The sequence below is a fragment of the Phocoena sinus genome, chromosome 15 (assembly GCF_008692025.1).
Source record: "Phocoena sinus isolate mPhoSin1 chromosome 15, mPhoSin1.pri, whole genome shotgun sequence".
Taxonomy (NCBI): domain Eukaryota; kingdom Metazoa; phylum Chordata; class Mammalia; order Artiodactyla; family Phocoenidae; genus Phocoena; species Phocoena sinus.
This window is the reverse complement of record NC_045777.1, coordinates 30844550-30916638: the sequence shown is the minus strand read 5'-3', so window position 1 is coordinate 30916638 and position 72089 is coordinate 30844550. Positions and strand designations below refer to the sequence as shown.

At 43.3% G+C, this 72089-nt stretch overlaps 1 protein-coding gene across 3 annotated transcripts; it reads left to right on the top strand.

Moving 5' to 3' along the window:
• Positions 1-48244: 48244 nt before the first annotated feature.
• ADRA1D (adrenoceptor alpha 1D) lies at positions 48245-68616 on the top strand. 3 transcript variants are annotated; one of them, XM_032606851.1, is made up of 3 exons: positions 48245-49824; positions 66936-66973; positions 67220-67347. In XM_032606851.1, exons 1-3 carry the CDS (start codon positions 48705-48707, stop codon positions 67238-67240), a joined length of 1179 nt encoding a protein of 392 aa, XP_032462742.1. In that variant the 5' UTR covers positions 48245-48704; the 3' UTR covers positions 67241-67347. The 3 variants fall into 3 exon arrangements, with proteins under 3 accessions (XP_032462742.1, XP_032462741.1, XP_032462740.1); XM_032606850.1 differs by lacking the exons at positions 66936-66973; positions 67220-67347 and adding exons at positions 50213-50333; positions 50518-50951; XM_032606849.1 differs by lacking the exon at positions 66936-66973 and having other exon boundaries at positions 67220-68616.
• Positions 68617-72089: the final 3473 nt, after the last annotated feature.

Sequence of the window (72089 nt, the reverse complement as noted above, 5' to 3'; positions counted from 1 at the left end):
ATATTTAAAGTGATGAAAGGGAAAAACCTACAACCAAGATTATTCTACGTAGCAAGGATCTCATTCAGATTTCATGGAGAAATTAAAACCTTTACAGACAAGCAAAAGCTAAGACAATTCACCACCACCAAACTAGCTTTACAATGAATGCTAAAGGACCTTCTCTAGGCAGGAAATATAAGAGAAGGAAAGACCTACAATAACAAACCCAAAACAATTAAGAAAATGGTAAGAGGAACATACGTATTGATAATTACCTTAAATGTTAATGGAGTAAATGCTCCAAACAAAAGACATAGACTGGCTGATGGATACAAAAACAACACCCATATATAGTGTGTCTTCAAGAAATCCACTTCAGACCTAGGGACACATACAAACTGAAAGTGAGGGGATGGAAAAAGATATTCCATGCAAATGGAAATCAAAAGAAAGCTGGAGTAGCAATTCTTATATCAGAAAAAATAAACTTTAAAATAAAGACTATTACAAGAGACAAAGAAGGACACTACATAATGATGAAGGGATCAATCTAAGAAGAAGATATAACAATTGTAAATATTTATGCACCCAACATAGGAGCACCTTAACACATAAGGCAAATGCTAAAAGCCATAAAAGGGGAAATTGACAGTAACACAAATATAGTAGGGAACTTTAACACCCCACTTTCACCAATACACAGATCATCCAAAATGAAAATAAATAAGGAAACACAGCTTTAAATGATACATTAAACAAGATGGACTTAATTGATATTTATAAAGGCATTCCATCCAGAAATAATAGAATACACTTTCTTCTCAAGTGCTCATGGAACATTCTCCAGAATAGATCAAATCTTGGGTCACAAATCAAGCCTTGGTAAATTTAAGAATGTTGAAATCATATGAAGTACCTTTTCCGACCACAACGTTATGAGACTAGATATCAATTATAGGAAAACAATCTGTAAAAAATACAAACACATGGAGGCTAAATAATACGCTACCTGATAACCAAAAGATCACTGAAGAAATCAAAGAGGAAATAAAAAAATACCTCGAAACAAATGACAATGAAAACACGATGACCCAAAAACTATGGGATACAGCAAAAGCAGTTCTAAGAGGGAGGTATATAGCAATACAATCCTACCACAAGAAACAAGAAACATCTCAAATAAACAACTTTTCCTTACACCTGAAGCAACTAAAGAAAGAAAAACCAAAAAAAACCCGAAGTTAGCAGAAGGAAAGAAATCATAAAGGTCAGATCGAAATAAATGAAAAAGAAATGAAGGAAACAATAACAAAGATCAGCAAAACTAAAAGCTGGTTCTTGAAGAAGATAAAATAAAATGATAAACCATTAACCAGACTCATCAAGAAAAAAAGGGAGAAGACTCAAATCAGTAGATTTAGAAATGAAAAAGGAGAAGTAACAAATGACATGGCAGAAATACAAAGGAGCATGTGAGATTACTACAAGCAACTTTATGCCAATAAAATGGACAACCTGGAAGAAATGGACAAATTCTTAGAAAAGCACAACCTGCAGAGACTGAACCAGGAAGAAATAGAAAATATAAACAGACCAATCCCAAGCACTGAAATTGAGACTGTGATTAAAAATCTTCGAACAAACAAAAGCCCAGGACCAGATGGCTTCACAGATGAATTCCATCAAACATTTAGAGAAGAGCTAACACCCATCCTTCTCAAACTCTTCAAAATATAGCAGAGGGAGGAACACTCCCAAACTCATTTTACAAGGCCACCATCATCCTGATACCAAAACCAGACAAAGATGTCACAAAGAAAGAAAACTACAGGCCAATATCTCTGATGAACATAGATGCAAAAATCCTCAACAAAATACTAGCAAACAGAATCCAACAGCACATTAAAAGGATCATACACCATGTTCAAGTGGGGTTTATCCCAGGAATGCAAGAATTCCTCAATACATGCAAATCAATCAATGTGATACACCGTATTAACAAATTGAAGATAAAAATGATATGAACATCTCAATAGATGCAGAAAAATCTTTTGACACAATTCAACACCCATTTATGATAAAAAAAACCCTCCAGAAAGTAGGCATAGAGGGAACTTACCTCAACATAACAAAGGCCATATATGACAAACCCACAGCCAGCATCATTCTCAGTGGTGTAAAACTGAAACCATTTCCACTAAGATCAAGAACAAGACAAGGTTGCCCACTCTCACCACTCTTATTCAACATAGTCTTGGAAGGTTTAGCCACAGCAATCAGAGAAGAAAAAGAAGTAAAAGGAAACCAAATCAGAAAAGAAGAAGTAAAGCTGTCACTGTTTGCAGATGACATGATATTATACATAGAGAATCTGGAAAACTACTAGAGCTAATCAATGAATTTAGTAAAGTAGCAGGATACAAAATTAATGCACAGAAATCTCCTGAATTCCTATACACTAATGATGAAAAATCTGAAAGAGAAATGAAGGAAACACTCCCATTTACCACTGCAACAAAAAGAATAAAATACCTAGGAATAAACTTACCAAAGGAGATAAAAGATCTGTATGCAGAAAACTATAAGACACCGCTGGAAGAAATTAAAGATGTTACAAACAGATGGAGAGTTGTACCATGTTCTTGGATTGGAAGAATCAACATTGTGAAAATGACTCTACTACCCAAAGCATTCTACAGATTCAATGCAACCCCTATCAAACTACCAATGTCATTTTTCACGGAACTAGAACAAAAAAAATTCACAATTTTATGGAAACACAAAAGATCCCGAATAGCCAAAGCAATCTTGAGAAAGAAAAATGGAGCAGGAGGAATCAGACTCCCTGATTGCAGACTGTACTACAAAACTACAGTAATCAAGACACTATGGTACTGGCACAGAAACAGAAATATAGATCAATAGAACAGGAGAGAAAGCCCAGAGATAAACCCATGCACATATGGTCTCCTTATCTTTGATAAAGGAGGCAAGAATATACAATGGAGAAAAGACAGCCTCTTCAATAAATGGTGCTGGGAAAACTGGACAGCTACATGTAAAAGAATGAAATTAGAACACTCCCTAACACCATACACAAAAATAAAATCAAAATGGATTAAAGACCTAAATGTAAGGCCAGATACTATCAAGCTCTTAGAGGAAAACATAGGCAGAACACTCTATAACATAAATCCCAGAAAAATCCTCTTTGACCCACCTCCCAGAGAAATGGAAATAAAAACAAAAATAAACAAATGGGACCTAATTAAACTTAAAAGCTTTTGCACAGCAAAGGAAACCATAAGCAAGATGAAAAGAGAACCCTCAGAATGGGAGAAAATATTTGCAAATGAAGCACCTGACAAAGGATTAATCTCTAATATATGTGAGCAGCTCATGAAGCTCAATATCCAAAAAACAAACAACCCAATCCAAAAATGGGCAGAAGGGCTTCCCTAGTGGTGCAGTGGTTGAGAGTCTGCCTGCCGATGCAGGGGACATGGGTTCGTGCCCCAGTCCGGGAAGATCCCACATGCCGCAGAGCGGCTGGGCCCGTGAGCCATGGCCGCTGAGCCTGCACGTCCGGAGCCTGTGCTCTGCAACGGGAGAGGCCACAACAGTGAGAGGCCCGCGTACCACAAAAAAACAAAAAACAAAAATGGGCAGAAGACCTAAATAGACATTTCATCAAGGAAGATATACAGATTGTCAACAAACAGATGAAAGAACACTGAACATCACTAATCATTAGAGTAATGCAAATCAAAACTCAATGGGGTTATCACCTCACAGCAGTCAGAATGGCCACCATCAAAACATCTGCAAACAATAAATGTTGGAGAGGGTGTGGAGAAAAGGCAACCCTCTTGCACTGTTTGTGGGAATGTTAATTGATACAGTCACTATGGAGAACAGTATGGAGGTTTCTTAAAAAACTAAAAATGGAACTACCATACACCCAGCAATTCCACTACTGGGCATATGTTCCGAAAAACCGTAATTCAAAAAGAGTTATGTACCGCAATATTGGTTGCAGCTCTATTTACAATAGACAGGACATGGAAGCAACCTAAGTGTCCATCAACAGATGAATGGATAAAGAAGATGTGGCACATATATACAACGGAATATTACTCAGCCATAAAAGGAAACAAAACTGAGTTATTTGTAGTGGGGTGGATGGACGTAGAGTCTGTCACACAGAGTGAAATAAGTCAGAAAGAGAAAAACAAATACCGTATGCTAACACATATATATAGAATCCAAAAAAAAGAGAAAAAAAGGTTATGAAAAACCTAGGGGCAGGATAGGAATAAAGACGCAGACATTGAGAATGGACTTGAAGACATGGGGAGGGGGAAGGGTCAGCTGGGATGAAGTAAGAGAGTGGCATGGACTTATATACACTACCAAATGTAAAATAGATAGCTAGTGGGAAGCAGCCGCATAGCACAGGGAGATCAGCTCAGTGCTTTGTGACCACCTAGAGGGGTGGGATAGGGAGGGTGGGAGGGAGATGCAAGAGGATGGAGATATGTAGACATACGTATATGTATAGCTGATTCAATTTGTTATAAAGCAGAAACTAACACACCATTGTAAAGTAATTCTACTCCAATAAAGATGTTAAAAAAAGAGAGAGAGAGAAAGAGAGCCTTGGATGAGGAGTCCAGTTCTGGTCAGGGCCAGAGACAAGCCAGCACCCATTTTTGGGCTTCTGTGCCCTCCATGAGGAAAATGGGAGCCATACCACCATCTCTGCCTATGTCACAGGTCACTTTAGGATAGAACAAGGTAAATACATGGGAAAGCTCTTTGGAAACTTTCAAATGTTGTGAAGGTTTATTATGATTATTATTCATGTCTGATTTTGCCGCCTCTGTGGAGCCCCAGATCAAGTTCCTGCCTATGCAATGCCAAAACAACCAGTCAAATCCATCAAAAAGTCACTCAGTTTAGTGGAAAAAAATGCAGGCAGCTCTGTTGCATGCTATCAAAAAAATAAAGCCACCAGACGATCACTGCTGTTTTTGAGAATGTGCAGTGGGTTGTTTTAGGCACTATTTTTGAGTTTTTCTAGGGCTTTCACCTCCTGTGAACCAAAAAAAAAAAAAGACAATGGATAAAATCAAGGTCCTCAATTGTTTCCCAGAGATGAGTACAGCTTGAAGATTTCAGGCTTAGGGAAAGGAAGGGAGACAGAAATTCATGCAGGAAAGGGTCTGTGTGTCACTCTTGACCCTCTCACTCATGACAGTTCTTAGGCCAGTGGATTGTATTCTGTTGGCAATATCACCTTCTCCAGCTGAGAAGGGACTTTGGAAGATCCCATAAAGGTTAGGGAGAGAGAAGGAGATATCTGGACAGTTAGCCAAACCAGCAAAGGCTGAAGGAACACTGGCCCTGACCCAAGGGTTTGGCACCCAGGAGATGGAAACTGGGTTAGAAAGGGTTGACATCTAGAAGAAGAGAAGATTCTGAGATAAGATGTTTTTAAAGCATAATTGTCCCAAGAGGGTTGCCTCAGAGTGGCAAGTAATTCAAGCCAGTTGGTTTTGCTCCACACGAGCAGTTCTAAGTGTTTTGCTGGGGGAAAAGATGGAATCTACTTTTTAAGAAGAAGCTTGGCTGTCATCCATAAGTTTTATTTATGCAGGCCTCCCCAGCACAGCATTCTCCTCAGGAGGCATCTGCCTCTAAAAGGACGTTTCTGGATGAAAATGGGGATATATATTGGTGAAAAAAAAATAAGTCATATCTTGAATTTAATTCTATCAGTTAACAAGTCCTGCCTCCCTCACCTCACTGATGGGGTAACTGTTCTTCACAGTCATCCAGAGCTGCCCATGGGAATTAAGCCTCAAATGCCACAGTGGTAACTGGTTTGATAACTCACCTTTACTGGTTTCCTTCCCATCTGTCTCACTTCTCCACTCAACCAGTGTTCTCTGGGATCACCTCCCAAATAAACTACTTGTACTCAAATCCTTGTCTCAGGGTCTACTTCTTGGGGAACTAAATTCTACATGTATTTTTATCATCCTTTTAAGTTTAATTTCATATTTTTATCCTATTTAATCCTCCAGCAGCCTGAGGAAGTAGAATTATTCTCATTTTCCAGATGATGGAATCAAGACCCTGAAAGTTGGTAACGAGCTGAAGCTCACATAACAAGTAACTGACAATTTACTGGGTTGCGTTTAACATCCAATTTGCTGACTCTTGGTCTGATACACTCTCCACCACACCCCACTGCCTCTGGTCATTCCCGTCTCTAAATATACTCTGCACAATAATGTAGCTCTAGAGTTCACGATGGCAGTGTCCTTGCAGAAGGGGGCTATGGAATAATGCATTTTCTAAGACTTTGCATATTTAAGCTATAAAAAATACATTCCTGTTACCTTTACATATGAACAACAACTTAGTGGAGCCAAGAATTATTGGGTCACAATCCTGGGACTCTGTTCCTAAGTAATTCCCAAAGTAGTGGGAATTATCTATGGATATTAACAGAGGCATAATATTTGTTAAAGGGAAATATTGAATAAACAAAGATAAACCATTTATTTTTTACTAAATTACAGGACTTTGTAAACTTCAAAAGGAAGTATGTAGTCTCTAGCATTTCCCAAGCATGTATCTTTCTTCCAGGACAGTGATAGACTTAACATCCTCTTAAGAAATGATACTGCAGCACTTACCCCACTTTCTTTATCAGGGAGAAATCTGAGTCCAGACTGAATTTCTTTTCTCAATATATCTGAAATATGAAATCTTCACCAGAATGCATTAAAATATCAGGCTCTTTGTTACTCTTTTTTATTGAAACACAGTTCAGTTCTTTTGATTTTTATCGTTTCTCATCTCAGGGAGTACTATTTATGCCTTTGATTATTGCTTCCATTTCATTTTTGTAATGGGCTCCATGCTGTCTCTTCAGAGTTGTCATCCTCTCTCTCATCTCTTTGACCTGTTACATGGCATTCTAGGAGATTTTCCTAAATTGCCCTCTCCATCCCTAATTTTATTTTCTACAATGTCATTTAGGTTCTTGACTTTTCAATGCATACTTTAATGGTGCTATTGAACTTTTGTCTTGCTTGAATAGATAATGCACAAACAGGATGCAAAACTGATAAAGGAAAAATGCAAACAGTGAAAAGTAGGTCTTCCTTCCAACCCTGCCCCTGAGGCATTTCTCTCCACAGAGGTAAACATTGTTCCCAGTTTCTTAATCCTTCTAGAGATTATCTATATACAAGTGTATATACACACACAAACACACACACATACCTATCTATATATTTCTTTATGTTTTTAGTGGTAAATCCCTATACTGTTTGGGATGGTAATATGTATGACAAATAAGTATATTTTCTAACTTTCTCCAGCCTCATGGTGTCAGTTATTACAGCAAAAAAACAGATAGCCCAACTCAAAGTAGAATATAAGGACATGAACTATTTCCCACAACAGAATGGCAGCTTCAGGGCTTGTTGACTCACCAGCCCACACAAGTCATCAAGAACCCAGATTCCTTCCATCTTTTTGTTCCACCAGGTCCACCAAATTATCTTGTTAATGCGAGTCTTTGTGGACCCAAGATGACTGCAGGACTTCCAAGCATTGTACCAGAAATAATAAGTTCTATCGAAAAAGTGGCTACCTTTTCCTGTGTCTTTTATAAAGAATTATAAAATAATTCCCAGAAGACATCCTTTTGCTTTCATTAGACAGAATTTCATTTCAGGCCTATACCTCAGCTAAACATTAAGTACAAAAACAGGACTTTTTGATGGCTTTAACCAATTAGGACCACTCCCTAGGGCTAGGGAAGGGACAAATACAAAGCTTGAAGATAGAGAGCTAAACAACCACAAGGCTCTTTTAGAAAGGAGGAATCAAGTGGGGGAAAGTACAGTGAGGAATGGATGTTGGGTAGGCAGTAAACCATGTCTCAATGCCACACAACCTTAATCATATCAGTTACCATTAGTCCTCCCAAAACTCCCAAATCCTCAGCTAATAACTCCCTGTGACTACTTTCGTGATGTAAACCACCACCTTTCCCTGCCCTCCTAAACACTTCTACTGTGTCCTCCCACTCTGTGAGAAGCACTCCCACACTACAAGAGAGGAATTCTCAAGACATTCCACTCACCTCTTGCTTTAGTCTAGCTGCCCCTATGACACTCCTTCCCTGAGACCCTCTCTAGTGGTTATCTGTTTCATCTTTCACATCCCCAAAATCTCAGGCTTGGATAATTGCTACGGACTAAATGTTTGTGTCCCTCACCTCCAAATTCCTATGTCAAAGTTTTAACCCCCAATGTGATAGTATTAGGAGGTGGGGCCTTTGGAGGTAATTAGGTCATGAGAAAAGAGCTCTCATGAATTGGATTAGTGCCCTTATAAGAAGACATAAAACAGCTCGCTTTCTCTCTCTGCTCCCCACCGTGTGAGGATATGAGAAGATGGCCAACTGTAAACCAGGAAGTGGACCCTCACCAAACACCAGATCTGTTGACACCTTGATCTTAGACTTATCCAGAACTATAAGAAATAAATGTTTGTTGTAACCAGTCTTTAGTAATTTGTTATAGCAGCGCAAAACAACTGACAGTCTAAGAGTCTATTGTTAGACTGACAGTCTGACAGTCTGACAGACTATTGTTTCCTAACCCAGGTCTCCCCACTGGCTTATTGAAACTCCAGACACTTTGAGGTTCATGTCATATGGTTTTGTCACCTTTTCCTGTTTCTCACTGCTGCCACCCATCAACCTCCTAGTCACTCTTCCCATTTGCTAACAATCATAGCACCTAATGACAGTCTTCTTCTCATGTCCAGTTCTTGTGATTTCAACATCTACAACTATGACCCCACTCAAAACCCTGGTCTTAACTGTGACACTTCCTTCTCCACTCGTCTTCCATCAACTATTCCTAACTCACACTCTAGACTTTTGTATCACACAAATAATCTCTAATAACTACTTGTTTTTTTAAAAGCTCTCTCATTTGACAATACCTAGGAAAATTCACATATGTATGTACTCTTCGATGCAGCAATCTCACTTCTAGGAATCTCTCCCAATGCTGAACTACCAAAAATATAAAAATGTGTGTGAATAAAGCTGTTCATGGCAGCAGCATTCTTTGTACAGTGAAAGACTAGAAACGATCTAAATATCAAAACATACAGAAGTGGTTAAATTAGTTACGGTTCATGTATGCAATGGACTACAATGCCACTATAAAAAGCAACAAGGAACTCTCTATATACAGTTAAAAAGTGATCTCCCAAATATTTTAAGTTCAAAAAAGAGTCAAGGAGTAAGACAATGTGTATAGTTTGCTATCTATTTATAAGAAAAGAAAGGGAGAGGGAGGGAGGGAGAGAGAGAGAGAGACAGAGAATGTGTCTAAAAGTTAGGTGTCTTAGTCAGTTTGGGTTGCTGTAACAAAAATACCATAGAGGGACTTCCCTGGTGGTCCAGTGGTTAAGACTTCACCTTCCAATAGAGGGTGTGCAGGTTCTTTTCCTGATCGAGGAGCTAAGATCCCACATGCCTCGGGGCCAAAAAAACAAAACATAAAACAGAAGCAATATTGTAACAAATTCAATAAAGACTTTAAAAGTGGTCCATATAAAAAAAAATCTTTAAAAAATCATAGAATGGGTGGCTTAAGCAACAAACATGTATTTCTCATAATTTTGGGTACTGGAAAGTCTAAGATCAAAGCACTGGCAGAGCCAGTGTCTGGTGAGAGTGTACTTCCTGATTTGTAGACAGCTGCCTTCTTGCCATATTCTCACATGACTGAATGAGTAAGAGGAAGCAAGCTCCTTCATGTCTCTTCTTATAACAGCACTAATCTAAATTGCCTCCTAAAGGCTCTACCACCAAATACCACCACATTGGGGATTAGGGTTTTTCAACATATGAATTTTGGGATAACCAAACAAGAAGGTAAGCCAAAAACTAATTGTTTAATAGTTAATAATAAGGAAAAAGGGAGAACTTAGCAGGTGAAATGGAATTTTGGAATCATGTAAATGTTTTATTTTTCTAATAAATAAGTTAATTCAAAAAGAAAAAAAGGATCTCTACAAGTAAAAAAGTAAACTGAAGCAAATGAACTGACTGTATACAAAGTTGGTGGAATAACCATACAGAGGCAAATTATTTCAACTGACTTAGAAACAGTATTTTGATGATGCATCCCTAGTGAGTCATATTCTAAAGACAAAATGAACCACAAAGAAATCTTAAACTATATGCAGTAGTCTTTTTGGTAGCAATAAAGTTGGTGTCTTGGTTTTCTATTGCTGCTGTAACAAATAACCACAGATTTAGTTATTTAAAACAACACAAATATATAATCTTATACTTCTGGAGGTCAGAAGTCTGAAATGAGTCTCACTGGATTAAAATCAAGGTGTCAGCAGGTTTGTGTTCACTTCTGAAGGCTCTAGGAGAGAATCTGTTTTCTTGTCTTTTCCAGCTTCCAGAGGCTGCCCATATTCCTTGGCTTTGTGGGCCCTTCCATCTTCAAAGTCAGCAATGTCCAGTCTAATTTTTCTGCCATCTCTCTGGTTCCAACTCTTCTGCCTTCTTCATCCCCATTTAAAGACCCTTGTGACTATTTTGGCTCACTTGGATAATCCAGGATACTCTTCCTGTTTTAAGTTCAGTTGGTTAACAAAGTTAATTCTCCTCTGCAGACTTAATTTTCTCTTGCCATATGATAAAACATATTTACGGGTTCTAGGGATTTGAAGTGGACATCTTTGCAGGGCCATCTTCCCACTGGCCCCCAAATATTCACAACTATCCCACATGAAAAATGCATTCGCTCCATCCCAAGGTCCCCAAAGTCTCAATTCATTATAGCATGAAGTCCAAAATCTCATCTAAATATCATTAGTTCAAAAATCTCAAATCTCATCATCTAAGTCAGGTGTAGGTAAGGCTCTGGCTATCATCCACCTTAGACAAAATTCCTCTCCATCTGTGAGCCTATGAAACTCCAGAAATAAGTTATCTCCCCCACCAAGGACAATGGTGGTAAAACCAATTATAGATATTTGGTTCGAAGAAGAATAAAGTGGAAGGAAAAAAGGAGTAACAGATCCCAAGCAATTTCAATATCCAGCTAAGCAAATTCCATTTGGTTCCATGGTCTGGAAATAACCCTCTCTAGCTCAAGCCTCCACCCTTGGAGTCATGCTCTCTCTCTTTTATGAAAGGTCTTGGGTCTGCAGCTGAATACTTTTATCAGCTTGTTTCTTTCCTATAGAATTTTAGGGGTCCAGAAGCTTTCTTTCATTTTCTCATTTCTCTGTACCATTTGAGCCAAGTTGGCAGTGTTTCTGCTGGCATAAGTTCTCAAAAGCCTTGTGGATTTCCTGCACATATCTCAGGGATTCACTCCACTAGACGAGAGGTTCCCCTACAGAAATTTCCTGAATGATCCCATCCCTATTCCTGGCTTTGGCTGAGACAGGTGAGGGATCCATGAGTCACGCACTTACAAAGAGCTCTCTGTATGATCAGAAATTCTGAACTTTGATGTTTTCAAGGCACTAACAAAAGTTGTCCATCCATACCCTTAGATTTCTCTCTAGAGTGTGCTTTCCTGACATTGAATCTCCTAATTTAGCTTCTTTTGCAATCTGGATAAGCTGAAAACTTCCCAGATCAGCAAATTCTGGTTCCTTCTCTTTTAACAGTTCTTTCTTCAACCTATGCTTTTCCTTCACATTTTGCTATAAGAAGCAAGAAGAAATAAGACCACACATTTAACACCTTGTTTAGAAAGCTCAGCTAAATATCTAAATTCATCATTTGCAAGTTTTGTTTTCCATGTAACTGCAGAACACAATTCAGTAAGCTTTCAGCTAATCACCTTTCCACCAGTTTCCAATAACATGTTTCTCATTTCCATCTGAGCCCTCACCAGCAGTACTTTTAATATCTGTGTTTCTATCCACATGGATATTATTCTATCTGTTCATGGAGACATTGCTCTGGGAAAGATCCTCAGTGTTCTCCTTACCTGCTGCAAGTAATAAATCCTTCCTTCTCAAACAAAAACAAACAAAAAACATTCTGTTCACGATGATTTATGTACCCTCTAAGACAACTGAGGCTTTCTCTACCATTTCTCTCACTTCCTTCTGAGTTATCACTAACAAAGTTATCAACATCCATATTTCTATTAACAATCTATTCAACGATCTAGGTTTTTTCCTAGATTCATGCTCCTAAAAATTCTTCCAGCCTCCAGTCACTGCCCACTTTCAAAACCTCTTGCACATTTTTAGGTATTTGTTTCAGCAGCACCTTGTTTCAGGCACAAAATAATTGTATTTTCTTCCTATTGCTGCTATAACAAATTACCACAAATTCAGTAGCTTAAAACAATGCAAATTTATTGTCTTACAATTTTGGAGGTCAGGTGTCCAGAATGGGCCTCACTGGATTAAAAGCAATGTGTTGGTAGGGCTGCACCCCTTTCTGGAGATTCTGGGGAGAATCTGTTTTCTTGCATTTTCCAGCTTCTAGATGCTGCCCCACATTGCTTGACTCGTGGCCCTCTTCCATCTTCAAAGCCAGCAATGGCCAGTCTAATCTTTCTCATGATGCTGTCTCTCTGGTTGTGACCCTTCTGTCTTCCTCATCATCATTTAAGGGCCCTCATGATTGCATTAGACCCACCTGGATAACCCAAGATGTTCTTCTTGTTTTAAGGTCAGCTGATTAGTAAATTTAATTCTGAAGCCTTAATTTCTTTCTGAAAACCTTATTTCCCCTTGCCTTAAAATATTTAAAAATTTATGGGTTCTAGGGACTAGGTCATAGACATATTTTGGGGGGGAGCATTATTCCACCTACTATAGTTGGTACTGTTATTTTTAAATATACTCACAGATACATGTAAACACACATACATGTATGTATTAGGATAAAGCAAATTAGTAATTATGTTAAGGTTATAAGGAATCAAACTGATTTTCAGCATATGATAAAAGAGGTACAAATATAAAATCAAATAAAGTTGAGTAAAACCCCTGTGATTTTAAATTGAATTGGAAATGCTATATTAAACTTATGATTAATTACTCTTTCTAAAATATAGATATGTATTTTCAAACTCTGTCTACTGGAAAGGCAGTATGATGGTCTTAAGACTTGTACACAAATGTCTGCAAATTCCTTGACATTCCTTTCATCAAGATGTAGAGTTTATGTCCTCTCCCTTTGAACCTGGGTAGGGGATGTGACTGCCTCTATAAATAGAATACAATGGAAGTAATGCTTCACTACTTCCAAGGCTAAGTTAGAAAATACCATATTGTTTCTGCTCATTTCTCTTGCAACACTTGCTCTGGGAGTCTTCATTACCATATAAGAAGTCCAGATATGCTGAGGCTGCCAGATGTAAAGAGCACAGAAAGGGTGGTGAAGAGAGAGATTCCCAAGTAATCTCAGACATTTCTACCCCTAGAAGTTATTCTAGTCCAGACGTTGGACATCTAAGTGAATAAGTAGTTAAGACCCCAGACACAGGAACTAGCTGCAACCACATGAGAGATCCCTACCCCTCCAAGTGGAAACTACCAGAGTCCAGGTCAATTGCCAGAACCCTTATTGAAAAAAATGAATTTTTGTTACTATTTTAAACTTCGTCCTTGGGGTAATATGTTACACAGCAATAGATAATCAGAACAAGTGGTTAGCACTTATATTGTGATCCCTAAAATTAAAGCAAACCAGTATTCTTTGGAGAAACAGCTGAGCCCAGGTCTAGAGCAGGAAATGTACATGATGATCTTGGAATATATTGTTGTGACTGAAAGATCCATAGTAATAAGCTGGCATAGGAGCTAACTTGAAGGATCTTCACAGCTTTAGGAGAGAATCTTCATATTGCCCAACAGATAAAAATGACTGCAGTGAATTGAAACACACCAAAAACATAAAAATCCATGAGTACTTAAGAATTATTTGAAGGACTAATAGAATTGATAGGACACCAACTCATTATTCTGAAAGTTGATAAAGAAAAAAAAATCAAGCTTCACATAAAGACAAATAAATAGATCAATGGAATAGAATATAGACCCAAGAAATAAACCCTCACATATGATCAAATGATCTTCAAGAAGAGTTCCAAGACCACTCAGTGGGAGAAGGACAGTCTCTTTAACAAATGGTGTTGGGGAAAAACTGAATAGCCATACGCAAAAGAATGAAGTTGCACCCTTATTTAACACTATATACAAAAATTAACTCAAAATAGATTAAAGACCTAAACATAAGACCCAAAACTATAAAATTCCTGGAAGAAAACATAGGGGGAAATCTTCCTGACATTGGATTTTGACAGTGATTTCTTGGATATGACACAAAAAGCACAGGCAACAAAAGCAAAAATAGACAAACAGGAATACATGAATCTTTAAAACTTTTGTGCATCAAAAGACACAACCAACAAAGTAAAAAGGCAGCCCATTGAACAGGAGAAAATATTTGCAAATCATATACGTGATTAGGGGTTAGTATCCAGAATATCTATGTAAAGAACTTCTGCAACTCAATAACAAAAAAGTAAATTATCTGATTAAAATATGATCAAAGGATCTAAACAGGCATTCCTCCAAAGAAGATATACAAATGGCCAACAAGCATATGAAAAGATAACATCACTAATCATCACAGAAATGCAAATCAAAACCACAATGAGATATCACCTTATACCCATTAGGATGACTACTATTTAAAAAACCTAGAAAATAACAAAGGTTGGTGAGGATGTGGTGTAATTAGAACCCTTGAGCACTGTTGGTGGGACTGTAAAATGCTGCAACCACTATGGGAAACAGTACAGAGGTTTTTCAAAAAATTAAAAATAAAACTACCATATAATCCAGCAATCCCACTTCTGGGCATATACCCAAAAGCAGGATCTTGAAGAGATATTTGCATACCCAAGTTCATAGCAGCACTATTTACAATAGCTAAGAATCAGAAGCAACACAAATATCCATCAACAGATGAGTGGATAAACAAAATGTAGTATATGCATACAATGGAATATTATTCACCTTCAAAAAAGAAGAAAATCCTGTCACATGCCACATTGATGAAACTTGAGGACATTATGTTAAGTGAAATAAGACAGTCATTGAAAGACAAATACTGTATGGTTCTACCTATATGAGGTATACAAAATAGTCAAATTCATAGAAACTGAAAATAGAACGGTGGTTACCAGGGGTTGAGGGGAAGGGGGGAGGGGTGGTGATTGTTAATGGATATAAAGTTGCAGATTTGCAAGTTTAAAAAGTTCTGGATCTCTGTTTCACAATAATGTGAATATACTTAATACCACTGAAATATACACTTAAAATGGTTAATGTGGTAAATTTTGTTATGTGTCTTTTTGTCATAATAACAAATTTTTTAAAAATCAAATTTCTATCCTTCTTTTCTTGCATAATTATATTCCAGAATAACCAAAAAATGATGACGGAAAGTTCTTCATAGATGAATCACAGCTAATAAATGCAGAAGGAACGACAGATGTAGAAAAATCACAGTTTCACAACCTCTAAAGAAATAATGAATCTAGGTAACAAATGGCTACACAAACCATTGTGTGAAGTTTGTGAGGAAGCTTTATAAGGAAGAGACTGGGCTGACAACACCTAAACTCACAGTTTAGTCTTAACATCCTAAATATATGACAGGATATTACAGAATTCCTAATGTGATGCAGTAGGAAATATACAACACAACCTATGAAATGCACTTGCTAAAGAAATAAAGACAAGAAAAGAAAACAGAAACACAGAAAAACAAAACAAAATCTAAAAACACCCAGATGAATATGTTAAACAACATCATGAGGAGATGGCATGAGCAAAAATGGCAGAGTAAGGATCTCTGAAAATTGTCTCCTCCATAAAAGCAAAATTCATCAGGATTAGCTTTTTTACAACTCTGGTAATTAACCAGGGTTTATTGTTAACAGAGTTATTTATTCAAAGAAAAACAAGTGAATCTTATTAAGAACAGTGAGCTTTGTTGCATTTTAACTTGCCTTCATCTCATTCCCCACTCTCCAGCTCCACAGTAGTCTTAAAAAAATAACAACCCACACTCTCAGTGAAAAGTAGCTGCCTGGCAGCCACCAAGAGCACCACAGAGTTGGAGCGCTTTCAAAACTACAATCCTTAAGAATTTCCATAATTTGACCAGTTTGATGATTCCTTGGAAGATCTGCAGACTTGCAAGGCTGTCTGTATTTGACCTGACTCAGTGCTTTCCAAATATGAAAAATGATTAAAGGCAAATGCTTAACTCCATGCTATGTATAGTGGTGGACAGCAGTTGAATCAAACATTAGACTAACCAAAAATTTTAAAGGAAAACATTAAAAGTGAGATATCCATAGGGACTTTGAAAATCTCTGACATACTCCTGGGAATCTAGAAGACCACTTGCATGCACAGGGTTGCGCACATGTTCAGAAAAGGCCTGAGAAGGCCCTCAATTCTCATCCCTGGCTGACTTTGAGGAGATACACAAGCAAGTGAAGGCAAAAGGAGGAAGGGGTATCAATTGCCTGGCTGAGTGTTAAGTTTGTGCCTCAATATGAACACAGATCCCCTTGGCCAAGAATGGGAGACTTATCTAAGGAAATCTCTGTTTATTCATTATCTGACAACTGAGCTACCAAGCAGACATTTCAGTGGCCACACATGACAAACAACACAGACTTTACAGAAGTAGTTCAGAAAAGTCATTAAACAAACAAAAAACAAAAATGTCTACAAAAAACAGCAACAATGGGCTTCCCTGGTGGCAGAGTGGTTAAGAATCTGCCTGCCAATGCAGGGGACACAGGTTCGAGCCCTGGTCCAGGAAGATCCCACATGCCGTGGAGCAACTAAGCCTGTGCACCACAACTACTGAGCCTGCCCATGAGCCACAACTACTGAAGTCCCGTTACCCTAGAGCCCATGCTGCACAAGAGAAGCCACTGCAATAAGCCCGCACACAACAATGAAGAGTAACCCCCATTCACTGCAACTAGAGAAAGCCCGTGCACAGCAATGAAGACCCAACACACCCAAAAATAAATAAATAAATAAATTTATTAAACAAACAAACAAACAAACAGCAACAACAACAAACCCTGATGGGGAGGAGGGGGAAGAATCTGATTTCCAGGCTTGCCATACTGTATTTTTTTACAGACTGTATTTTTAAATGTACAGATTTCAGCAAAAATTTAGGAGACATGCAAAAATTCTAGAAAGTATGACCCATACACAAAAAAAGGGTAATCAATAGAACCTATTCCTGAGAAACCCAGATGAGGAATTAACTAGACAAAGACTTTAAATCAGCTACTTTAAATAGAATGGAGCAATATTCATCCATAAAGAGGAATGAAGTACTGAAACATACTACAACATAGATGAATCTTGAAAATATTAAGCAAGGTGAAAGAAGCCAGTCCTAAAATACATATACTATTCTGTTTGTATGAAATGTCCAGAATAGGCAAACCTATGGAGATAAAAAGTAGATTAGTGATTGCCTAGGACTGGAGAGGGTAAGTGTGAAGGAATGGGAGTGACTGCTCATAGGTAGGGATTTTATTTTGGTGGAGGAGGGAGAGTAAGTAATGAAAATGTTCTTAAAATGACTTTGGTGGTAGTTGTTTACATCTATGAATCTAATAAAAACCACTGAATTGTACTCTTTAAATGGGTGAATTGTATGGTATATGACTACATCAATAAAGCTGTAATTTTAAAAAATAATAAAACTAGACCTAAGCAAGAAGTGCAGCCAAGGTGTGACCATACAAGGGAAAATCATTTCTTTGCCAAATGCTGCTTACCCAGCTTCTTCACACTCAAAGGAACTCTTGAAAAAAATTGTACTTACATACCATGTCTACTTTAACTTGCCACAATAACCACTTGTGCCCATTCAGTTCAGCCTTGATGATTTAGATGCTGATGCACTGAGAGAAGGTCACTTGCTGGCTTAAACTGCTGCATGGAATTAAAGTGAAAACCAGCTACTGTTAATTTATTCATTATTTCAGTAAGTATTTGCTGGGGTTTTTATTTTCTCCTCTTTTTCACTATTGTGGTTCTGTTTTACATGCTGGTTGTTGTTTTGTCTATATTTTTATTTTTTTAATTTTTTCTAATATATCTGTTAGTTTTCTAATATATTTTAATTTTGCTCTTTGTTATTTTTCTTCTCATTTTTTCTGCCACCCCATGTGGCTTGTGGGATATAGGTACATAAACAAGGGGTGGGCCCTGAGCTCCTACAGTGGGATCTCTAAGTCCTAATCACTGGACTAACAGAGAACCTCAGACCACAGGGATGTTCATTGGAATGAGGTCTCCTAGAATTCCTCATCTCGGCACTAAGAACTAGCTCTACCCAACAGCCTACAAACTCCAGTGCTGGAAGCCTCAGGCCAAACAACCAGTAAGAAAGGAATAAAATTCCACACATCAAAAAAAAAAAAACAACTGAGACAACAAAAAAATATGTTACAGATTAAGGAGCAAGGTACAAACCTACATGACCAAATAAATGAACAGGAAACTGGCAACCCACATGAAAAAGAATTCAAAGTAATGATAGTAAAGATGATCCAGAATCTCAGAAAAAGAATGGAGTCATAGACTGAGAAAATACAAGAAACATTTAACAAAGATCTAGAAGAACTAAAGAACAAACAAACAGATATGAACAACACAATAACGGAAATGAAAAGTACCGTAGAAGGAAGCAATAACAGAATAACTGAGGCAGAAAAACAAAGAAGTGAGCTGGAAGACAGAATGGTGGAAATAACTGCCAAGGACCAGAATAAAGAAAAAAGAATGAAAAGAATTAAAGACAATCTCAGAGACTTCTGGGACACCACTAAACACACTAACATTCAAATTATATGGGTCCCAGAAGAAGAAGAGAAAAAGAAAGGGTCTGAGAAAATATTTGAAGAGAGCATAGTGGAAAACTTCCCTAACATGGGAAAGGAAATAACCACCCAAGTCCAGGAAGCACAGACAGTCCCATACAGGTTAAACCCTAGAAGAAGCACACCAAGACACATACTAATCAAACTAACAAAAATTAAAATCAAAGAAAAAATATTAAAAGCAGCAAGGGAAAAGCAAAAAATAACGTACAAAGGAATCCCCATAAATTTATCAGCTGATTTTTCAGCAGAAACTCTGCAGGCCAGAAGGAAGTGGTAGGATATTCTTGAAGTGATGAAAGATTACTCTACCCAGCAAGGATCTCATTCAGATTTGACAGAGAAATCAAAAGCTTTACAGAGAAGCCAAAGCTAAGAGAATTCAGTACCACCACACCAGCCTTACCACAAATGCTAAAGGAACTTCTCTAGGCAGGAGAAACAATAGAAGAAAGAGAGCCACAAAAACAAACCCAAAACAATTAAGAAAACAGTAATAGGAACATACATAATAATAATGACCTTGACGCTGCAGAAATAAAAAAAATTATGAGAGATTACTACCAGCAACTCTATGCCAATAAAATGGACAATCTGGAAGAAATGGACAAATTCTTAGAAATGCACAACCTGCCAAGACTGAATCAGGAAGAAATAGAAAATATGAACAGACCAATCACAAGCACTGAAATTGAAACTGTGATTAAAAATCTTCCAACAAACAAAAGCCCAGGACCAGATGGCTTCACAGGTGAATTCTATCAAACGTTTAGAGAAGAGCTAACACCTATCCTTCTCGAACTCTTCCAAAATATAGCAGAGGGAGGAACACTCCCAAATTCCTTCTAGGAGGCCACCATCACCTTGATACCAAAACCAGACAAGGATGTCACAAAGAAAGAAAACTACAGGCCAATATCACTGATGAACATAGATGCAAAAATCCTCAACAAAATACTAGCAAACAGAATCCAACAGCACATTAAAAGGATCATACACCATGATCAAGTGGGGTTTATTCCAGGAATGCAAGGATTCTTCAATATACGCAAATCTATCAATGTGATAAACCATATTAACAAATTGAAGGAGAAAAACCATATGATCATCTCAATAGATGCAGAGAAAGCTTTCGACAAAATTCAACACCCATTTATGATAAAAACCCTCCAGAAAGTAGGCATAGAGGGAACTTTCCTCAACATAATAAAGGCCATATATGACAAGCCCACAGCAAACATCATCCTCAATGGTGAAAAACTGAAAGCATTTCCACTAAGATCAGGAACAAGACAAGGTTGCCCACTCTCACCACTCTTATTCAACAGAGTTTTGGAAGTTTTAGCCACAGCAATCAGAGAAGAAAAGGAAATAAAAGGAATCCAAATCGGAAAAGAAGAAGTAAAGCTGTCACTGTTTGCAGATGACATGATACTATACATAGAGAATCCTAAAGATGCTACCAGAAAACTACTAGAGCTAATCAATGAATTTGGTAAAGTAGCAGGATACAAACTTAATGCACAGAAATCTCTTGCATTCCTATATACTAATGATGAAAAATCTGAAAGTGAAATCAAGAAAACACTCCCATTTACCATTGCAACAAAAAGAATAAAATATCTAGGAATAAACCTACCTAAGGATACGAAAGACCTGTATGCAGAAAATTATAAGACACTGATGAAAGAAATTAAAAATGATACAAATAGATGGAGAGATATACCATGTTCTTGGATGGGAAGAATCAACATTGTGAAAATGACTCTACTACCCAAAGCAATCTACAGATTCAATGCAATCCCTATCAAACTACCACTAGCATTTTTCACAGAATTAGAACAAAAATTTTCGCAATTTGTATGGAAACACAAAAGACCCCGAATAGCCAAAGCAATCTTGAGAACGAAAAAAGGAGCTGGAGGAATCAGGCTCCCTGACTTCAGACTATACTACAAAGCAACAGTAATCAAGACAGTATGGTACTGACACAAAAACAGAAAGATAGATCAGTGGAACAGGATAGAAAGCCCAGAGATAAACCCATGCACATATGGACACCTTATCTTTGATAAAGGAGGCAGGAATGTACAGTGAAGAAAGGACAGCCTCTTCAATAAATGATGCTGGGAAAACTGGACAGGTACATGTAAAAGTATGAGATTAGATCACTCCCTAACACCATACACAAAAATAAGCTCAAAATGGATTAAAGACCTAAATGTAAGGCCAGAAACTATCAAACTCTTAGAAGAAAACATAGGAAGAACACTCTATGACATAAATCACAGCAAGATCCTTTCTGACCCACCTCCTAGAGTAATGGGAATAAAAACAAAAATAAACAAATGGGACCTAATGAAACTTCAAAGCTTTTGCACAGCAAAGGAAACCATAACCAAGACCACAAGACAACCCTCAGAATGGGAGAAAACATTTGCAAATGAAGCAACTGACAAAGGATTAATCTCCAAAATTTACAAGCAGCTCATGCAGCTCAATAACAAAAAAACAAACAACCCCATCCAAAAATGGGCAGAAGACCTAAATAGACATTTCTCCAAAGAAGATATACAGAATCCCAACAAACACATGAAAGAATGCTCAACATCATTAATCATTAGAGAAATGCAAATCAAAACTACAATGAGATATCATCTCACACCAGTCAGAATGGCCATCATCAAAAAATCTAGAAACAATAAATACTGGAGAGGGTGTGGAGAAAAGGGGACACTCTTGCACTGCTGGTGGGAATGTGAATTGGTTCAGGCACTGTGGAGAACAGTATGGAGGTTCCTTAAAAAACTACAAATAGAATTACCATATGACCCAGCAATCCCACTACTTGGCATATACCCTGAGAAAACCAAAATTCAAAAAGAGTCATGTACCAAAATGTTCATTGCAGCTCTATTTACAATAGCCAGGACATGGAAACAACCTAAGCGCCCATCATCGGATGAATGGATAAAGAAGATGTGGCACATATACACAATGGAATATTACTCAGCCTTAAAAAGAAATGAAATTGAGCTATTTGTAATGAGATGGATAGACCTAGAGTCTGTCATACAGAGTGAAGTAAGTCAGAAAGAAAAAGACAAATACCATATGCTAACACATGTATATGGAATTTAAGGGGAAAAAATGTCATGAAGAACCTAGGGGTAAGATAGGAATAAAGACGCAGACCTACTGGAGAACGGACTTGAGGATATGGGGAGGGGGAAGGGTGAGTTTTGACAGGGCGAGAGAGAGTCATGGACATATACACACTAACAAACGTAGTAAGGTAGATAGCTGGGGGGAAGCAGCCGCAAGGCACAGGGATATTAGCTCGGTGCTTTGTGACAGCCTGGAAGGGTGGGATGGGGAGAGTGGGAGGGAGGGAGACGCAAGAGGGAAGACATATGGGAACATATGTATATGTATAGCTGATTCACTTTGTTGTAAAGCAGAAACTAACACACCATTGTAAAGCAATTATACCCCAATAAAGATGTTTAAAAAAAAAAAAAAAAAAAAAACTACAAATAGAATTACCATATGACCCAGCAATCCCACTACTGGGCATATACCCTGAGAAACCGAAATTCAAAAAGAGTCATGTACCAAAATGTTCATTGCAGCTCTATTTACAATAGCCCGGATTTGGAAACAACCTAAGCGCCCATCATCGGATGAATGGATAAGGAAAATGTGGCACATATACACAATGGAATATTACTCAGCCTTAAAAAGAAATGAAATTGAGCTATTTGTAATGAGATGGATAGACCTAGAGTCTGTCATACAGAGTGAAGTAAGTCAGAAAGAAAAAGACAAATACCGTATGCTAACACATATATATGGAATTTAAGGGGAAAAAATGTCATGAAGAACCTAGGGGTAAGACAGGAATAAAGACGCAGACCTACTGGAGAACAGACTTGAGGATATGGGGAGGGGGAAGGGTAAGTTTTGACAGGGCGAGAGAGAGTCATGGACATATACACACTAACAAACGTAGTAAGGTAGATAGCTAGGGGGAAGCAGCCGCAAGGCACAGGGATATTAGCTCGGTGCTTTGTGACAGCCTGGAGGGGTGGGATGGGGAGAGTGGGAGGGAGGGAGACGCAAGAGAGAAGACATATGGGAACATATGTATATGTATAGCTGATTCACTTTGTTATAAAGCAGAAACACACCATTGTAAAGCAATTATACCCCAATAAAGATGTTAAAAAAAAAAAACCACACAGTAAAAAATAATAATAATAATAACCTTGAATGTAAATGGATTAAATACCCCAACCAAATGACACAGACTGGTTGAATAGATACAAAAACAAGACCCTTATATATGCTGTCTACAAGAGACCCACTTCAGACCCAGGGACACATACAGACTGAAAGTGAAGGGATGGAAAATGATATTCCATGCAAATGGAAATCAAAAGAAAACTGGAGTAACAATACTCATATCAGATAAAATAGACTTTAAAATAAAGACTGTTACAAGACATAAGGAAGGACACTACATAATGATCAAGGAATCAATCCAAGAAGAAGATATAACAATTATAAATGTTTACCCACCCAACACAGGAGCACCTCAATACCTAAGGCAAATGTTAACAACCATGAAAGGGGAAATCAACAGTAACACAATAATAGGAGGGGACTTTAACACCCCACTTACACCAATGGACAGATCATCCAAAAAGAAAAGAAATGAGGAAACACAAGTATTAAATGACACAACAGACAAGATAGATTTAATTGATATTTATAGGACATTCCTCCTGAAAGTGGAAGAATACACTTTCTTCTCAAGTGCACATGGAATTATAGGGGTCCCAGAAGAAGAAAAGAAAAAGAAAGGGTCTGAAAAAATATTTGAAGAGGTTATTCTCCAGGATACATCACATCTTGAGTCACAAGTCAAACCTCAGAAAATTTAAGAGAATTGAAATGGTATCAGGCATCTTTTCTAACCACAGTGCTATGATATTAGAAATCAAGTACAGGTTAAAAAAAACTGTAAAAATCAAAAATACATGGAGGCTAAACAGTGCACTACTAAATAACCAAGAGATCACTGAAGAACTCAAAGGAGAACTTAAAAAATACATAGAAATAAATGACATTGTAAACATGATGACCTGGCACTTCCCTGGTGGAACAGTGGTTAAGAATACACCTGCCAGGGCTTCCCTGGTGGCACAGTGGTTGAGAGTCTGCCTGCCGATGCTGGGGACACGGGTTCGTGCCCCGGTCTGGGAAGATCCCACATACCGCGGAGCGGCTGAGCCTGCGCGTCCGGAGCCTGTGCTCCGCAACAGTGAGAGGCCCGCGTACCGCGGAAAAAAAAAAAAAAAAAAAGAATACACCTGCCAATACAGGGGGACACAGGTTCGAGCCCTGGTCCAGGAAGATCCCACATGTCCCAGAGCAACTAAGCCCATGGCCACCTGTGCTCTAGAGTCCACGAGCCACAACTACTGAGCCTGTGTGCCACAACTACTGAAGCCCACACATATAGAGCCTGTGTTCTATAACAGGAGAAGCCACTGCAATGAAAAGCTCACGCACAACGAAGAGAGCTCTCACTTGCCACAACTAGAGAAAGCCCATGAACAAAAATAAAGACCCAACACAACCAAAACTAAATATATTAATTATTTTTTTTTTAGATTTGGCCCTGCCTCTGCGTGTAGGTCGCTGGAGGGCGTCTGTTTTTGCTCAGACAGGACGGGGTTAAAGGAGCCGCTGATTCGGGGGCTCCGGCTCACTCAGGCCGGGGGTGGGGGGGGGGAAGGAGGGGCACTGCGTGTGGGGCGGGCCTGCGGCGGCAGAAGCAGCATGACATTGCGGCAGAGGCCGGCGTGAAGTTGCACCAGCCTGAGGCCCGCCGTGCCTACTCCCGGGGAAGTTGTCCCTGGATCCTGGGAACCTGGCAGTGGCGGGCTGCACAGGCTCCGCGGAAGAGGGCTGTGGAGAGAGTGACCTGTGCTCGCACACAGGCCCCTTGGTGGCGGCAGCAGCAGCCTTAGCGTCTCCCGCCCGTCTCTGGGGTCCACGCTTTTAGCCGCGGCTCGCGCCCGTCTCTAGGGTTCGCGCTTTTAGCCGCGGCTCACGCCCGTCTCTGGAGTTCCTTTAAGCAGCGCTCTTAAACCCCTCTCCTCGTGCACCAGGAAACAAAGAGGGAAGAAAAAGTCTCTTGCCTCTTCGGCAGGTGCAAGCTTTTCCCCGAACTCCCTCCCGGCTAGTCGTGGTGCACTAACCCCTTCAGGCTATGTTCAAGCCGCCAACCCCAGTCCTCTCCCTGCGCTCCGTCCAAAACTGAAACCCGAGCCTCAGCTGGCAGCCCCGCCCGCCCCGGCGGGTGAGCAGACAAGCCTCTCGGGCTGGTGAGTGCCAGTCGGCACCGATCCTCTGTGCGGGAATCTCCCCGCTTTGCCCTCCGCACCCGTCGCTGTGCACTACTCCGTGGTCCCTAAGCTCCCCCCTCCGCCTCCCGCAGTCTCCGCCCGCGGAGGGGCTTCCTAGTGTGTGGAAACTTTTCCTCCTTCACAGCTCCCTCCCACTGGTGCAGGTGCCGTCCTTATTCTTTTGTCTCTGTTTTTTCTTTTTTTTCTTTTGCCCTACCCAGGTACGTGGGGAGTTTCTTGCCTTTTGGGAGGTCTGAGGTCTTCTGCCAGCCTTCAGTAGGAGTTCTGTAGGAGTTGTTCCACGTGTGGATGTATTTCTGGTGTATCCGTGGGGAGGAAGGCGATCTCCGCATCTTACTCTTCCGCCATCTTCAAGGTCCCCCCCTATTTTTTTTTAAAGTAAAAGAAAATATGACAACCTCAAACCTATGGGATGCAGCAAAAGCAGGTATAAGAGGCAAGTTTATAGTAATTCAATCTCACCTCAAGAAACAAGAAAAATCTCAAATAAAATATCTAACCTTACACCTAAAGCAACTAGATAAAGAATGAAGGAAACCTAGGGTCAGAAGAAGGAAAGAAATCATAAAGATCAGAGCAGAAATAAATGAAATAGAAATGAAGAAAATAGCAAAGATCAATAAACTAAAAGTTGGTTTTTTGAGAAGATAAAAAATGGATAAACTGTTAGCCACACTCACCAAAAAAAAAAAAAGGGAGAGGACACAAACAAATAAAATTAGAAATGAAAAAGGAGAAATCAGAACTGACACCACAGAAATACAAAGGATTATAAGAGAATACTATAAACAGTTATATGCCAATAAAGTGGACAACCACAAAGAAATGGACAAATTCTTGGAAAAGTACAGTTTTCCGAGACTGAACAAAGAAGAATTAGAAAGTATAAACAAACCTATCACAACTAATAAAATTGAAACTGTAATTAAAAACCTTCCAACAAACAAAAGTCCAGGACCAGATGGCTTCACAGGCGAATTCTATCAAACATTTAGAGAAGAGCTAACACCTACTGTTCCAAAAAATTGCAGAGGAAGGAACACTGCCAAGCTCATCCTATGTGGCCACCATCACCCTAATACCAAAACCAGACAAAGATGCAACAAAAAAAGAAAATTACAGACCAATCTCACTGATGAATATAGACGCAAAAATCCTGAACAAAATCCTAGCAGACAGAATCCAACAGGACATTAAAAGGATCATACACCATGACCAAGTGGCATTTATCCCAAGGATGCAAGGATTCTTCAATATATGCAAGACAGTCAATGTGATACACCATATTAACAAATTAAAGAACAAAAACCGGACTTCCCTGGTGGCGTAGTGTTTGAGAGTCTGCCTGCCGATGCAGGGGATGCAGGTTCATGCCCCAGTCCGGGAAGATCTCACATGCCACGGAGCAGCTGGGCCCGTGAGCCATGGCCACTGAGCCTGTGCATCCGGAGCCTGTGCTCCGCAACGGGAGAGGCCACAACAGTGAGAGGCCCGCATACTGCAAAAAAAAAAAAAGAAGAAGAATAAAAACCGTATGATCATCTCAACAGATGCAGAAAAAGCTTTTGACAAAATTCAACACCGATTTACAATAAAAACTCTCCAGAAAGTGGGAATAGAGGGAACCTACCTCAACATAATAAAGGCCATATGTGACAAACCCACAGCAAACATCATTCTCAATGGTGAAAAACTAAAAGCAGCTCCACTAAGATCAGTAACAAGACAAGGATGTCTACTCTCGCCACTCATATTCAACATAGTTTTGGAAGTCCTAGCCATAGCAATCAGAGAAGAAAAAGAAATAAAAGGAATACAGATTGGAAAAGAAGAAGTAAAACTGTCTACTGTTTGCAGATGACATGATACTATACATAGAGAATCCTAAAGATGCCACCAGAAAACTACTAGAGCTAATCAATGAATTTGGTAAAGTTGCAGGATACAAAATTAATGCACAGAAATCTCTTGCATTCCTATACACTAACAACAAAAGATCAGAAAGAGAAATTAAGGAAACAGTCCCATTGACCACTGCAACAAAAAGAATAAAATATCTAGGAATGAAACTACCTACGGAGACAAAAGACTTGTACTCAGAAAACTATAAGACACTGATGAAAGAAATCAAAGATGACAGAAACAGATGGAGAGATACACCATGTCCTTGAATTGGAAGAATCACTACTGTGAAAATGACTATACTACCCAAAGCAATCTACAGATTCAATGCAATACCTATCAAATTACCAGTGTCATTTTTTACAGAACTAGAACAAAAATTCTTAAAATATGTATGGAGACACAAAAAGCCCCAAATAGCAAAAGCACTCTTGAGGGGAAAAAAACAGAGCTGGAGGAATCAGACTCCCTGACTTCAGACTATACTATAAAGCTACAGTAATCAAGACAGTATGATACTGGCACAAAAGCAGAAATATAGGTCAAAGGAACAGGATAGAAAGCCCAGAGATAAACCTACACACCAATCGTCAACTAATCTCTGACAAAGGAGGCAAGGATATACAATGGAGAAAAGACAGTCTCTACAATAAGTGGTGCTGGGAAAACTGAACAGTACATATAAAAGAATGAAATTAGAACAGTCCCTGACACCATACAAAACAATAAACTCAAAATGGATTAGAGACCTAAATGTAAGACCAGACACTATAAAACTCTTAAAGGAAAAGATAGGAAGAACACTCTTTGACATAAATCACAGTGAGATCATTTTTGATCCACCTCCTAGAGTAATGGAAATGAAAACAAAAATAAACAAATGGGACCTAATTAAACTTAAAAGCTTTTTCAAAGCAAAGGAAACTACAAACAAGATGAAAAGACAACTCTGAGAATGGGAGAAAATATTTGCACATGAATCAATGGACAAAGGATTAATCTCAAAAATTTCCAAGCAGCTCACACAGCTCAATATTTAAAAAAAAAAAAACCCCAATCAAAAGATAGGCAGAAGTCCTAAATAGACATTTCTCCAAAGAAGACATAAAGATGGCCAAGACGCACATGAAAAGCTGCTCAACATCACTAATTATTAGAGAAATGCAAGTCAAAACTACAATGAGGTATCACCTTACACCAGTTAGAATGAGCATCATCAGAAAATCTACACACAACAAATGCTGGAGAGGGTGTGGAGAAAAGGGAACCCTCTTGCATTGTTGGTGGGAATGTAAATTGATACAGCCACTATGGAGAACAGTATGGAGGTTCCTTAAAGAACTAAAAATAGAACTATCATATGACCCAGCAATTCCACTACTGGGCATATACCCAGAGAAAACCATAATTCAAAAAGACACATGCACCCCAATGTTCATTGTAGCACTATTTACAATAGCCAGGTCATGGAAGCAACCTAAATGCCCATCGACAGATGAATGGATAAAGAAGATGTGGTACATATATACAATGGAATATTACCCAGCCATAAAAAGGAATGAAACTGGGTCATTTTTAGAGGCATGGATGGACCTACAGACCGTCATACAGAGTGAAGTAAGTCAGAAGTGCAAAACAAATATCATATGTTAATGCATATATGTGGAATCTAGAAAAGTGGTACAGATGAACTGGTTTGCAAGGCAGAAACAGAGACAAGATATAGAGAACAAACGTATGGACATGAAGAGGGGAAAGCCAGGGATAGGGTGGTGGTGGGATGAATTGGGAGATTGGGATTGACATATATACATTAATATGTATAAAATAGATAACTAATAAGAAGCTGCTGTATAAATAAATAAATTTTTTTTAAAAACACTACTTAACACCATACACAAAAATAAACACCAAATTGATTAAAGACCTAAATGTAAGACCAGTCACTATAAAAACTTTTAGAGGAAAACATAGGAAAAACACTCTTTGACATAAACCACTGCAAGATCTTTTTTGACCCACCTCCTAGAATAATGAAAATAAAAACAAAAATAAACAAATGGGACCTAATGAAACTTAAAAGCTTTTGCACAACAAAGGAAATCATAAGCAAGACGAAAAGACAACCCTCAGAATGGGAGAAAATATTTGCAAATGAAGCAACAGACAAAGGATTAATCTCCAAAATATATAAACAGCCCATGGAGCTCAATATCATAAAAACAAACAACACAATTAAAAAATGGGCAGAAGACCTAAATAGACATTTCACCAGAGAAGGCATACAGATGGCCAAGAGGCACATGAAAAGATGCTCAACATCACTAATTATTAGAGAAATGCAAATCAAAACTACAATGAGGTAGCACCTCACACTGGTCAGAATGGCCATCATCAAAAAATCTACAAACAATAAATGCTGGAGAGGGTGTGGAGAAAATGGAACCCTTTTGCACTGTTGGTGGGAATGTAAATTGATACAGCCACTACGGAGAACCTTAAAGAACTAAAAATAGAACTATCATATGACCCAGCAATCCCACTACTAGGCATATACCCTGAGAAAACCATAATTCAAAAGGACACTTATACCCCAGCGATGATTACAGCACTATTTACCATAGCCAGGACATGGAAACAACCTAAATGTCCATCAACAGATGAATGGAAGAAGAAGATGTGGCACACATATACAATATAATATTACTCAGACATAAAAAGAAATGAAATTGAGTTATTTGTAGTGAGGTGGATGGACCTAGAGTCTGTCATACAGAGTGAAGTAAGTCAGAAAGAGAAAAATAAATAACATATGTATATGTTATATGTTATGTATATATATATATATATACAAAAAATAATAAAAGGTTCTGATGAACCTAGGCTCAGGACAGGAATAAAAATGCAGACGTATAGAATGTACTTGAGGACACGGGGAGGGGGAAGGGTAAGTTGGGATGAAGTGAGAGAGTAGCATTGACATATATACACTACCAAATGTAAAATAGATAATGGGTAGCAGCTGCATAGCACGGGGAAATCAGCTTGGTGCTTTGTGACCACCGAGAGGGGTGGGATAAGGAGGGTGGGACGGAGACACAAGAAGGAGGGGATATTGGGATATATGTATACATATAGATGATTCACTTTGTTATACAGCAGAAACTAACACAACATTGTAAAGCAATTATACTCCAAAAAAGATGTTAAAAAAAAAAAAAGGTGTGGTACATATATACAATGGAATATTACTAAGCCATAAAAAGGAATGAAACTGGGTCATTTGTAGAGATGTGGTTGGACCTAGAGTCTGTTACACAGAGTGAAGTAAGCCAGAAAGAGAAAAACAAATATCATATATTAACACATATATGTGGAATCTAGAAAAATGGTACAGATGAACCTATTTCCAGGGCAGGAATAGAGAAGCAGATGTAGAGAAAAACATGTGAACACAGGGAGAAAGGGGAGGGTGGGACGAATTGGGAGATTAGGTTTGACATAAATACACTACCATGTGTAAAATAGATAGCTAGTGGGAACCTGATGGCTAGCACAGGGAGTGCAGCTCAGTGCTCTGTGACAACCTAGATGAGTGGGATTGGGGGAGTGGGAGGGAGGTCCAATGGGGAGGGGATATAGGTATACATATAGCTGATTCACTTCATTGTATAGCAGAAACTAATACAACATTGGAAAGCAATTATAGTCCAATAAAAAAATAAAAAGCATTTGCTGGACACTTGTAAATCTCTTGCAAGCAGGAAGCATGTGGAATGGTCAAGCTCATAATCAGAAGAGTGGCTTCTACCTTAGATGGTCAGTGGGTCAGTCATGATGAGTGACCCAAGCCCAGAGTGGAAACCCAAGGGTGAACAGAACCCCCATGCTCCTGCCCTCAGGGAGCCTCGAGTCTAGTGGGAGAGGCAGCCATGAACCATATCATCAGTTCAGGTGAGGACCGAAGGAAAGATGGCTGTCCTGCAGGAGCCCCTAACCAAGGGGCCTCACCAGGACTGGCAGCTGAGAAGGGCCAGTTGCTCACCAAGAGTCTCCAGTGGGATGAGAGTGGGTTAACATTGGGTTTCTTGATCTGGGCAGTGGTTACACAGGTACGTTTACTTTGTGAAAATTCAGCAAGCTATTTACCTATGATTTGTTCATTTTTCTCTATATATGTTATACTTTAAAAGTTTATTCAAAAACATTCCATTGTGTAGAAATTTGAAGTTAAATACAGATGCACAGATTTCTACATCCCTGTGTGCCCCCAGCTTCCTCTCTAGCAGCAACTCATGCCCTCAATCCTCATACTCTATGCTCTAAGCTCACCAGCCTTCATTTGGTGCCAAGAATGCCAAGATTTTCCTGGTCTGAGACTTTTCTACTCGCTTTTCTTATGTCTGAGGTGCATTTGTCTGCTCTTCACAAACCTGGTATTTCTGAAAATCCAATCTCAGTTGAAATGCCACACTCTCACCTAAGTTGCCCAGTGCCCTCCATGATCCGGCACAGTGCCTTGTGTGTGTTCATTGCACTAGATTCATTGCACTTTTGTTTTTATCATCTGTCTCCCATGATAGACTATAAGACCTGTGAAAGTCAGAGCTGTGTCTTGCTCAATATTTTATCACCAGTGACCAGTAAAGTGCCAAATATATAGTGCCTGATACACTTGTAATTCATATTTGAATGAATGAATCAAGAAATGGAAGGCAATGCTCAACCCAAAAGAGTGGAGCAATATGTGGCCTTTCTGGCACTGTGGTAAGGAGTGAGTGAGGTTCCAAAGATGACATAAATGTATGGAGAAATATACCATGTTCTTGGATTGGAAGAATCAATATTGTGAAAATGACAATACTACCCAAAGCAATCTACAGATTCAATGCAATCCCTATCAAACTACCAATGGCATTCTTCACAAAATTAGAACAAAAAATGTTACTATTCGTATGGAAACACAAAAGACTCCAAATAGTCAAAGCAATCTTGAGAAAGAAAAATGGAGTTGGAGGAATCAGGCTCCCTGACTTCAAACTATACTACAAAGTTACAGTTTTCAAGACAATATGGTACTGGCACAAAAACAGAAATATAGATCAATGGTACAGGATAGAATGTCCAGAGCTAAACCCATGCACATATGGTCACCTAATTTATGACAAAGGAGGCAAGAATATACAATGGAGGAAAAACAGCCTCTTCAATAAGTGGTGCTGGGAAAACTGGACAGCTACATGTAAAAGAATGAAATTAGAACACTACCTAACACCATACACAAAAATAAACTCCAAATGGATTAAAGACCTAAATGTAAGACCAGACACTATAAAACTCTTAAAGGAAAACATAGGAAAAACAATTTTTGACATAAAACACAGCAAGATATTTTTTGACCCACCTCCTACAGTAATGAAAATAAAAACAAAAATGAATGAATAGGACCTAATTAAACTTAAAAGCTTTTGCACAGCAAAGGAAACCATAAACAAGACAAAAAGACAACCCTCACAATGGGAGAAAATATTTGCAAATGAAACAACTGACAAAGGATTAATCTCCAAAATATACAAACAGCTCATGGAACTCAATATCAAAAACACAAACAATCCAATTAAAAAATGGGTGGGGGCTTCCCTGGTGGCGCAGTGGTTGAGAGTCTGCCTGCCGATGCAGGGGTCACGGGTTCGTGCCCCGGTCCAGGAGGATCCCACATGCCGTGGAGCGGCTGGGCCCGTGAGCCATGGCTGCTGAGCCTGCGCGTCTGGAGCCTGTGCTCCGCAACGGGAGAGGCCACAACAGTGAGAGGCCCATGTACGGCAAAAAAAAAAAAAAAAAAAAAAAAAAAAAAAAAATGGGTGGGAAACCTAAATAGACATTTCACCAAGGAAGATATACAGATGGCCAAGAGGTACATGAAAAGATGCTCAACACCAAATGCATTATCTATAGATAATAATACATGAACCCCTTGTGCCTTGCTGCTCATGGCTTGTCAGATCCATGCCAACCTGGTAAATCAGCACTGGGCTTGAACTCCACACCCTTTGTATTGAGTTCTCAGCTGTTTATTACCAGTTTAGCACCCAGGTTTTGTTATTGGTTTCCATTTGTTTGCATCGTTGGTGGAATTAGGACATTGCTTTTCATCTTTTTGGTTCTCTTTTATGTTTCCATTTTGAGTGATGCTGTTAAAGTTGTTTTTTGTCACAAAAGGAGAAGCACAAGGAGAAACACAGACATAGGCCCCCTTTAGGCTTGTTGATCAAGCCAGCCTCATACGCCTCATAGGTGACTTTGTGGTTCTCATTTATACTGGCTGTAGGTCACTAATAAAACTGGGTAACATTCTTCTTTCATCCCAACACTTTTCCCAGAGAGAGTATTCTCCCTGGCTTTCTGTAGGGAGTAAATTGTCAGCTCTGCATTTGGAGACAGCCAACTGTCAAGCTGAGGGTCCGAGACACAAGGTGCCCAAACATCACATTTCTATCCACCATTGCCAGCTCTCATGGGGTCACCAAAGTACTCTCCTCCTCCAGGAAAAACTACTGTTTCTAGTATGTATTCTCATTAGAATCCTAATTCTCTCTCTAAATGGATAAACTTCACCAGGGATCATTTGGACCTGCAATTGCCACTCTAGGAAATATGTGACTTGAACAAAATTGTTCATTTTAGAGGTGCTTTAGAAAACAAAAGGAATAAGATACTTTGATCAGTATTCAGAGGCTTCCAAAGGAAATCCTGATTTTAAAACTGCTTCACTAAAAGATTCTTTGGCCTATAATGAGCAATAGGACAAACTTAGGCAACAACAAACTAGACTCATTTTTATAGCAAATCTTCCCCTTCCTTTTCCTCCAGTTAATTCCCTAGATCTAATCCTACCTCTTCCACCTTCTCCTCCCAAATGTACAGCCTTCACACCTCCACTGATGCTTCCCTGCTCATCCCCTGTCCAGCCCTTACACTTTCCTAACAAATCCAAAGATCTTTAAATATCAGTTACCTCTAAAGATATAGATAGCCCTTCCATAAGGTAGCTATGCAGACAGCTGTAGAATTTAAACCTTGGACCAGAGCTGAATTAATAACTATAATTAAGGATTGTCCTAAACCCAGACAAGACCAGCAACTAGTCACAGAAGAATTTAGAATTCTTTTGGGCACATATGACCCAGGGTTTCCTGACCTATATCAATTTTTTACATGTTGGTCAGAACCTCAGATACTGAATTATGGATGACAAAAGCTGATTAGACTGACTTGGATTCCTCTTTCTACTATAAACTTGAAGGTCAAAAACAGGTCCAGAAAGCAGGGTAAAGTCTCCTAAAAGCCATAGCTAAAACATTTCTATAAAAATATATTGGCCCATAATTCAATTATGCAAAAGTATAAAAGCTAGGCTATGGTTCCCTGTTGTTTGCTCAAACACTAACCTAGGTGTTGCAGTGAAGGTATGTTGTAGATGAGATTAACATCTACAATCAGTTTACTTAAAATAAAGGATACTACCCTCAATAATGTGGGTGGGCTTCATACAATCAATTGATGGTATTAGGAGCATAAACTGAGGTTTCCCAGAGAAAAGAAATTCTGCCTGAATAATGCAACATAGGGGAGAGCAGCCAAGATGGCAGAGTAGAAAGACCCTGAGCTCAGCTCTTTTCATGAGCACACCAAAATCACAATTATCTACAAACCAATCACAGATGAAAAGGACTGGAACCTACCAGAAAAGCTCTTCTATGACTAAAGATATAGAGAAGGAAGCACAATGAGACAGGTAGGAGGGGCAAATTCATGATATAATTAAGTTCCACACCCTCGGTGGGTGATGCACAAACTGGAGAATAATTATATTGCAGAGGTTCTCACACAAGAGTGAGCGTTCTGAGCCCCACATCAAGCTCCCCAGTCTGGGGGTCCTGCACTGAGAAAACAAGGCCAGCAGGGCTTAGTTTTGGGAGCCCCACAGGACTGGGGAAAATAGGGACTTAACTCTTAAAGGGCACACACAAAATCTCATGCACACTGGGACTCAGGGCTAAAGAAGTAATTTGATAGGAGTCAGGGTCAGACACACTTGCTGGTCTTGGAGAGTCTCCTTAAATGTAAATGGAGTGAATGCCCCAACCAAAAGACGCAGAGTGGCTGAATACATACAAAAACAAGACCTGTATATATACTGCCTATAAGAGACTCACTTCAGCTCTAGAGACACATACACACTGAAAGTAAAGAGATGGAAAAAGATATTCCATGCAAATGGAAATCAAAAGAAAGCTGGAGCAGCTATACTTACATAAGCTAAATAGACTTTAAAATAAAAATTGTTACAAGAGACAAAGAACCCTAAAGATGCTACCAGAAAACTACTAGAGCTAATCAATGAATTTGGTAAAGTAGCAGGATACAAAATTAATGCACAGAAATCTCTTGCATTCCTATATACTAATGATAAAAAATCTGAAAGTGAAATTAAGAAAACATTCCCATTTACCATTGCAACAAAAAGAATAAAATATTTAGGAAGAAACCTACCTAAGGAGACAAAAGACCTGTGTGGAGAAAATTATAAGACACTGATGAAAGAAATTAAAGTTGATGTAAATACATGGAGAGATATATCGTGTTCTTGGATTGGAAGAATCAACATTGTGAAAATGACTCTACTACCCAAAGCATTCTACAGATTCAATGCAATCCTTATCAAACTACCAGTGGCATTTTTCACAGAACTAGAACAAAAAAATTCACATTTTGTATGGAAACACAAAAGACCCCGAATAGCCAAATCAACATTGAGAAAGAAAAAAGGAGCTGGAGGAATCAGGCTCCCTGACTTCAGTCTATACTACAAAGCTACAGTAATCAAGACAGTATGGTACTGGCACAGAAACAGAAATATAGATCAATGGAACAGGATAGAAAGCCCAGAGATAAAGCCACGCACATGTGGTCACCTTATCTTTGATAAAGGAGGCAAGAATATACAATGGAGAAAAGACAGCCTCTTCAATAAGTGGTGCTGGGAAAACTGGACAGCTACATGTAAAAGAATGAAATTAGAACACTCCCTAACACCATACACAAAAATAAAATCAAAATGGGTTAAAGACCTAAATGTAAGGCCAGACACCATCAAACTCTTAGAGGAAAACTTAGGCAGAACACTCTTTGACATAAATCACAGCAAGATCCTTTTTGACCCACCTCCTAGAGAAATGGAAACAAAAACAAAAATAAACAAATGGGACCTAATGAAACTTAACAGCTTTTGCACAGCAAAGGAAACCATAAACAAGATGAAAAGAGAACACTCAGAATGGGAGAAAATATTTGCAAATGAAGCAACTGACAAAGGATTTATCTCCAAAATTTACGAGCAGCTCATGCAGCTCAGTAACAAAAAAACAAACAACCCAATCCAAAAATGAGCAGAAGACCTACATAGACATTTCTCCAAAGAAGACATACAGATTGCCAACAAACACATGAAAGAATGCTCAACATAATTAATCATTAGAGAACTGCAAATCAAAACTACAATGGGATGTCATCTCACACCAGTCAGAATGGCCATCATCAAAAAGTCTAGAAACAATAAATACTGGAGAGGGTGTGGAGAAAAGGGAACACTCTTGCACTGTTGGTGGGAATGTAAATGATACAGCCACTATGGAGAACAGTATGGAGGTTCCTTAAAAAACTAAAAATAGACCTACCATACGACTCAGCAATCCTACTACTGGTCATATACCCTGAGAAAACCATAATTCAAAAAGAGTCATGTACCAAAATGTTCGTTGCAGCTCTATTTACAATAGCCAGGACATGGAAGCAACCTAAGTGTCCAACAACAGATGAATGGATAAAGAAGGTGTGGCACATATATACAATGGAATATTACTCAGCCATAAAAGAAACGAAATTGAGTTATTTGTAGTGAGGTGGATGGACCTAAAGTCTGTCACACAGAGTGAAGTAAGTCAGAAAGAGAAAAACAAATACCATATGCTAACACATACGTATGGAATCTAAGAAGAAAAATAATGTCATGAAGAACCTAGGGGTAAGACGGGAATAAAGATGCAGACCTACTAGAGCATGGACTTGAGGATATGGGGAGGGGATAGGGTAAGCTGTGACAAAGTGAGAGAGTGGCATGGACATATATACACAACCAAACATAAAATAGATAGCTAGTGGGAAGCAGCCACATAGCACAGGGAAATCAGCTCAGTGCTTTGTGACCACCTAGGGGGTGGGATAGGGAGGGTGGGAGGGAGGGAGATGCAAGAGGGAAGAGATATGGGAACATATGTATATGTATAACTGACTTACTTTGTGATAAAGCAGAAACTAACACACCATTGTAAAGCAATTATACTCCAATAAAGATGTTAAAAAAAAAAAAAACTAAAAGTAGAACTACCATACGACCCAGCAATCCCACTACTGAGCATATACCCTGAGAAAACCATAATTCAAAAAGAGTCATGTACCAAAATATTCATTGTAGCTCTATTTACAATAGCCAGGACATGGAAGCAACCTAAGTGTCCATCAATAGATGAATGGATAAAGAAGGTGTGGCACATACATACAATGGAATATTACTGAGCCATTAAAAGGAATGAAACTGAGTTATTTGTAGTGAGGTGGCTGGACCTAGAGTCTGTCATACAGAGTGAAATAAGTCAGAAGGAGAAAAACAAATACCATATGCTAACACATATATATGGAATCTAAAAAGAAAATGGTCGTGAAGAACCTAGGGGCAAGATGGGAATAAAGATGCAGACCTACTAGAGAATGGACTTGAGGATATGGCGAGGGGGAAGGGTAAGCTGGGAAAAAATGAGAGTGGCATGGACATATATACACTACCAAATGTAAAATAGATAGCTAGTGGGAAGCAGCCACATAGCACAGGGAGATCAGCTCAGTGCTTTATGACCAGATAGAGGGGTGGGATAGGGAGGGTGGGAGGGAGGGAGATGCAAGAGGGAAGAGATATGGGAACATATGTATATGTATAACTGATTCACTTTGTTATAAAGCAGAAACTAACACACCATTGTAAAGCAATTATACTCCAATAAAGATGTTTTTAAAAAAAGACAAAGAAGGACACTACATACTGATCAAGGGATCAAATGAAGAAGTTATAACATTGTAAATATATATACACCTGACATAGGACCACATCAATATATAAGACAAGTATTAACAGACATAAAAGGAGAGATTGACAGTAACACAATAACAGCAGGAGACTTTAACACCACAATTACACCAATGGACAGATCATCCAGACAGAAAATCAATAAGAAAACACAGGCCTTAATACATTAGACCAACTGGACTTAATTGATATCTATATAGCGCATTCCATATGAATGCAGCAGAATACACATTCTTTTCAAGTGCACATGGAACAGTCTCCAGGATAGATCATATGCAAGGCCACAAAACAATCTTCAGTATATTCAGGAAAATAAAATCATATCAAGCATTTTTTCCAACCACAGCACTATGAGACTAGAAATCAACTACAAGAAAAAAACTGTGAAAAACACAAACACGTGGAGGCCAAACCATATGGATGGCCAAAACAACCAATGGATCACTGAAGAAATTAAAGAGGAAATCAAAAAGTACCAAGAGAAAAATGAAAACAAAAACACCTATGGGATGCAGCAAAAGCAGTTCCAAGAGGGAAGTTTATATCAATACAATCTTACCTCAAGAAACAAAAAAAAAATCTCAAATAAACACCCTTACCTTACACCTAAAGAAACTTGAGAAAAACAAAACCCAAAGTTAGTAGAAGGAAAGGAATAATAAAGATCAGAGCAGAAATAAATGACATAGAGACTTAAAAAAAAAATAGAAAAGATCAATGAAACTAAAAGCTGGTTTTTAAAAAGATAAACAAAATTGATAAACCTTTAGCCAGACTCATCAAGAAAAAAAAGGGAGAGGGATCAAATCAATAAAATTAGAAATGAAAAAGGATAAGTTACAAATGACACTACAGAAATACAAAGGATCATAAGAGACCACAACAAACAACTATATGCCAATAAAATAGACAACCTAGAAGAAATGGACAAATTTTTACAAAGGTAAAATCTCTCAGGACTGAACCAGAGAAAAAATAGAAAATATGATCAGACTGATTACCAGGAATGAAATTGAATCAGTAATTTTAAAACTCCTAACAAATGGCTTCACAGGTGAAGTCTACCAAATATTTAGAGAAGAGTTAACACCTATCTTTCTGAAACCATTCCAAAAAAATTGCAGAGGAAGGAATACTTCTGAGCTCACTCTATAAGACCAACATCACCCTGATACCAAAAGCAGACAAAAAAAGAAAATTAGAGGCTAATATCACTGATGAACATAGATGCAAAAACCCTCAGCAAAATACTAGCAAACCAAATCCAACAATACAGTAAAGGGATTATACACCATGATCAAGTGGGATTTAATCCAGAGATGCAAGAATTTTCAATATCTACAAACCAATCAATGTGATACACCACATTAACAAACTGAAGAGTAAAAACCATATAGATGATCACCTCATTAGATGAAGGAAAAGCTTTTGATAAAATTCAACATCCAATTATGATAAAAACTCTCCAGAAAGCAGGTAAAGAGGAAACATACCTCAACATAATAAAGGCCGTATATATGACAAACCCACAGGTAACATCATATGCAATGATGAAAAGTTGAAAGCATTTCCTCTAAAGTCAGGAACAAGGCAAGGATGTCCACTCTTGCCACATTTGTTCAACATAGTTTTGGAAGTCCTAGCCACAGCAATCAGAAAAGTAAAAGAAATAAAATTTATCCAAATTGGAAAGGAAGAAGTAAAACTATCACTGTTTGCAGATGACATGGTACTGTACATAGAAAAACCTAAAGACCCCACCAGAAAACTACTGGAACTCATCAGTAAATTCAGTAAAGTTACAGGATATAAAATTTATACACAGGGGCTTCCCTGGTGGTGCAGTGGTTGAGAGTCCGCCTGCTGATGCAAAGGACACGGGTTCATGCCCCGGTCCGGGAAGATCCCACATGCCACAGAGCGGCAGGGCCCATGAGCCATGGCCACTGAGCCTGCGTGTCCAGAGCCTGTGCTCCACGATGGGAGAGGCCACAACAGTGAGAGGCCCACATACCACAAAAAAAAAAAAAATTAATACACAGAAATCTGTTGTATTTCTATACACTAACAGCATAGTATCATAAAGAGAAATTAAGGAAACAAGCCCATTTACCATCACATCAAAAAGAATAAAATACCTAGGAATAAATCTGCCTAAGGAGGCAAAAGACCTGTACTCCAAAAACTATAAGATGCTGACAAAAGAAATTGAAGATGACAAAACAGATGGAAAGATATACCATTTTCTTGGATCGGAAGAATCAATATTGTTAAAATGACCATAGTACCTAAGGTAACCTACAGTTTCATTGCAATCCTTATCAAAATGTCAATGGCATTTTTCACAGAACTAGAACAAATAATTTTAAAATTTGTACAACATAAAAGACCCCCCCAATAGCTAAGCAATTATTCAGAAAGAAGAATGGAACTGGAGGAATCATGACCCCTGACTTTAGACTATACTACAAAGCTACAGTAGTCAAAACAGTATGGTACTGGCACAAAAACAGACACATAGATCAATGAAAAAGAATAGAGAGATCAGAAATAAACCCACACACCTAGGGCCAATTAATCTATGACAAAGGAGGCAAGAATACACAACAGAGAAGAGACAATCTCTTCAATAAGTGGTGCTGGGAAAACTGGACAGCTACATGTAGAAGAATGAAATTAGAAGATTCTCCAACACCATATACAAAAATAAACTCAAAATGTATTAAAGTCCTAAATGTAAGACAGGATAGTATAAAACTTCTAGAGTATAACATAGGCAGAACACTCTTTGACATAAATCGCAGCAATATTTTTATGGATCCATCTCCCAAAGTAAAGGAAATAAAAGCAAAAGTACACAAATGGGACCTAATTAAGCTTTTGCACCACAAAGGAAACCATCAACAAAACGAAAAGACAACATACTGAATGGGAGAAAGTATTTGCAAATGATATGACTGATAAGGAATTAATATTCAACATATATAAAGCGCTCATACAACTCAACATTAAAAAAAAAAACTCCATTAATAAATGGGCAGAAGAACTGAATACACGTTTCTCCAAAGAGGAAATGCAGATGACCAACAGGCACATGAAAAGATGCTCACTAATCATCAGTGAAAATCAAAACTACAATGAGATATCATCTCACACCTGTCAGAATGGCTTTCATCAAAGAGAACACAAATAACAAATGCTGGTGAGGATGTTGGAGAAAAGGGAACCCTCATATACTGTTGGTGGGAATGTAAATTGGTGCAGTCACTGTGGAAAACAGGATGGAGGTTTCTTAAAAAGCTAAAAATAGAAATACCATATGCCCCAGCAATTCCACTCCTGGGTACATATCCAAAAAGAAACCAAAAATGCTAGTTCAAAAAGATACATGGATCCCAATGTCCACAGTAGCATTATTTACAATTGCCAAGATATGGAAACAATCTAAGTCCATCAACAGATGAATGCCTAAAAAAGATGTGAGATTTTATATATATATATATATATATAATCTCACACACACACACACACACACATATACACAATGGAATACCATTCAGCCATAAGAAAGAATGAAATTTTGCCATTTGCAGCAGCATGGATGGACTTGGAGGGCATTAGGCTAAGGGAAATAAGTCAGACAGAGAAAGACAAATACTGTATGATATCAGTGGTGTCTGGAATCTAAAAAATACAGTGAACTAGTGAATATAACCAAAAAAAAAGAAGCAGACTCACAGATATGGAGAACAAACTAGAGGTTACAAGTGGGGAGGGGCAGGGAGGGGCATTATAGGGGTGGGGAGTGGGAGGCACAAATTATTGGTTGTAAGATAGGTTTAAGGATGTAAGATAGGTATAATTTTTTAAATTAATAAATAAACAAACAAATAAATAAAATACCTTCCCCTCAGAACAAATAAAAAAATAAAAAGCACCTTCGCCTCAAAAAAAAAAGTCTACCTGAGTCTCCAGCCTGCTGGCCTGCCCTACAGATTTCAGACTCAAGACTGCAACTTAAACCCTTAATTTCCAGCCTGCCCTAAATACAGATTTTGGACTTGCCAACACACCACAATTGAGTGAGCCAATTCCTTGAAATAAAAATAAAGCTTAAATAAAGACTTCTAAATTTATTTATTTACAGATATGTATACCTCTCTCCTATTGGTTCTGTTTCTCTGGAAAACCTGACTGTTACAGCCCTGCAGATCAAAGAGCTAGATGGCCCACTTCGCAACTGACCACCTTTGTTAATAAGGACATGTGTCAATATTGTAAACAGAATGCACACTGGTAAAACATCATCCCATTTTACAAACAAACAAACAAAAAAACCCCAAGACAACTAAAAGTCCGTCAATTTAGGTCAATGAAGGTGCTACAAGAAAGGAAAATGCACGCAATATATTGTCTTACCCCTAAACATCCAAGGTATATTAACTATAAATATAGATGGTCACCCTCATCCCTGTTGATGCCTCTCAGAAGCATTCCTCCTAGGAGAAAGGTACTCATGCCTGCCCTAACAGACCAGGCTCCCTAGAATGTGTGAAAACCCTCCCCAGTCATCTATTGCAAAAGGCTGGAACTCTGGGACTGAGACATATACTCTAACCATCAGTGACACTCGAAGGTGCACAGTACTTCTGCTTTTGTACATTTATTCATTTCTTCATCTGTTGATTCATACTTTCACTATCTCCAGCTACCACAGGTAAACAATGAAATTACAAAACACTAATCAACAGAGGAATAAATCAAAGATACTGGGGACCCAGAGGAGGAGGTAAATGGGATTTTTGCCAACAATCCTCATGTGGATCAGAGTTATTATCACTATTTTACACTTATGGGGAAACGAAGGATCAGAGAGATTAAGTGACTAACCCATAGAGGACAGAGGAAGGGAGAACTGGTAGAAGCCCAAGAGATAAGGCATGGAGAACACTAAAGTGGGGAGAACCAGCCTCACTTCCTAATTTTTTTCCTGGGACACTTGGGATTTTTTGCTTCTTCAATCCTTCCTTTCCTTCAAGGAATCATTGTCAAGGGAAATCCTCCTTTCTTCACAGTCTTCTCCAGAGACTGAAACTTGCCCCAGGAAAAAGGAAATAGAAAATAGCTCTGTGCCATCTTATTTGTGAGCTGGAAGCTTGATATCCTAGCAGGAGTTGCCTCAGCTTCCCTAATTGGGATTGGAGTCATGCAACCCTCTCAAGTTGACTACATGTCACTTCCTCAGAGCTGACTGGCCTATTTTGATTCTGTTTTAGGAAATCTCCCTCATTAGCATTTGCTGCTCCATTTGGGGGTCAGGTTAGCCAAGTTTACACCTAGAATTTTCTCATATTTCTTTTCATTACCACAGAATATCCCTATGGAACTTGTTCCCCACTCCTCACAGTTCCACATCGCACAATGGGTAATCAGATCTTAGGGGCTGGAGGAGATGGTAACCTTACATGTCACCTCTACTAGGAGGTACAAAGAATTTGTAAAGTAATGAGAAACACTGGTTCTTGGAGTTAGAAGACCTAGATTGTAAGGGTGGGATTTGGGGCTCTAATAAAGGAAGGGAAGAGATTCCCCTTGGCACGGGGTGGACTCTACTAGAGAGGGGTTGCTTATTCTCCAGGGAGGTTAAAGCAATGCTAGCTGAGTTCCCACTGCCCACCTTAACTCTCCCTTTGCTTTCCCAGAGCTGAGTGAATTGGAATTATCATTGTCACCAGCACATTCCCAAATGGCATTCTCAACTCTAATGTTTTTTTAGTAAGCCATACTGGAAATGTGTACATTGGGCTTGGTCTAGAAGGAATAGCCACATGAAGAGTGTCAGCGGTCTGGGTAGAATATTAGCCAGGGGTTCAGATCAGCCAATCTACCTGCTCTTTTCACAATCCACCCATCGGGAATTGCCTCATTAATGCTCCAATGGACTCTTCCACTCTTGCTTTCCTGCAGCATAATGTCCTGCAGGCTGAATGGTCATCAATTCTATTCCCTATTCTTGAGCACTTGGCTGACCCACATTTCTCCCTTGCATCTAAGTGGGGGCATGAGCTTAGACATGAGCGCTGTGCTTGACTCCTAAAATGTCTACATAATCCTCCACAAAAGGAATCCCTTTTTTCTTTGGGCAGGTGGATCTAGACAATCTAGAAGAGGTCTCCAGGGCCCTGGAGAATTCCAGGGCTCTAGAAAATAGTGGCGTCACACATTGTGGCTTTGTCCAATATCCTGCTTCCCAGCCTATTTGCTCTCCTGAAGAAAATAAAAAGAAACAAAAGAATATATCTTTGGGGCAGAAGAAAACACAGCTGCAAAGCAAACAGCCACACCAAGGGTCCCCAGAGCAGTAGGCTGCTTGCCAGGCTTCAACGAGGAATATCATTCCACTGGTGCCCATCCCCATCCTCTACCATTTCTACTATGATGAGAAATATAGTCACTAACTTCCAACTCCATTAATTTTAGGCAAGTATTAGCATAAATAATCAAACAACGGGCCTCTCGTTCCCTGTAGCTTCTGTTGACATATGAATGAGGCTGCAAAGATGAATTACCAAGTACATATCTCCTTTCTGCTTATCTTTTCAGTAATATCTTTCTCCCACATACTCAACAATATCTTTTCCCCACATACTCCGTAACCCACAACCACTGAGAGGTAGCCAGCACCAAACTCTACTGTCCTTATGGTGGAATAGGGTAGCACTGAGCCCTCACCCCTTTACCCAGTACCCCTGTTGACCATAGTAGGCATCTAGGATGAATGGCACTATTAGGGGAATTGGAAGGCTTAAGTTTGGGGTCAGTCAGGTTGTGGGTCAGCTTGTAGCCAGAGCCATTATAAGCTTAAAGGTCAGGCCAGAGGTAGAGATCCATTTGCAGCTGAAGAATAGAAAGGATGTCTATGTTCTTCATAGGAACTGATCCCAGGAAGTGGCAGCATTAGCCAGGTTTTCTAGTTGACATACATGAATTTACACCCTTTCAGCCTCCACTGCTATTCTGAGGCAGGGAAGAATTGGAAAACAGTTCCTTTGCATTTGGATTTTCTTTGAGAATTCAACTGAAAAGAGTCTCCAGGACCCAGATACCAAACCCAAAGAAAACTTTTTGTCCATGGGAAAGATCTCCTCTTAAGTCTTCTGGGTAGCACTTTCTACAATTTGAATGTAAGCCCCAGGATGGCAGGGATTTTACTTTATACAACATCATATCCCCAGTGCCAGGTAAAGTTCTTAGCACATAGCTAGTGCTTAGTTAATTTGTGTTGAATGAATGAATAAAAGTTGTCCAGGCTTGGTGGGGTAGGAAGGAACTGTGGGTTGACTGGCTGGCCCCCACAAACAGGATATCTGTCAGGAATGCCTGCATTCTCTCCCATTCAACACCCTGACTGAAAGAAACAACCACCCTGCACCATTTCCATGAGTCCAAATCTCCTCATACCTCTCATGATCTCTTGTAGGGTTCCTTTAAACCTCCTCTTTAAGGGCTAAAGTCCCAGTTTACCAGCCTAGGAGTTAACTTCTCAGTTGTGGGATAAACCTTTCCTTTTTCTTTACTCTCACTCTAAAGGGATCTCATAAAGGAGATGCTTAGTTTTCCTTCTTACTCTAGAAGCCATGCTGTTGGATCACAAAGAACCCAAGGGCCAGCCAAGTCTCCAGGGCTCACAGGTCCAGCAATTTGATCCCTTCCCAGATTTGAGCATAATAAACTGGTAGAGAAAGCTCACAATTTCACACCTCCTGCCTTTCCCTCTTTCTTCCCCTAGAGCTCTAGAACCTCCAAAGCCCTCTTGTAGACCAAGATCTGAGACGTGGTAAAGCTGCCCCATCTCCTTCCAGGCACACTATCCCACAATTTCTCCTCACCCTGCTGGCAAGTATACCTCCAGCCAGCCTTATGCTGGTTCTCTAGACCAGGATCAGGCACAGATCTCTATGTGACACCTGTCAGGTAGCCCCCTACCACCCCAGGCTCAGCTTAGATTTAACTTTGTCTCCTATTCCCAGTCATCCTTGAAAACTGACCCAGCCCAGAATCAGATGTACTCCACGAGGGTTATCCCTGTCTTACACTGTGAGATGGCAGCCAGTCACAGACACAGAGGCTGCCATCTGACACTCCCATGTGAGAAGCTCCTGGCCTCTCCTTCCAGAGCCCTCTGCCCCTCCCCTTCAGAGAGGAAGCCCAAACCCACAGTTCTGCTTTTGATCAGCTGCCAAATAATCCTCATAAGGCACCTTGCTTTCAACTCTCCACAGTAAGCCCCCAAAGACCCAAGTAAAAGATGGAAGATGTAATGGGAAGCTGAGGGCCTTGGAAGAGCTGTTTCTAAGCTATGACTATAACAGCTTTGGCTTCCTAGGCTGGGGAGGGGATGGGGAGGGGGGTTACCCATCTCTCCCATTTTTCTTCTTTTCTCCAAAGCACCTTCTCATCTAGGACTCTCATACATCCTGAGATGTCATTCACAGCTAGTGGGCACTGAGGCCATGAGTTCTCTGCCCCCTCCCAGATACCTCTGTAAACAGGTCCTCATCTCCCTGGCATGGCTCAAGACTTCCTCATCCTGCACTTACTTGGTGGCATTATTCTCCCTGTAGTTCCCCCCTCCCCTGCCACCCAGAGTGTCCAACATAGCTTGACACATGACAGCAGCCTGGTTAGTATTTTTATGTTGGCCAAAGGAATGATCTCTTTTTGTTTCTCCCTACCCAGTCTTGTTAGTCAACAAGAGGCTCCTTAAACCCACCCCTCCACCTGTGGCCCGAGTTCATACCAGCTCCACATTCCCTCTGTCCTCTGTCCTACCTGTTCAAATCCTGCCCTGTGTAGTCCCACTCAGCTAACAAATATAGGCACTACTCTGGGGCCCTAACAGATATTAATTCATTCAGTCTTCACGCTGGTAGGTAGACACTACTCTTATCTTCATTTTACAGATGAGAAACTAAGACACAAAGAGGTCAAACAGCTAACATAGGGCGGAGCCTAGATTTGGAGCCAGACTGTCTGCCCCACCTCCTTTAACCATCCCGCCAAGTGGCCTTTCCCACCCTCCAGCACTTAAACCCTCCCTCCCTAGAACGAGGCCACTTATTTAGCGTAGCAATGGGAAGTTTTATTTCGACATCCGATATGGAGTAAAGTAACAGTGCAGAAGTTGGTGTATGCAGACCAGTGTGTCCTGGGCAGGGTCTGAAGGCTGTAACCATATAAGTAGTCTCTTGTTCCTTCGCCCATCATAGGCCCGCAAAGCTTCCGACACCCTCTGGAGCTCTCCACGCCACTGCACTGGACAGAGGTGTTTGAGACCCTCCTTTGTCCAGTCCCCTGAGAGACGGAAGGAGGTGCAGCAGATCCATCCAGGCTCTCCCTGGAGGAGACCCGCCGCGGCATGGCGTGGTCCAGTCAGCAGGCTGCAGATCCCAGGCGCTTGCTGCTCTCTGGCGGCCGGAGCCGGGAGTCCGGGGACCCGGGAATCGCACCTTCTACACTCGGCGCGCCCAAGGGCACCAGCAGTGACCGAGACGCTGGGGAAAGGGCGGGAGGGAGACTTAACTGAGTGGTAAGAGAGAGGAGGCGGGGTAGGGGCGCGGGAGGTGGAAGGGAGCGGACCGCGAGGGGAGAGGGCGGGCGCGAGCACCCGCGGCGCGGCGGGGGTGGCTTCCGCGGGGTCGGAGCACGAGCCAGCGCCACCGCCCTTTGGGACCCCGGAACGCCAGCTCGCCCAGAGCGCAGATTCCCTTCTTCCGGCAACTGTGGCGCCGGGTCCCTCGGTGCCAGTGGCCCCTCTTCATCCCCGACGCTGCCCTTCCTCCCCTCCATCCCTGCCCCGCGCCCAGTAGCTAGCTCCTCAGTGGTCGCCGCCCGCACCGCCCGGCCCCGAGCCGCCGCTTTGCCCGCTCGCCTGGGCACGCTGCGAGAGAGGCGCGCGTCGCCAGCTCCGGCTCTTCGGTCCCACTCCGCGACCGCCCGCTCCGCTCGCGGGCAGCAGTGCTCCACGTCACAGGAACTGAGGCAGGACCCCGACAGGACCAGCGCGCGGGTCTGGAGCCGGAGCCCCCAGCCCTACCAGTCACTCGTCCGGCGCCCAGCCCCGGTCCCCGACGGCTGCGCGTTGAGATGACTTTCCGCTATCTCCTGAACGTCAGTTTCGAGGGACCCTGCTCAGACAGCAGCGCCGGGAGCTCCAGCGCGGGCGGTGGCGGGGGTGGCGCGGGCGGCGCGGCCGCCTCCGAGGGCCGGGCGGTGGACGGCGTGCGGGTGACCGCAGGCGGTAGCAGCGGCGGCGGCGTGGTGGGCGCGGGCAACGGCGAGGACAACCGGAGCTCCGCTGGGGAGCCAGGGAGCACCGGCGCCGGCGGCGAGGTGAACGGCACGGCGGCCGTCGGGGGGCTGGTGGTGAGTGCGCAGGGCGTGGGCGTGGGCGTCTTCCTGGCCGCCTTCATCCTCACGGCCGTGGCGGGCAACCTGATGGTCATCCTCTCCGTGGCCTGCAACCGCCACCTGCAGACGGTCACAAACTATTTCATTGTGAACCTGGCCGTGGCCGACCTGCTGCTGAGCACCACGGTGCTCCCCTTCTCGGCCACCATGGAGGTTCTGGGCTTCTGGGCCTTCGGTCGGGCCTTCTGCGACGTGTGGGCCGCCGTGGATGTGCTGTGCTGCACGGCCTCCATCCTCAGCCTCTGCACAATCTCGGTGGACCGGTACGTGGGCGTACGCCACTCGCTCAAGTACCCAGCCATCATGACCGAGCGCAAGGCGGCCGCCATCCTGGCGCTGCTCTGGGCCGTAGCCCTCGTGGTGTCTGTGGGGCCGCTGCTGGGTTGGAAGGAGCCGGTGCCCCCTGACGAGCGCTTCTGCGGCATCACGGAGGAGGCGGGATATGCAGTTTTCTCCTCCCTGTGCTCTTTCTACCTGCCTATGGCCGTCATTGTGGTCATGTACTGCCGCGTGTATGTGGTAGCGCGAAGCACCACGCGCAGCCTGGAGGCGGGAGTCAAGCGCGAGCGGGGCAAGGCCTCAGAGGTGGTGCTGCGCATCCACTGTCGCGGCGCAAGCACTGGCTCAGACGGAGCCCACGGTGGGATGCGCAGCGCCAAGGGCCACACCTTCCGCAGCTCACTGTCGGTGCGTCTGCTCAAGTTCTCCCGTGAGAAGAAGGCGGCCAAGACGCTGGCCATCGTCGTGGGCGTCTTCGTGCTCTGCTGGTTCCCCTTTTTCTTTGTTCTGCCACTGGGTGAGTGACCCCTGTCCCACCAGCCCCTTCTCTTCCTCCCTGAGCCTGTGACCGTCCCTTCCTGGCACCCAGACTTGGATGGCCCTTCCCAGTGGAGGGTGACTCTCCACCTGAACATGGAAGGTTTACTGCCTGGTCTCTTAGACACGTGCACATGCTGCTTTGTGGGACACAAATAGGCTCTTCATGCTTGCAGGATTTGTTTTATGAGCTTCTAACTTTTCTGGCCTTCCCCCTTCTTCACTGCCATTACAAGCCCTGGGCTTGTTTTACACTCCCCACTCCTCTAAATACAAAAGGTCAGTGGAAATCTGCGGGCATCTGCTCCCATAGTATGTGGCGAGCAGTGTATGTGCTTGTCTACATATCTCCCTCCCTCCACCACCAGGGCCTACATTCATTCATGGGCAGCAATCCCTGGCCAGTCTACGTGAACATCAGCAGACACCGGAAGCCACCTGCTTTCTCTGTTTGGAAGCTGGGCCCCCCTGGGAGGCCCTCCCCAGCTGGTATCTGTGAATGCTGTGGGCTCTCATTTCTGAAATCTCCTCTTGGGGGGGGGGTGGTCTGTGTGGGGGTGAGAAAGAAAGGGAAAGGGCATCTTATCAAATGGAAAGTTAATATTGTTCATCGTAGTTTCTTAAATTTACAGAGTCCTAGCACTTCTGGAGAACTTTGTTATTTCTTTCACAGGCTTTCCTGTAGTCCTGGGAGGTGGGCAGCTGTTCTCAGGACCTTCCTCCCATGCCTTGAGGCCCCTCCTGGAAGCCTTGGGGCTCGGTCAGCACAGGGAGAAGAAAGGGAACAGCATCTATGGGGTTACTTTTGCCCTGAGTCACTTCACCCACAGGTGCAACCAGCCAGCCCAAGCCAGGACCTCCCATGTACCTGTAATCACCCACATTGAACAGATGATAACATTTCGCCATATTTGCCTCAGATCACTTCCTCTCTCTCTTTTCAGATGAACAGAACAGCCACAACTAAGTTCCCTCCTCCTGTCCCTTCCTCATTTTCTCCCTCTCTCTGCAGAGGTAAATCTGGTGTTTATCACTCCCACACACATGTTTATACTCTTACTACAAACACCTGAATCTATAATAATAAATAGCATTGTTTTGTGTGTCCTTTGGACTTATATAAATTGCACCAGCTGTGCACATCCATCTTCAGTTTGCCCTTTTCACCCAATGTTTTGTTGTTGAGATTTATCCATTCTGGTTATTTTAGCAACAGCATAGTATCCTGTTTGAAAGTATGCCATGGTGTGTTGATGCAGTCTCCTGCTGAGTGTTCGGTTTTTCTAATTTTTCGCTGTTATAATCAACACTACAAAAGGCTACTGTTTTTTGAGGTTGAGATCATGTCTCCCTCTTCCAAAAAGTCATCCCTAAATCTCCATGGCCTCTGCCCTTGCTGGCAGACACTGCTCTTCCTCAACCCCTCATCTCTGCTGCTCCCCACACCTCGCGTGGGAACCCTGGGGCTATCTTGCGTCTCCCTTCCTGCCGGTCTGCACTGTGCCCAGCCTCCCATGGCATCTCACCAAGTCTAGAACAAAGCCCAGGGCCACAATGGAGCTGAATTTAGTGGAATCTGGTAATAATGAGCAAGCAGGATAGAGGCCAAGCAGGGAAACAGAATATTCTGATCTGCCATGACGTGGCTTGGAGGGCAGGACAGCAGAGAGAACAGGAGGACAGAGCCTGTGGTACAAGCAGGAGTGGCCTGAGGGTTGTGCAGAAAGAAGGGGGGCCAGGAGCAAACCCCCCCCAGGAGCTCTGGGGCCAGGCCTGGGAGGAGGGAGGCATCTTTGGAGGAACAGGGAACATTCTGAGCAGCAACTTTTGGGGTTGAATGTGGAATCCAAGGAGCTGGCCTATTTTGGTAGGAGGTGCCAGTATGTGCTTGGGGGAAGAGGATGTTGGGAACTTAGATAAGGGGACCAAGGATGGATATGGTTGCAGAAGCAGGAGTGTGGGGTACAGTCTCCCAGAAAGAGGAAGGATGGACAAAGAGAAGAGATGGGCTGGGGAAGGAGCCTTGGGGTGTACCCACTTTGAAAGAACCCAGAAGGAGGCAGAGAAGGGGGCAGCCAGGAGAAGGTGGTACTGCCCTCCTTGCAGGCCCTGGTTCCCACACCAGGTGTGAGGAACAGCAAACGTGGGAGGATTGAGAAAAAGCACTGTGTACCAGCCAGGGCCACAGGCCATGGAAATGAAGGTGCCCAGTAGGGCCACAACCTGGGGTTGTTGAGCAGACCCAGGGTGCCCTTCACCCACATCTCCACACACAAAGCCAAGTGGAAGCAGGAGCCCCAGCCACAGCAGTGATATGGCCAGTGAGCAGCCCCAATAGGCCAAAGGATATCAAAAGCTTTAGGAAGTGGGCCCAGGGTCCCAGTGGTACACGCACAGGGGGCCATGAACAGCCATCTATCACCTGAAATGTTTTAGTCAAGCCAGAGCTGCAGCAGAGGGAGATACAGACAAGGTATGCTGACCTGTGGGGCCATTGGGGCTCAAGTTGCTGGGCAGGAAAGAATGGCACACAAGCACAGGGCACCTAAAATCCTGAGGGTCTCAGAGAGGGACTAGGGGTCATCCCCCACACCTCCGTTTCCCTGTCTGTAACTCGATCTAGGCAGTGACTACATTGGTGAATATATATGTAAAGTCATCAGTCTATACTCTTAAAATGTACACACTTTATAAACTTGACTGTCAGTATCTTATGCCTTAATGAGAGAGAGAGAGGGAGAGAAGGCGGGAGGAGGCAGGAGGAGGTTGTGAGCCATCTGAGGAACTGGCATCCAGGCTGGAAAGCACACTTTGGCAGCCAGGTGTGGAGGGCAGATTCAGCGTTTGCGTCTCAGAGTGCTGGCCAAGTACCGAAGGACCCATCTCCACAGGCTCCCTGAGGTGGTGCAGGGTCCACAGACTCAAGGAGAGAGGCAGGGGGTGCGCTGCAGCAAGTTCTCGGGAATGGCATTACTGTTCCCTGGCCCAAAAACCTGAAGAAGAGGCTGGCATTACATCTCCTATCTGTGCCTTTGTGGCACCTGGCACACAGTAGATGCTTGGTCAGTGTGTATATAGGAGGAAGAAGTGGCAGAACCCATGGCCTTTTCACATCCTTCCGTGCCGAGGATCTGGTTGACAAAGCACAGCCCTCTATTATTATTATTATTATTCCTGTGGTAAGAACATAACATGAGATCTACCCTTTTAACAAATTTTTAAGCATGCAGTATTGTTAACTGTAGGCACAAGGTTGTACAGCAGATCTGTAGAATTTATTCATCTTGCTTAACTAAAACTTTATGCCTATTGATTAGCAACTCCCCATTTCCCCCTCCCCTCAGCCCCTGGCACCCACCATTCCACTCTTTCTTTGAATTTGACTATTTTAGCTACCTTCATGGAAGTGGAGTCATGCAGTCCTTCTGTGACTGGCTTATTTCACTTAGTATAACAGCCTCTGTGTAAGCAGAGACCTCCCTTACTCGCAATGCATTGGGTGTGACCCCCATTTATGTGACCTAAAAAAGTTTTTAAACATAACAGCTAACATTTATTGAGTGATTATTATGAACAAGCAGTGAGCTAGGGGTTTTATTTTCCATTTTTAAAAATCATGGATAGTTTCAAACACATAAGTAGACAGAACAGTGTGATGGCCCCAGCTTCAACTATATCAACCCAAGGCTGATCTTCGTTCATTTCAAACCCTGCCCACTTTCCACCACTGCTTATTATTTTGAAGAAAATCCCAGACACCATATCAGTTCATCTGTAAATTCTTCAATGTATATTTCTAGAAGAACTTTTAAAAAATAACCACAATCCATTGTAACACAAAAAATAGTTGTTTAATAGTACCAAATATCTTAGTGTTCAAATGTTGCTGATTGCCTCATAAAATTTTAGTTTATTTGTTTGAATCAGGGTCCAAAAAAAAGTACATACATTGCATGCACTTGATTTGTCTCCTCAGTTTCTTTGATTAATAAGATTCCCCTACCCCCACCTTTTCCCTTTCAGCTTGTTTGGTGAAGAAACCAGATTGTTTGTCCCAAAGGAGTTGCCCACAGTTTGGAGTTTGCATCCCTATTAGTGCCATTTAACGTGTCCCCTTGTTCCCTGTACTTCCTGTAAACTGGCTTGATCAGATTCAAGTTCAGTGTTTAAGACAAGATTTCTTTTCTTTTGTGATGTTAAGATTGATCAGGGGTTCAGATGCAGTCAGCCTGATTCATTCATTATAAAATGTTCCATCAGCTTTTCACCTGCTAGTTTTAGCAGCCATTGACCATGGCCTGGACCCATTATATCACTGGGACTGAAAGTGGTGATATCCAAATTCTGTCATTCCTTCTGCATTTGTAGACTAAAATTCTAAAAAGAATTCACCACTAGCTGTTTGGTCACTTGAAATAGAGTCCATACAGCAAAATCAGGAGAGCTGCTCAATGCTCTCCTTTATCAAAAGAAGAGTTGGGCTTCCCTGGTGGCGCAGTGGTTGAGAGTCCGCCTGCCGATGCAGGGGACATGGGTTCGTGCCCCGGTCCGGGAGGATTCCACATGCTGCGGAGCGGCTGTGCCCGTGAGCCATGGCCACTGAGCCTGCGCATCCAGAGCCTGTTGCTCTGCAACGGGAGAGGCCACAACAGTGAGAGGCCCGCATACCGCAAAAAAAAAAAAAAAAAAAGAGTCAATTTCCTAGCAGTCTTTCCAAAGGGGACCAATAGGTTTTTTAGTACCATGTTAAAAGTGATATTTAAATCTGTCACACATTATAGACATCACTATTTTGGGGTTGGCCAATGGGTGCCCTTGGCCCCTAGGGTCCTTGTTACTTCCTGCCTAGGTCAGAGATCAGAGGTCAAACTGAAGCCAGGGTTAAGGGTCAGTTGACAGACATGCTTTAAGCTTTAAATCTCACCAAATGCCTCAGCACCTGCTTACCTACCCCCAAGCTCAGTTCCAGGCTCACTTCTGCCCCAGATCCTGGCCATGAGGGCCCTGAGCATTGCCATAGGACGTGACCACTTCCTGTGTGGCTTGGTCCTCCCAGACCGCCAGAGCCCTTGAGCCTGCTCCTCATGGGAAAGTCTCTGAGTTCCTGAGCCCACCTCTGACGCCACCTGAACCCTGCCCCATCCTGCTTCATGTGCTCTATGCCCACCAAAAAGATCTCCTTGAATGCTAGAAGATTTGCCTGCCCTCCTTTGCAGATGGTGACCCAGCAGAACATTGGCCTGGGCCCCTGAGAGCCAGCATTGGGACGTAGTGGGCAATGCCCCAGCAATTCAGTGCTGGGACTCCTGGACAGAGTGACCACTGTCTGGGAACTTCTCTCCTCTGGCGAAAGCACTGATCTGCTCCAACTTATGAGCCATTTGTCAGTGTGGCCTGAGAACTGAAAGGTTCATGTTCAGATCAGGGTCATGTTCAGCCGAGCACAAGGGCCATTTGGCAGGGACTTCAGCCTTGGGCACGCAGAGCTTGGGGTGTGACCACTCCAAGGCCACAGATCAGGGAATGAGTTAAGAAGTGACAACAAGAGTGGAAAAGAGGGGGAGAGAGGGAAGGTGGAGAGAGAGAAAGGGGAGAAGGGGAGGGAGAAGAGCTGAAGGGGAATTGATGGGGTCCAGTGTAGGACACTGAACGGGTCTGTGACTCATCTCCCTGCCTTGGGCCCCACCAGGCAACCTCTGTGGCTCTAGGAACTACCCCTCCCTGCCAATCCGCACAGCTGCAGAAGGATGTCCAGGGCCAGACCAGTAGCTCTAGGCCAGCCCCACAGAGCTCAAGGATCCTGAGGTAAACACAGGGCACAGAAGGACTTCTGATCTATTCCTTGTCTATCTCAAGCCAGAGGACCCACCAGTTACCTCTCACCATGGAAGATTGGCAATGCAAGGAATTCAAGAGATTTAGCTTAGCACAGCTAGCCCCACAATATCCTCAACTCTGTGTCTGTATGATCCATCTGAGACCTGGACCCTATTCAGGTCACCTCTTCCTGACAGCCTTTTATGATTGTCTCTGCTTCAAAATGGCCTTATCTCTTACCATCTCTCCCTCCCCTTCTCTGTTCCAGCAGTCCTAACTTCTTGGTTGTCCTTGAACTTGTGTGGTACCCTGCTGCCTCAGGGCCTTTGCACATGCCCTCTCCTCTGTCTGGAATTCTCTTTCTTCAGGTAGATGCATGACTCACTCCCTCAGAGGGTCTTCAGGTTTCAGCTCAAGTGTGCCTTATGAGAGAGGCCGACCCTTTAAAATATTGCAAAGAGGTCCACTGCTTCCCAGCCTCTCTTGGGGAAGGTGCAATTGAGTTCTAGAGTCAGAAGCACTGAGTGAGCAGCTGAAAGAACTAGGAGAGAGAAAGGGAGTCTAGGACTGGGAATTCCATCTCTGCTAGCCCTGTTGGCAGAGAAAGACCTGAATATGGTATATGGTATTTTTAATCCCTCTATTCCTTTCTGGCTAGAGAAAATGGCTGCTTGTGGATAGAAAAGTCACTGGTGAGGGAGGAGGTGGGAAAGGGGAAAGGCTGGGGTACAGCCTAATAGTTCATGGTTGGCTGCAAGCTATGAACAAGACTGGCTGTGAATTATGACATTCTGCCAAGAACAAGTTCCCTTCTGATGATGTCAAAAGAGTGCTGTTAATCACACAGTCCCCCCTTGGCTTCAGCGCTGTCACTCCTCAGCAAGGCTTGGCCAGATTGGCCAGTTTCAGCCTTAACCACCATCTCAGCAGCATCTCCTGGGCCTGGACATTGCTCTTACTTAGGACAGGGGACTGGTCTGTGATAAGGGTGCAGACCTCTGCCGCCAATCTCAGCCTGCCTTAGTTTCCCCAACAGTGTGCAGGCCAGGCTAGCCCAGCCAACATGCCAAAGAGTGGGGTAACCTGCTGACACAGGAGAGGCCCTGCCTCTTCTGACTAGTTGATGTTCAGCATCCCTGGACATTACGTTAGACTCCTGACAAAGGCACCCCAAAACAGGGAATAGGGGAAGGCAGGTGGGAGCAAGCTTGATGGATGCATGCAAGAAAAGGCCGAGGAGCAGAGAGAAGCAGGCAAGAGTTGTGTTTGCAGTCATCTCTTACCTACATCCTGACCACCTCTCCTCATACATAGGTCAATGTGTTCACTCCTGTGCTCCAGCCTGCCTGTTGAGTGGAGAGAAATGGGCATGAACATGCAAATTCATGCCCTGCCTTTCTCAGCAGTGGGCGGAAGAGTTGAAACAGTGACCAAGAGCTAATCCCTGGATTATAGGTTTAGGACCAATCAAGAGAGCTTGAAGACACATCCATGCAAAGAGTGTCCTGGGTCACGTCCCTGTAGGTAGAGACTGAGACAGGAGTTCTTATGCGAGTGATGGATTGAGGGAAGCTCTCAGGAGGTACCTGGGAGGGAGGGAAGCAGGATAAGTCAGAAAAGAGCTAAACCTAGGATGTGGTCTCAAAGTCTGGTCTCAGCCTGATCCCTGGAACAAGAACGACAGCAGAGAATTGTGCCACCTCGAGACAAGGAGTCTGGCCTTTTCCATCCCCGCTCAGTCTATCACTGGCTGTGGGCTGCCACCTTGGTGGGAAGGTGTCATCTCCCAGTTGAAGCAGCTCCCATTGGTCAAGGGCAATTCTTCATTAGCAGCCAACTATAAGCCATTAGCAACCAACACTCACAGTAGCTGGGGACCAGGGGCACCTGGGTGGGGCACTAATAGCATCAACTTCAAACCTTAAAGGTGACTTTTGAGCAAAGACTTCAAGAAGGGGAAGGAGATGGCCAAGTGGCTTTCTGGGGCTCCTTCCAGGAGGCTGGGGTCTGTTTCCTGAGATGCAGCGAGCAGGCAACAGCCCAGCTTTTCTGAGTGCTCTGGATGGGCATGCATGCACAGGAGACGAATTCAATGTGGCAGTCCTCACAGGCCACCCTAAAGGCCATAGAGAAGGCCAATGAATGCCACTTGGTGGAGGCAGAATCAAGAAGTGCTCAAAGGCACACACACTCCAGAAACCACTCTCACCTCCGCAGACCCCGGGAGTGGAATTAATCACAGAACTGCTCCTGGAGAGGTGGTTCTATGCCCAAGTCTGAAGAACTGGAGAGACCTGCTATGGAGAAAGGAAGAGGGCCATCTTCCAGACCAGGCCAAATGTACGAAAGTCCAGAGGTAGGGATGGGCATGCTGCTTGTGGATCAGCTGCTAGAAGTTATTGAGTCTTTGTGGATCCTGACCCCAGGACCCCTGGAAGACCAGGGGAAGTTTTTTTTTTCTATCTTTACATGATGTCAAGGAAAGACCAAGCACTTTAGGGCTAGACTGACGCAGATTCAAATCCTGATGCTGCCACTTGCCCTCCAGAGATAACTAGAATCTCTGCAAAGTGGGATGCTAATGCCATGAGAATTAAATGAGAAGTGCTACATACAGGGCCCAGCATGAAGCCTGGTAGGTACTGAACACTCAGAAAGCAAGCGTGAGCTCCCATTTCCTTCCTCGTCACTTTAGAGGCTACCTACATCTACGCAAACAGCACTTATTCACTCACTCAACAGATACTTTATGACCCCTGCTCTGGATCAGGCAAGTGTGTTAGAGGCTGGGATGAAAAGAATAATTAATCCCATCCCTGTCCTCAAGAAACCTAGAGTCTAGGAGAGTAGATAGAGCAGTAACAAATTTTATTTGTTAAGATGCAGGCGTGCATAAAAGGGCACCTAACCCAGGCTTGGTGGGGGAGGACACCTGACCTGGGCTGGAGGGATGGGTGGACGGAAGCAGAAAGCACCGTGGGAGCAGTTAGAGCCATGCAGGAAGGCAGAAGGAGCCCAGCCTCTGTGGGAAGACATGCTTGTGGCTTCGTATGGCCAATTTGGGAGGGATGTAAGCTGAAGACAGCTTAGGATTCTAAAAAGACTTGAATGCAACGCAAGAAAATTTGGGTTTATTCCTCAGAGCCATTAGAAGCCACCAACGGTTTTCAGAGGAGAAAGGAGAGAAACCATTTTTTTTTACAATAAGTCTCCAGCAGCTGTGTGCAGAGTAGAGGAGACAAGGGACCACTGGGGGCTGTCACAGCCATGTAAACAAAATGAGATGCCAGAGTCAGCAAAGGCTTCAGGAATGAGGTGAAGGGAAGGACTCCACTAGAGAGAAAACTGAATGTACCAGACATGGTGACATATAGCGTAGAAAAGAGGGACTCATTCAGCAAACTCAGCAAGTGTTGAGCGCCTACTGTGTTCAGTGTGTTCATGAGGTCTTCTGGGCAATGGGAGTGCAGCATCAAGCAAAACAGACACTAGTCCTGCCCCATGGACTCTTACTGCAGGGAGAAAGGTGATAGACAAAATGAAGAATAACTCAAATAGTACAAGAGAAGGTGTTAAGGGCCACAGATAGAGCCAGCTGAGGGAGATGGGGAGTATGGGGTGGGGGACACTGCAATTTTTTTTTTATTGTAGTTGATTTATAATATCGTGTTGTTTTCAGTTGTACAGCAAAGTGATTCAGTTTTTTTTCAGATTATTTTCCTTTATAGATTATTATGAGATACTGAATACAGTCCCATGTGCTATACAGTAAATTATTGTTGCTTATCTATTTTATGTATAGTAGTTTGTGTCTGTTAATCTCACACTCCTAATTTGTCCCTCCCTCCCTCCCTCTCCCCTTTGGTAACTGTAAGTTTGTTTTCTATGTCTGTGAGTCTGTTTCTGTTTTGTATATAGATTCATTTGTATTATTTTTTAGATTCCACATGTAAGTCATATAATATTGGTCTTTCTCTGACTTACTTCACTTAGTATGACAATCTCTACGTCCATCCATGTTGCTGCAAGTGGCAATATTTCATTCTTTTTATGGCTGAGTAATATTCCATTGTTTATATATACCACATCATCTTAAACCAGTCATCTGTTGGTGGGCCCTTGGGTTGTTTCCAGGCACACTGCAATTTTAGATGAGAGGTCAGGGAGCCATGTGGATTTCTGGGGGAAGAAGATTCTGGGGAAAAGCAAATGCAAAGGCCCAAGGAGGGAGTGTGTCTGGCATGTCCAAGAAGCAAAAGGAGGGTAGTGTGGCTGGAACAGAGTAGGGGGGGGAGTAGGAGAGGATGTCAGGGGGTCAGGGGACCACATGTCGAGCTGTGAGGGGGAATGGCAGCCCTTAGAGGGTTTTGAGCTTGAGGAGTGACATGATCTAGTTCTATTGGGTTGGCCAAAAAGTTCCTTCGGTTTTAAAGTAAAAATAAAAGACACATCTTTATTTTCACCCAGAACTTTATTGAACAACATAGTCACTGTTTTGTTCCACTACCTTCTGAAATTTTTCAGACAACTTCATAATTCCATCTTTCCAAAACTTTTTATCTTTTTGAGCAAAGAACTGTTCCTTTTACAGTCTTCCAGGGAATTGAAATTTTTTCCATTAAGAGAATTTTGTAAAGACTGAAAAAAATGGAAATCCGAAGGTGCAATGTCTGGTGAATACGGTCAATAGATCAGAACTTCCCACCCAAGCTGTAACAGTTTTTGCCTGGTCATCAAAGAAACATGCGGCCTTGCGTTATCCTGATGGAAGATTATGCATTTTCTGTTGACTAATTCCAGATGGTTTTTGTTGAGTGCTGCTTTCAGTTGGTCTAATTGTGAGCAGTACTTGTTGGAATTAATCATTTGCTTTTCCAGAAGGAGCTCGTAATAGAGGACTCCCTTCCAATCCCACCATATACACAACATCATCTTCTTTGGATGAAGACTGGCCTTTGGTGTGGTTGGTGGTGGTTCATTTCGCTTGCCCCACCATCTCTTCCATTGCACATTATTGTACAGTATCCACTTTTCATCGCCCGTCACAATTTCTTTTAAAAACAGAAACTTTTCATTACGTTTAAGTAGATAATCACATGTGGAAATACAGTCAAGAAGGTTTTTTCGCTTAACTTCTGTGGAACCCAAGCATCCAAGCAATTCACATAACCAAGCTGGTGCAAATGATTTTCAACACTTGATTTGGATATTTTGAGTATGTCAGCTATCTCCCACGTGGTATAATGTTGATGGTTCTCAATTAATGTCTCGATTTGATCCCTGTCAGCTTCAACTGGTCTACCCGACCATGGAGCATCGTCCAGCAAGAAATCTCCAGCATGAAACTTCACAAACCACTTTTGACACATTCGATCAGTCACAGCACCTTTTCCATACACTGCACAAATCTTTTTTTTAACGTTTCAGTTGCATTTTTACCTTTCTTGAAATAATAAAGCATAATACGCTGTAAATGATGCTTTTTTCTTCCATCTTCAATATTAAAATAGCTACATAAAAATTCACCAATTTTGATGTTTGTTTTTAAATGCACGCTGATATGACAGCTGTCACAATACAATCTAACAAAATTGTTTTGAATGAAGTTAAAGACAACTAAGCGCTACTCGAGCCATCTTATGGAAAAAACTGAACAAAACTTTTGCCCAACCCAATATTTTTAAAGGATCGTTCTAGCTGCCAAGTTGAGGGTAGATTTCAGGCTGCAAGGGTACATGCAAGAGACAGTCGGGAGGCTGCTGAATTACTCAAGGGGAGAGGGGATTGTGTCTCAGGCAGGGTAGGAGGGCACAGGGAGGAGGGTAGTGGTTGAGTTTCAACCTCATCCCCTTCTGCTGTACACTCAATCACTCCATTCTCTCCACACTAGCCTTGTCATTGTTCTGCAAACATACCAGGGCCACCTCAGGCCCTTTGCACTTGCGGTTTCCTCTACCTGGAATGCTTTTCCCCAAAATGTCCACATGCCTCATTCAGCTCTTTACTCAAACGTCATATTCTCAGCAGTTTACCCAAAATTTATAGCACCACCCCCAGCCACATGCACACACATACATAAACACACACTAGGTATCTTCCTTCCCTGCTTTGTTTTTTATTAGCATGTTTTATTATCTGATACGTTTGCATTTTCCTTGTTTATCATATGTTTTGCTGGTCTTGCCCTATGAAATATAAGCTTTATGAGGGCAGGATAAGTGTGAGATGCCAGTAGACATCCGAGTGGAAATGTCTGGGAGGCAGTGAGTCTTGGATCTATGAGTCTAGAATTTGGGAGAGCAAACTGAGCTGGAGATAGAACTGTGGGCATTACCAGCCAAAAGTCTGTGAGCCTGGCTGAAATTGCCAAGAGAATGCAAAGAGAAGAGATTACAAGACTCTTCTTATAAGGGCACTCCTACACATAGCAGTGGGGACATGAGGAAGGAGCAAAGGCAATTGACAAGGAATAGAAAATCCAAGAGAATGGCGCCCCAGAAGCCCCGGGTGAGATGAGAAGTGTCCAGGATGGATGAGAGCTGTATCTGCATGTGGGAGGGCTGGGGTGGAGTGGGGCAGTGGGGCAAAGCAGTGGAGTGAAAAGCAGGTGGGGAAGAGGAGATGGCATGTGTGGATAGAAAGCGTGGAGGGAATGAAGTCATAGCCAGAGAACCAGCAAAGATGGTGCAGCTGTGACAGAGGCAAGCTCACAAGTGACTGATGGGTCGAGAGCTCTACAACACAAGTAGGGACGTGAACCTTGGGTGGGAGGAGAGACTCCTTTCTTACCAAGGAGGAAGACAGGTGAAGAAGGTTTGAGTGAGTGCCCAACTTCTTTGTCTTGTTTTCTCTGTGAAACAGGAAGTGAGATCAACTGCTTTGGAGAAGGGAAAGGGGCAGACTGCAGAGCCTGTGGAGAGGGGTAAAGGCTCAAAGGAGCTGGTGCAGGAATAGGTGGGGGCGGGGGAGTGGGCTGAGAATGGGTGGCAAGATTGCTTGAAGCCAGGACACAGAGCTAAGGTTGGAGACCCTAAGCGTGTTCAGAGTGTGGGTGAATCTCTCCAGAGTTAGGCTCTGGCTGGATAAATACAACCCAAATCCAGAAAGACATGCACATGGAAGGACTGAGGAAAGAATGGCTGGGGTGCAAGTGAGGAGAAGTCTCAGCTAAGCAGAGATGATAGGAGAAATCCAAGGGGCTGGCAGGTCAAAGTTCAGATGAGAAAAAGAGAGAGGACAGAAAACTGCAGTCAGCAGTGGAATATAGATTTAAGTGAAGAAATGAACTGCTCAGCCTTATGTTTTAAAAGGACACACACACACCCAGCTACTATGTGGAGAACAGGGTACTATGGGGGGCACAGGGGCAGGAATAGAGAGCCCACTTGGAAGGGCACTGTAGGTAGATGATGATTGTAGCTGGGACCAGGGTGGTAACGGGGGATGGTGCAAAGTGGGGGATTCAGGACTAACAGGAGTTGGTGATGGATGGGGTGCAGAGTGTGCCAGAAAGAGAGGGGTCAGAATGTGTGGAGCACCTACGATGTGCCAAGGATGGTGTGGGGAGCTCTCCATTTAAGGATCAGATAGATGGGAAACTGGTAGTTACCCGCAGTGTTCTTGGCATTGAGAAGTGAATAGATGTGCTAGGGGAGGGGGGAATACAACTAACTCTGCTGGGTCGGGAGGGGATGGTGTGACGAAAGCTCCCAGGAGGAGGTGCCACTGGAGCCAGCACTACCAGGTGGAGGAACGAGGAAGGGCAGTCCAGGATGATCCTGTGCAAAAGCACAGAGACAAGACTGGGGAGCCCGCTGTGGCCAGAGGGCAGTGAACAGTCAGTGTGGCAACTTAGCTGATGCACACAAAGACAGAAGAGAAGCGGGAATTGCAAGAGAAAGGAGAACAAGGGGGTGGTGCTGGGCACCTGGATGGCGGGAGGCCGAGAGAGGAGGGTCCCATGAGCACCTGTTTCCAGTGACAACTGTCAAGATGAGTTAGCACAGCTGTGCTTTATGCCTGCAAGAACGGCTGTGGACAATGTGGGGAGTAGGAGAGGGAGCCAGCTCAGGACAGAGAAGGGGAGTGCCAGGTACTGGGAGACAGAGGCCTTGCCTCAGAGCCCCCATGTACCCATTGAAGTTTTCCTGTAGCTGGGCTTCTGGGGCTGGCAGAGGCTTGTGCTGGACAGCTGGAGAGGACTGTGAAGGCAAGAGAGGTGAAACCAAGTGGTCGACCTAAGAGGCCATAAGTCAGAGTAGCTGGAGGAGGAGAAAGTTGGGAGTGGCTGAGAAGGGGCTTGTCCACTGATGCCCTGACAGCAGGGCGGTGCTGCAGGGATAATGCCATTGAGCACCCTCGGGAGTCTCAGGACAGTTACCCACCTCGTCCATGGCAAAGGGGAGGGAAGTGCCCACAAGCCCCTCTCCCCCGACCCAGAGATCCTTGAAAGAGGCTGTGGGCAGAAGAGAGAACGCTGGGGCAGGCAGGAAGCAAAGAGTGAGGCAGGGTGCAAGGAGGCATAGGGGGTAGACTGCAGCACTCTGGGCAGAAGTAGGTGTGAGGCTCAGGACTGCCATATGTGAAAGGAACAGAGTAAAAATCTCTTAGGAGCTCCTGCCTGTGAAAGCTGGAGCCCAAGGCACAGACGTCTGTAATTTCCAGGCAAGATGTCTGTGCACAGAGGGCAGACAGCAATGAAACAAAATTGTGGCAGCTGCTGTCAGTGCCCCACCCATCCCCCCTGAACATGGGTCACTTTCCGCCCCAGCAGCTGCCTCCATATCTTCGCCTGCAGCATTCTCTGACCAGCAAAATCCTCACTGTCCACCCACACAGCAAGCAGGAAGTATGGAAAATTAACACCCTGAGGGAGCAACCCAAACACTGGCTTATGATAATGGGAGTATAGATACCCCACCTCCCTCACCTTACTGATCCTGTTCTCCAGTCCCCCAGAGCTCCCAGTGAGAGTGACTAACTTGTTAACTCTCCTTTTATTGGCTTCCTTCTCTTCCCTCTTTTTATCACACTTCACTACTGGTGTTTCATTTACCTTCCAAATTAACAACTTGCATTTGAATCCTTGTCTCAGGTCTGCTTCTGGGAGACCCCAAAGTAAGACAGAACCCTCAGCAGGACACAGTAGGAAAAACCTGGGGCTGAAAGGCTGAGTTTGTATCCCAGCTCCTTTGTGTGTAAGGGATTCCCAGCTGGCAGCAGGCTTCTGCATAGGTTGGTTGAGCATGAATTAGAATTTTAATGCTTAAAACAAGGCCCAGGCCACACTACTATATGCCATGTTGCCCACCAATCCGAATCAAAACCACACCAATAACAAAGCCCTTTGGCTGGCTTTTGGCTTACTGCTTAAAGCATAGTCCCCTGATTTGTCATCCTGGGCTAAATATAAAAGAATTCTAGCCTGAGTCAGAAAGTTATTTTCAGCACTCTGTCTTATTTTGCAGCCATTAAGGGATGCTGTTCAGAAGGCTGCCTTCCTGGAGGCTAAGGTCAACACTGGTGGCCCCCACATTCCAGGGACAACTGCCCAATTCTTCTCCCAAGGGGAATTATCTCCTTACATTCTGATTGATGCCCCAGCCTCCCCCAAACCCACCAGGTCTCGGCTACTGTTTCTGGCCACTCTCCAGAGCTGGGAACGGGGTCCCTTCCCAGGGCTGAGGTCTCCTCTCTCAAAAGCCACAGAAGTAGGGAAAGGGGCAGTGAACAGACTCCAGTGTTTACTACAAAACTGCGAAGTCTTGTGCCCTGAAATTTATGAATTGTCACAAAATCCCTTTAGAGAAATTGTTGTATGTATCTCACAGAAAAGAAGAGTGAGACTTAGATGGCCAAATAACTTGCTCAAGGCTGCGTGACCAGGGTTTGAAAATGCTGTGCCACGCAATACTGCCTGACACTCCTCTTCCTCCACAGTGTCTCTTAGCATCAGGAATCCCACTGGGTGGGAGGTGGGTGATATGCAAGGGTCCCCAGGTCAAAGAGGGGGGCATGGTGCCTCTGCTCCCTCAGTAGGGGACACTGCTCTTATTTCTTTGAGGGCAAGGAGAAAAGAAAGCAGGTCTTGCTTTGTCAAGGACCATGATTTGTCAAGGAACACTACCCCTGGTCTGCTCAGCCTGGCAGACACCTGAAGCTTTTGCCTGGGATGGGACGCTCCTGCCGCCTACCCCCAACCCCTGCTGATGTTGAGGATAGTGAGGGTGACAAAGTGGCCTCTGCTTCCTGGGTGATGTCTTTGCATTTTGTTAGGTGCCTTTGGAGACATGACTCCTTGAGGTCTATGGTGGGGAAGACAGGGGAAAGGTATGCAGGGAGGAGGGTCTTCCTGGCACAGCTCAGACCCCAGTGTCCCCACCTCCTCCTGCCTGGCACTCTGCTCCCTTTCCAAGCCATCCCAGAAGCCTTCCTGACCACTTCCCACTTCCACTGGGACAGCCCCACTATCCTGCATTCTGACAGCTCATGGGCATTGTGTTTATTGAGGCATAATTCTAGGTTCTATCTCTTGTCTGCTCAAAAATATCCATGGCTCCTAACTACCCACAAAATAAAAGCCAAACTTCCCAGCATTTAAGGCCCTTCACCATTTGTCTCAAATGAAGTTTTCTGAGCATATCCTACAGGACATTCCCATGCCCCAAACTTGTTATCCTCTTGCCCACCTGTCCCTTCCACTCCTGATACCCTCTGCCCTTCCTCATCCTGCCTGGCTCCTGTCCATCCTGAGACCCTGGAAGCCTCCCACCCCAATATACTGAGCACCACCATCATCCCACCTGCATGCCCATGATATGTGACCCACATTGCTACCGGGAGAGCAAGGCCTCAGGTGTTTGATGACAGCCCAGCACAGTGCCTGGCTCAGGGAAAACCCTGGTCAACATTTAATTCAGGAGTTCTTACCCTTTTTATGCTAGGGACTACTTGGGCATCTGGCAAAGTGTATGGAGCCTTTCTCAGAGTTACTCTTTCAAATGCAAAAAATAAAATCCAAAGGATTGCAGATGAAATCGACTTCATTTAATTGAAATCTGTGATTTAGTCTCCAATGTGTTTCCATGTGAAGGCTTTAAATAACAAGATCTAGTGGCGTGTTCTAGTGACTGACACTTCCAAATAGTGAGAAGCATAGACAATATTCCAAAATATCTGTAGCAACTGCTAATATTAGGGGGTAAACTGCCAATATTGCACCAGTTTTGAGCTACAAAACAGTGATTTCATATTGTTTTGTCTAATTCTACTCAGGTTTGTTGCTTACACTCGCTGGAAATGCTCAATTTCAGGTAAACGTGAGTAAAGCTGAAGATGACTATTTTTTTCTCATTCAAGTTCATGGACACCCTCGAATTATATCAGGGACTCATTGAGGAGAGATATCTTGAGAGCCACTGGTTGATGAATGGCCAGGGCCCCTGAAAGGGGTGGGGGGAGGGGGAGTAGTGCAGAGAGGGTGGCCCCTTTGCACCAGGCGCTGCCTGGGACTCCCTCTCCCTGAGCATCTAACCAGCCTGGGTCTCTGCTTCCCACAGGCTCCCTGTTCCCACAGCTGAAGCCCTCAGAGGGCGTCTTCAAGGTTATCTTCTGGCTGGGCTACTTCAACAGTTGCGTGAACCCGCTCATCTACCCTTGCTCCAGCCGGGAGTTCAAGCGGGCCTTCCTCCGCCTCCTGCGCTGCCAATGCCATCGTAGTCGCCAGCACCACCGCCCCCTCTGGAGCATCTACGGTCACCACTGGCAAGCCTCGAATGGCGGCCCGCGCCCTGACTACGCTCCTGGCCCAGGCGCCGCACCCTCCGGGGCCCTGCTGGCCCTCACCGCGCCCTCAGCCCCAGGCTCCCCAGGCACACGCAAGGCGCAGGCTCCGGTCGTCGGCCGTCGAAAGCCGCCCTGCGCCTTTCGCAAGTGGAGGCTTCTCGGGCCGTTCCGGAAACCCACCACCCCGCTGCATGCCAAGGTCTCCAGCCTGTCGCAAAAGAAGCACGCCAGAGAGTCTGCGTGCGCCCTGCACTTGGAGGTGGAAGCTGTGTGCTTAGGCGTCCGCAGTGAGGCAGCTGAGGGCACCACCTGCCAGGCCTACGAATTGGCAAACTCTAGCCTTCTCCGGGAGACTGATATTTAAGGACCCCTGAGTTAGGCCGAGGAGTGTGCTGGGGGTGGGAGAAGGGTGTGGAGATGGAGGCTGGCTTTGTTCAAGAGGCCAGTGAGAATCAAGGACCCAGAAATCGATCAGGGCGACTGCTCTCCAGAATCCCTGAGGAACTGAGGTGTGGGTGAAGCCCTTGAAGGGCAGAAAGTTATGGGCTCCCCCTCCTGGACACAGATGCCCCCAGCTCCTCCTTTCAAGGGAGAGGCTGAGGGCTCCTTGGGGCCATTTGTTTCCAATCCCTGTTTGAGAAACACTGCCCCATCCATGCCTTGAACCCTGGGTAGATGGCCCCAAGTATGGCCAGGCAGCCCTGTCCCTCCTCTTGGGGAGGAAAGGGCACAGAGGCCCTGCCTGGCTGCCCCCAATGCCTCCCCTCCGGAAAAAGTCAGTGGGGCCAAAGCTTCTCAATGGACACAATTTATCCTTACTGCAGACTGGAGGAATCCAGTGGCCTGCCATTGCCACCCACAAGCTTTGGTGGCAGATTGGATGACTGTCCTACAAGCCTGTTGTATTAACCTGTGGGCCCACTTTGCCCTACTGAGGCTCCGCCCTGCCCCTCACTTTGTCTCCCCAAAGGCCTTACTGTTTACACTGTATATAGCTCCTTGTGCCTGTGCCCATCACTTCTTGCTGGGCTCTGGAACCATCAAATGGGGAGAACTTTGTCATTTTTAGACATATTTATTGGTCAGAGTACTTCTATTTTGTCCAAACTGTGCAAACTATTCATCTTCAGCTTACAACCCATAAAGAACTACTTTTTGTTTTTCTAAAATCCTTCAAGTACTAAAGGCCCACAAGAGGGTAAATTGGGTCTGTGTTCACCTTTCTAGTTTCAACCTGTCTCTTTAACTGATGGCTGCTGTCCTTTGGGACTTTAGCATAACCAAAAGATTCGGGCATTTTGTTGGCTTTTAAAACTCACATGATTAGTCTTGGGAACAAACAGTAATTATAAGCACAAAGTTTCGCTTTTTCAGTCTCACCAGATATATCTGTGATGCTCTGAGGGCCTCAGTCTGGAAGGTGGCCATCAGTTAAATGGGTGAAACATTACTTTACATGAAAAAATGTACAAGCCCAAGTAGACAGGTATACATGGTGAGAGAACACCTACCTAGGAACCATGCTTATTGGCTTTGAGTAAAATGTCCAACACTTGTCATGTTCCCAAGAGACTACAGGTAGTTCAGTCTTCAGCTAGATAATATCAACCACATACATCCAACCAGCATGGGAATGATGACTGTAGCCCAATGGACCCTTGGAAGGAGAGCTGGTTAGATAATAATCTGGGCTGTCTGGAGTGGTGGTGTTCTGAAACTGGAAGAACCAACTGCTGGGGCCAACATGAACCAGTATTTTGAGCCAAAAGCTTCCATCCTGTAGTAGGGAGGTAGTCTGTTTAAAAGGTCACCACAATTTCAGACCCCTCATCCCAATATTACAAGGTAAAAAGACAGCCAGTATCTGGGCTTGAGAGCAGAAATTTCACACTGTGGGTCTACAGCAGGTACTGGACTTTCAGGCCTGGTAACCCCCACAAGGCACAGGAGGGGCAGTTAAAAGCAGGTACTGGGAGCATGTTGCACACCCCAAAGAGGGCCCCATCTTGCAGCACACTGGCTGCCCTAAAGCTGGGGACACTGGGCACAGCCCCCACAGTCTTCTCACAGAGGTGGGGGCCAATCCGTCAAAGCAAAGTTCAGCAAGGAGGCAGACCCTAGTGTCAGAGGATTGAACTCTGGGCTCCCCAGCAGGGGTTCAACAGCAGGGGAGGGTCTCTAAGAGGGTTCCCACATGCCAGGGCAGCTGAGCCCACAGGAGGTCGACAGTGAGGACAAGGGAGAAATGTAGGGAGGGAGCCTTCGTCAGAAGGATTTTAGGGGGCCTCTCTATCCTGGATAACAGTGGGTGTAGAGGCAGGTGGGGTAAGCATCTTGCCCAGTACTTTCTCTAGGCTTGATGATCAATCAGCAAAACATATCTGACCTTTAAGCCTCAGCTCATGTCTCCTGCACACGGGACTCTCTGCACACAGCTGCCTCCTCCTGTGCCCTCCACACCAGGGAAGGAGCCTTCCAGGAGAGGGGGATGGGGCTACAGAGCCCCAGAGAGGCTGTGCCACAGCAGAGGCATCCAGCATCCCAGTTCTAATCATCAGTAAAGCACTGAGCTGCTGACCTTGTTCTCAGGACATGGCAAAGAGTCCTGGAGTGGCCAAGAGGAATGGAGGGAATAGCAACAGCCCTTCTAGAGGAGGTAGCCTCTTGCAAGTGATTCTGGGACATCTGGGAGAAGGTCCTCAGGTACCCCAGCCCAGCCCATACAACTGATTAAAGAGACTGTCCCTGAGGTGCATATAAAAAATGGGGCCCTAGACTGCGGGAGGCCCCTGTGAAATGTCAAGGTGACTGGGGGAGCGGGGAAGACTCTCAGTACCCATCAAAATGGGACTAGGAGTTCCTTTACACAATCCTCAAGGGAGTGAGTGAAGCCTGAAGGATTCTGTGAGTGGGAAGGAGGATGGCCTTGTGAAATGTGACAGAAACAGAAGCAAGCCTCCAAGGGCACTGGTATTTGCCCAATTTCCCCCCACCACACACACACACACACACACACACACACACACACACACACACACACACACACGCAATTCCTTAGAAAGCTGCATTCCCACTTCCCTCCCAAGGCCCCAGCTCCAGTCTACCCTCCCTCTCCAGCTGGGCTCTTGCTACCCATCTTGCTTGCTTCCCACACTCTTTCCAGGACCTCTGTCCCAGCATCCCCCAGGACCGCTTTTGCAAGTCACCTGGGACCTTTCACTTCCCCAATCTCCTCCCCACCCCCGTCTCTGCCATAGTCCACACTGGTGGCTGCTCCCTGCTTCCTGAAATATTCCTCTCCCAGCCTGAACCACACCCCTGGGATCTTCTGGTCCCCTGACCACATACTCTCTCTCTCTCTCTCTCTCTCTCTCTCTCTTTCTCTCTCTCTCTCTCCCCCTCTCTCTTTCTCTCTCCCCCCCCTTTCTCTCTCCCCTCCTCTCTCTTTCTCTCTCCCCCCCTCTCTTTCTCTCTCCCCTCCTCTCTCTCTCCCTCCCTCCCTCCCTCTGTCCCTCTCCCCACCCCTCTCTCTCTCCCTCCCTCCGTCTCTCTCCCCCGCTTTCTTTCTCTTTCTCTCTCTCGCTCTCTCTCTCTCTCTCTCTCTCTCTCTCTCTCTCTCGCCGCCCCCCTTCCTGTGCAGGTGCCTCTCTATGCCCTTAAGTGTCCCTCAGGGTTTTTTTTTTTCTTATCTCAACTTGCTACCCAATCTCATTCACTCCAAATCATCTAAATGACCACTTGTACATAAATGGATCACAAGGGTCTACTCTAGCTCTAAATGTGTGCACCCTCCCCTGGATGACCCCAGACACCCCAAATACAAGCCCACCGGCCTCATGCAAAGCCATGTCCTCTACTCCATGCAGGCATGACAAGGCCACTGATGCTGAAGCTTCAGGCTCCCAGAGGCCCTGAGCCTGCCCGCCCTCTCCACTTGCCATTATCTTCCCAAGACCTTCTTCCCAGACCCCCTGTTCAGAATTAAGCCCTGAGTAGCCCTCAGCCTCTCCAGTAGCTCACACCAAGCTCATCCTGGCTTAGAGTCCACTGATAGAATCCATGACTTCATCCACTATGAGGAAGTGGACTGTCTGACCCTGGGCTGCTCAAGACTAGGTATAAGGGTTCATTAAATCCTAGATTGAAGGAGTTGTCCCATTACCCTTGCCTGGGACACTGCCCCAGTGCCAACCTGATAGCTGGCTGACATCACCATCTTTGCAAGACCCTCCCCTCAGCTGGTTCCACCAGTCCTCGAGGGGCTAGAGCCTGTATTCTTCCCCAGCCAGAGAGCCAGCTACACCCTGGACTTCTGCAGAAAGAAGTCCTCCTGCTCCAGGGGCCCTGCAGCCCACCCACCCCTCCCACCTGGAGCCCCACTCTCCCCTGCAGGCCCCTCACCACCATAACCACCACTACCACCACTACAAGATAGTCCCTTAGTCCCTCCTGCTCCAGGCACTGACAGGTCCTGGGGAAAGGTCTGGGACCTTGGTGACCTGTCAGATCCCTGACTCCTCAGTGCCCTCCTGACCCTGTTTCTATTCCCATCCTGTCATACCCCCAGGAGGTTACATGTTCACTGTCCACTTGGAAAAGAATTTCCTTTTTTTTCTTCTTCTTGTGGTTCAGCGAAGCACAAAA

Bases quoted from the DNA above. Each gene is read 5' to 3' on its own strand.
- ADRA1D (XM_032606849.1), top strand. From the start codon at position 48,705: ATGACTTTCCGCTATCTCCTGAACGTCAGTTTCGAGGGACCCTGCTCA. The intron at 49,825-67,219 runs GTGAGTGACCCC...TGCTTCCCACAG, and splicing joins TTTCTTTGTTCTGCCACTGG to GCTCCCTGTTCCCACAGCTG.